Source organism: Cornus florida, unplaced genomic scaffold, assembly GCF_030987335.1.
Source record: "Cornus florida cultivar Cherokee Brave unplaced genomic scaffold, ASM3098733v1 CherokeeBrave_3.0.0_Hap2_Chr02, whole genome shotgun sequence".
Taxonomy (NCBI): domain Eukaryota; kingdom Viridiplantae; phylum Streptophyta; class Magnoliopsida; order Cornales; family Cornaceae; genus Cornus; species Cornus florida.
Genome location: NW_026775572.1, coordinates 44906940 through 44967887, shown reverse-complemented (window position 1 = coordinate 44967887; position 60948 = coordinate 44906940). Strand labels below are relative to the sequence as shown.

Genomic DNA, 60948 nt, shown 5'->3' with positions numbered 1-60948 from the left:
ACCTAATTAATTCTAAAAAAATATATAAAAAAAATACCAGAATATTTCAGAAAAATACCAGAACATATAGAAACCCTAATTAAACCTCTTGGGTCACAAATTCACCTATACCTTGATTTTTAAAAAATATACAACACATACGTACACCATTAAAATCCAATAAATCCACAAATCAAATATAACAATTTATGTTTTTTTATTATTATTATTATTCTAATCTAACTATGATTTAATCAGTAAATTTAATTTAAAATTATGATACTCAAGGTGATAAACTTATGGGTCCTAAGAGGAGAGTTAGAAAATAACTTGCCTGAAGGTTTCGAAACGAAATCGATGCTTCAATCTTTGATTGTCTTTTCAAATTTCAGCATCCTCTTTCTCAGATCCGGCCTACTCCTTGTCAGCTTTCCCTTCTTCTTCTCTCTCTATCTCTCTTATTTTTTTCTAACGTGTAAAATTTTTAACAATAAAACCTTATATCTATATTTATACACATTAATTACCCTAATACTATTCCCACTAGGATTACCAAATAAAAATAATACTAATTATCTTTTAAATAATATAATATATATAAACATATATTATATCACATATATATATATATATATATATATATATATCTTCCATAATTAACTATTGGTTAATTAAATCATATATCCTATATATGCCATTCTATAACATTAATTAATTAATTATATTTATATATAATTAAATATCTTGTTATAATTATACCAAAATGATTAAATAATCACAAAACCATGGGCTTAATTAATTAACCCAATAAAGTTTCATTCAAGCCCAAGACCATATCCTTTGGTCCAATTTCCCTTAAACCCAGTACAATTAATTTAAATAAATAAAATAATTAAAAAAAAAAACACTTAAGAATGTACAACTAAGTTACATTATACCAATAACATCAACATGCCAACAATTCAATCAATAATTAAACACACAAACAATCAATCATCATACATAATCACGAAATATAACTTAATTAAAATAAGATAATTAATCTAGCACTCAATAAAATAAAATAAATCATTAAAAAAAAATAATTAATCCTAATTAATAAATCCTTTAAAAATATCAGGGTATTACACTTTTGCCCTCATATCTGCTTCAAGAAACTTCCACCAGGGCAATCGTCATCCATTATCTGCGAGTGTCGATCGGCAACGGAGACTCAACGGCTGACCAACAACACCACATGTAAGTTCGTCTTCTCTTCTCAGATTCTCTCTCTTCTCAGATTATCTTTCTTCTTAGATTCTCTCTCTCCTCGTATATGAAGATCTTGCCCTAGAATCTGCAATTTTTCTTCCTAAATAATTTTATGAGTGAAATATCTGTATGTGTATATATACCAATTTCTCTCAGTACCCTCAAATCAAAGACCTCTTCGGCCCCGATCCCTTTGCTTTCCTCAATGTGTTATTCACTGTATGTGCATATATAGTAATGTTCCTCTATGTGGTTTTCTAGATCGTGAAATTTCAATATTTACATGATTCTGTTTCATTACTTTGTCTCTTTGTTGGATATAATGGGTTAATTGTTATGTTGGATTATAATGGATGCATTATGTAATTTATTTGTGGGAATTTATACCCTTTCACTAATTTTATGGAATAAGCTCTTTTTTTCTTTGTGTAATTTCTATGAGAAGTTCTGGTTTTGGATTTCTTACCATCAACTTTGAATTGGGTGCTTTTATTTTGGTTTAACATTCTTCGCATAGTGTAAAGTTGGGTTTTTTGATTGGTAGTTGGTTCCTAAATGCGGTTATTGGATTTTAATGTTCCGTATAGTGTAAGAGTGGACTTCCCATAGAAACTGAATGTATTCATTGTGATTCAAGTAGCACTCTGTAAAGGAATCAATCATCTTGAGAGGGACAATTGTAGACAACATCAGCCATTTCACAGAATTGTTGAAGAAAAACTGATGGTTGCATAACTTACATTTAAGTGTACCGTGATTGAGTTTTTATTTTTTATTTTTTATATCAATATCAAATAATAATATATGAACTTAATTATCATTATTTTAATTATGAGCATCATCATAAGATTATTGTTGTTTAGTTACTGTAATATAAAGATTTTGTTCCTTATATTATTTTACAGTATTATATGTTCAATGCTAGGTTGTTTGCTCATTTATTTTATTCTAATCTAATAGATTGTAGAAGTGTGTTAATTGTTGTAGCGATGGATCAAAGTATTCAATTAAGTTGTGTTAGCAACTTTGGTATATAGTAATTGTTCACATAGTATTAATTGTTGTAGCGATAAATCAAAGTACTCAATTATTGGATGGGGATAATGTGGCCGAGGATCAAAGTTCTCAATTTCTATGCAGTGAAAAAAATTAAGAGATCTTAATAACTTTGATGGAACAAGAAAGAAAGAATGGAAATCGGAAAGGCACCACATTTTCTATTGAAAGATGGAAAAATTTAGAAGAAGGGATGTTAAGGTTGACTAAAGAAAAGTATACAAACGTACAATTGAGGAATAAATTCAATGGGTTGAGAGACAGATATAAAGCATACACAAAATTTTTATCCATCACTGATTCATCATGGGACCTTGTAATTGGTCAGGTCACACTTACAGATGCCCAATGGGAGGAGATAGAAAAGGTTAGTTGAAATATATTATTTATAATATTATAAATTGTTTCATATAAATTAACAATAATATATAATTGCAGCAAGTCAGGTATGCCAAGCGGTTTCGGAAAAAAGGGTGCAAACATTATAATCTGCTTAGTAACTTATTTGGTGATACATATGCCACTGGTAATCGTGCTCACTCTTCAAATAGAAGCCCATGTATTAGTGGTGATGAGGGAGATAAAAATTCTAATGAAATCAATGAAGTGGTGGATACTTCTCGTCATAGGAGTCGGTCTCCTGACTTTGCTCGTACAAGATCAACTAAAGAGAGCTTTCAAAAGACAAATTCCTCTTCTATGAGTGGAGTTGGCAAATATTTTAAGAAAAAGGCAGAGGCACTAGACAAGGGTGGAGGCTCAAGTGGTATGTCTTAAGTTGATCAAGACTCCGCTAAAGTTACTGAATGCTTGCAAATCTTAGAAGACATGAGACCAATTACAAGGTTGGGAAGGCTCCGCGAATGACTTAAGAGTATTATTGGAAACTATTTTTGATCCTACAATGAATTTTTCGTTGCCACCCGAAGGTATTAAATTAAGATATCATATTAAATTAGAAAAAAATTAATTATTTTTTGTTTGTGCAGGTAAGTATTATCTTGTGGATTCTGGGTACACCAATATGAGGTACTTCTTAACATTTTATCGTGGCGAAAGATATCATTTACAAGAATATAGGGGGAGACGAATAAGGGGTCCTCATGAACTATTCAACTATATGTTTTGGTATATTAAAAATGCGTTGGCCGATCCTTAAGTTGATGCCTCCTTACAAACTGATTGTACAAGCACTCATCGTTATTGCTTGTTGCACATTACATAATTTTATTCGTGACGAAACCCATTTAGATTGTCTTTTTTTATGAATATGGGGATGAGAATGTCAATCTTCAAGAAGAAGTGGAGCTAGGTGGTACTTCTCAGAGAGTAAATGTTACACAGGAGCTAATTCAAGAGATGAGTGAAACCCGTGATGCAGTTGCAAATGCGTTGTGGAACAACTATCATGATAGATGAATCACTTCTATTTGCTCATTATAATATTGTCACTTTTATTAGGATTATTTTTCTATTTGGATATTGTGATATTGTCACTTTTATTATGATTAATTTTCTATTTGGATATTGCAATATTGTCACTTTTATTTGGATTAATTTTGTATCTAAATGCCATTGGATTCATGTTATAATCTGCATGTTTTGATATTATGTGTATGCTGGGCCGAAAAATTAGAGTTGTGTTTCACTTGTTACTATACGTGCTCCTTGTTATTTGGTAAGCTTGAATCCTTGGACCTCTCTCATAATAATCTTTCTGGTGTCCGTCATCCATCCCCAAGTCATTGGGCAAACTTTTGGATCTTAAATATCTGAATGTTTCTTTAATCAATAGACCCCACTGGAGGACCTTTTGCAAACTTCACCGTTGATTGAGACTTTGATGCAAAATAATGCACTGTGTGGAGCACCTCAATTGCATGTCAAAATCATAGAAAAAGCAGAGAAGATTCATATTGTCCTAAACTTCATTATACCATCCATGGTGGTAGTTGGAATAAGTGTCCTAAATTTGTGGCTACGTTTTCAAAACAAAATAGGCAAATTCCAGTTCAAGTTGATACACTAATTAGAACACAATACACACAAGAATTTCATATCAAGAGATTCTTAATGCAACAAACCATTTTACTTTTGCTTTTAAATTTCAAAAGTAGCTCGCAGTTTACTAAACACAATTTTACTTTATGTTTCATCTCAAAGAAATCAAAATCATGATTTTACTTTTCGAGAAAGCGAAAGTAAGAAAGTAAAAACATTTGTAAACGGGCCCTAAGAGAGTACTCACCGCCTTAGCATTATTCATGTTGAACCTCTTTAGAACCCGTTCAATGTACTTAGCCTGAGACAACTACAAAGTACCTTTTTGTTTGTCTATGTTAATCCTCATCCCAAGAATCTGTTTTGCTGCACCAAGATCCTTCATCTCGAATTCATTAGACAACTACTTCTTTAATTTACTGATTTCTTCAAAATTAGGACTTGCTACAAACATGTCATCAACATAAAGTAGAAGGATAATAAAACTTGAATTGAACCTCGTAGCAGCAATGGTAAGCATTGCACTTGTTGTAGTCATGTCGCTTCATAAAATCATCAAACTTCTTGTACCACTGCATCGGGGCTTACTTCAAACCGTACAAACTTTTCTTTAACTTGCACACTAGTTTCTCTTTCTCTTTGATTGAGAAACCCTTGGGTTGTTGCATATAAATCTCCTCCTCTAGGTCACCATGGAGGAAAGTAGTTTTGACATCTAACTGCTCAAGGTACAACCCCTCTGTTGCAACTACGCTAAGAACTGAGCGAATGATACTCAGTTTCACAATCGGGGAAAAAATGTCTGTGTAGTCAATGCCTTGCTTTTGTTGAAAGCCTTTGAACACCAATCTCGCCTTGTATCTCTTGGAACCATCGTGTTTCTCTTTACACCCATTTATTGTGAAGAGCTTTCTTTTCCATGGACAACTTGGATAGTTCCCATGTTTTGTTAAAGACAAGGGACTTCATCTCATCTTCCATTGCAAGCTCCTACTTACTAGTATTTTCAACTTGACATACTTCATCATAGCATTTAGACTCACCATCATCTGTGAGCAACATATAATCTAAATATTTCCGATTCGATACATGAGGTTGCATGGACCTTTTGGGTGCAGGCTTAGTAGTTGGAATTCGCGGTGAATTATGCTCTGTGAGCTCTGGCCAAGAACCCCCATCTGTCTGTTCCACGACAATGCTCTCTAGATCATCATCCAACTCAACAAACTCAAGCTTACTCCGTACAGGACTAGTTGTTTGTGCTGTATCTCTATCTTGTACACTACTTTCTCGTCGAAAACCAAATCTTTACTTCTAATGATTTTCTTGTTCTGATTATCTCAGAATCGATAACCAAACTCATCTCCGCCATACCCAACGAAGTTGCATTTTAGTGACTTGGTGTCGAGCTTTCCCCTAACATGGTCACTCATATGCACATATGCAATACAACTAAAAACTTTCAACCGTGAAAGATTTACCTCTTTGCCACTCCATACCTCTTCTGGTATTCACTGCTCCAAAGGCACCGATGGTCCACGATTAATTAGGTAGGATGCTGTATTGACTGCTTCTACCCAAAAATGTTTGGGTAGACCCGAATGTATGCGAATGCTTCTAACTCTCTCTGTTAATGTTGGGTTCATGCGTTCTGCCACCCCATTCTGCCATGGGGTTCCTTGCACAGTCCTCTCTAATCTGAACCCATTATCAAAATAGAACTTCTTGAACCTAGTGTCTTCATACTCACCACTATTGTCTGACCTCAACCTCTTGATCTTCAAACCTGTTTCATTCTCCACCATAACCTTTCACTTCTTGAACACATCAAATACCTCAGATTTGTGCTTTAAAAAAAAATTAAAAATTAAAAATAAAAAAAAAAAAAAAACACACACACACACACACACACACACACCTTCCTCGTGTGATCATCAATAAAAGTCACGAAATAAGATTTTTTGGCAATGGATAAGACAGTGGCTAGCCCTAGACATCTGTGTGAACTAGCTCAAGTTTCTCCTTTCTGAGATCTCTGCCACTCCTCTTCTGTTTGCCCATCACTCAACTCTCACAGAAGTCAATATCAATTGCTCGTATGCCTATTAGTTTCCCCTTTGAGTGCATAATCTTGAGCCCCCGTTCACTCATGTGACCTAGTCTTTGGTGCCAAAGGTTGTGATCTTCTCTGTTTTCTGCAACTATAGACCCACAAACACTAGTAGTTGTGTAGAGAGTGCCAGATTTCTTACCACGTGCAATGGTCATAGCGCCTCTAGAAACTTTCCACGAGTCTCCATTGAAGGTTGTAACAAAACCTTCCTCTGACAATTGTCCTACCGAAATCAAATTATTCCTCAAGTTAGGGATGTATCTCACATCCTTCAACTTCTAAGATGACCCATTTAACTTGATTTGCACTTCACCCTTGCCAACGACGCTGCAAGGCTGATCATCACCAAAATACACCTTGCCAAGGTTACCCGGTTCATAGCTATTAAATACCTCTTTGCTTGAGGTGCCTTGAAATGATGCGCCGAACTCTAAAACCCATGACTCCGTCTTGCTCTCCAAAGAGCATATCAATGCATCATCTGATTCTTCTAAGACAACGTTTATTTCAGTTTTTCTTTCAGTTCCCTTATTTGGAAGTCTGCAATCAACACGGTAATGTCCCTTCTTTCCACAATTCCAACATTCAACATCACTGAGATCTGTGGGATTCCTAAAATTTTGAGACTGTGTTATTCCGTTCCTTGACTTGGATCTACCTCTATTTCTATTACTGTTGCCCTTCTTCTTGTTTGAACCCTTGCCTCTACTTTCAACATTTAATGCCGAACCACTGGTGGAAGCCCCTATTATTTGCCTTCTGATTTCTTTAGTCAGAATCATACTCACAACTTCATCAAACTTCAACTTGGTCTTCCTTGCACAGCTACTGATCGCTGTAACTGTGCCACTCCAACTCTCGGGTAATTGCCCTAGAATTAACAGTGATCGGACCTCGTCTTTGAAGTTGATATCAACAGACTTTAATTGCCTAACTATCTCGTTAAATGCATTTAGATGTTCGTTGAACTTACTACCTTCAACCATCTTTATGTTGAACAACTTCTTAATCAAGTGCACCTTGTTCACTGTAAAAGGCTGTTCATATATACTAGAAAGGGCTGCTATGAGAGACATCGTTGTCTTCTCGTTCTTGATGTTGAAGATGACTGATTTTGACAGCGTCAATCTGACGATGCCAAGAGCCTTCCTATCAAATAATTCCTATTCTGCATTTTTTTTTTTCCTTTGGCTTTTCTCCTAAAGGTTGATACAGATTTTTCTTAAACAAGAGTTCTTCAATTTGCATCTTCCAGAAACCGAAGTTTGTGCCATTGAACTTCTCGATCATGGATGTGAATGTCTTATCTTTTGATGCCATTATTCCTACTCGAACGGACAAATCTGATCAAAAGACTTTCGGAATTTCGTCAAACACCTTCTGTGCCCTAGGTTCTCAACCAAAGGCTCTGATACCAGTTATTGGAGTTGCTCTGCACAATCAACCGGATTTGATACCAGTTGTTGTGGCGAAAACGCAAATAACAACGCTCTTCGAGGAATAATCACAAGCAATTACAAAGAAAAAAAATCACACACAAGAACACAAGATATACATGGTTCACCCAAATCTTAGAGCTACGTCCATGAAGCACATCGAACAAATTCACTATAAAGAAAATGAAGAATTACAATGGAGAATTTTCTCTCAATCTCTCTCAATTGCTCTTTCTTGTATTGGCACAAATTAATCAATCACAACACGTATGATGATTCTATCTTTCTCCTTCTCTTTATATTTACCACACCATAAGATCTGGTTAGAGTTGATATATATAGCCCCAAGTAATTTGTCCTACAAGAAATTATCTTTTGTAGAATCCAAAACTAATAAGGAAATTAAAACAGATCAGGAAACTAAATTTTTCTTTAAATTCAGTAGTCTTAAAGTTTCCATATAATTAAATTTTTCTAAAAATCTTTCACCTAATCAGACTCCACAAAACCACAACAAAAACTTTATTAATTGTCATGTTATAAAAGATATATATATATATTATGCTTAAGTCAAATCAATACAAAAAACTGATACACTCCATTTTCAGCCTCAAATCTAAGGTCTTTCGGCATCCTTTACACACTACGAAGCACCATCACGAACACGCGTGTTTGAAACTTGGACACATGTCCAACACCTTGAATACGTGTCTTAACTTTGAAGTAGATAAGGTTAAGGAAGTGTTGAGAAAAATCCCGTGGATGGTGGAATCAGTAGTAGATGGTGTGCATTGGCTGCCATTTTTATTATAAAATCCCGTGGATGGTGGAATCAGTAGTAGATGGTGTGCATTGGCTGCCATTTTTATTACTCTCTTTATCAGTGACATTTATAATTTTGTGTATTTTCTCACAAAGCTAGTTTCTCCATTTATAAATTTGTCTCGGACTCTTGTTCGATTTGTGGGATACTATAAACTGTGACATCATTTCATTGAATAAAAAAAAAGGGTAAAAAGAACTGATGTTATGAAAGATTACCTAACTTTAGTTTCCCTCATCCTCAATCTTAAAGTTTCCTGCTTTTTCTAAGGAACCTATGGTTGCTTTTTTAGGTTTCAGTTAAGAAGCCAATTGTATTCCGGTGACGCTATGATTCGAGGGAGTCTCATGCACACACACATACACACGCACACACACACACACACGCATGATATCTTCTTGGTGAATAATTCTCATTATTGGTGAGGCCTTCGGGATAAATTTAGTGGATTACATCATAAAATACATATCAAGTCAAAATCCAGTATGAAAAGTAGAATCCACCATTGAAGTGGATGGTGACACAAAAAAAGATAGTAGTGCAATTTAATTTTAATTTCTTTTTCTACGTTTAAAAATACTGTCAAAAATTTGTGAGAATTTAGAAGGTGTAGCTAATCCAAGTGTTTATATATGTTTCTCCAAAATGGTGTTTGCCAATATATATATATAGATTGCAATGTAACAATCAAATCCTTCTTCCTCTTACTTACAGAGAAAGTTAAGTACTTTAGAATGTATTGAAATAAAAATAAATATAAATAAAAAAAAAACCACCAATCCCTCGTATCAATTTAACTTGTTGAAAAATCAGAATTTGTGGAAATCATTCTAAGAAACCAAATTATGATGCATATCTATAGACAAGTCCACATGGACCACATGAGATCGAGAACTAACAAAATAAGTCGAATTATTATTATTATTATTATTATTATTATTTTTTATTTTAACTTCTGGTTTTTCCTAATTTGTGTGGGCATGATCTTGACACGAATTTACGTTACAACGCTTGAGCCCTGTCTCACCACCACTACATATATAATCATGATTAAGCACTTTGAACCATGTCATCCTTTTTGTCTGCCAAAATTCAAAAGTTGTTGCTCTCTCTCTCTATATTGAAAGTTCTAAGTAGAAGAGTTTGACAGATTGAAAGTGATAGTTTTTTACTCCATCTTTTCTTTCGAAAATGCTCACTGCACTTTGTTATCATCAGCACCATGACATCCTTTTCGTTGCTCAATCCCGCGTAAACTTGGCTTTTGGGTAGAATTCTGATCAACTTGTGAACTGATCCAATGCCAAAAGAGTTGAAAAAAAATGACAGTTTTGTTAGGTTGTAGGGTTGCATCAAATTAAAGAAGCCTATAAGATAAAGTTTGGTGAGATCTCTAGCAAGCTTAAATTGATTAAAAGTGACAAAAAGCTTATATCACATGTATACAATTCATCAACTCAATAACTTGAAGGAAAGTTATGGCTTCATTTTATTAGAATCAATTTGTGATAACGCGAATAATATCAATAAATAGGAATGAAAATGGTATATCATATAAACTTCATTCTAGAGCTACCCTACTCGATAATCACAATTTTTGGTGCAAGGACAACAATTTAAGAAGTTGACTGTGAAGGTTTTCTAAAATGAGTACAATTTTCAGAGAATTTGATCAAATTCTCCGACATGGAAATGTCTCGACAGTCCACGTTAGGCCACGCTTTATCAATCCAAACGACAAATAAAGTTAGTCGCCAAACCGATATCTTGTGCACCATTAAAAGTAGCACATTCATACCTGCACATTCAATTGAAGAAGGATCATGGTTTGTTCAATCTGTAAATTGTTTTTGTCAGACTTGCAAGAAAGGAAAGAATTCACAAAATAGAACAAAAAGATAAGCTAGACATGCTAGCGAAAAATTTGAGTCACCAAAATAGGCTAGATGGTGACTGGTGAGGCATGCATCATGATCACCGTGCCAAGAAAGGCAACACAACTTGATAGTCTGATGGAATTACACTACATTAGTTTGTATACGTGTGTGTAATATGTGTGTGTGTTTCTTTAAAAAAAAAAAGGATGCATGTATATTGTATTTGTGACTCTAAAATTTTCTTCTAGTGTCATTAGATTCTCATTCCATAACAACTTCAGATTGAAGAAGTGACAGCCATAGCTTTCCTTGGCTGACTCTTCAACTCCCAATTCCTATCCTCAAATCAGTTGAAATGCCTTCTCAATTTTGGTTGGGCTTCAAAAAGGTTTGGAACATACCTCAGTTCAACACAGAAATCGAACTTGTTTTAAGAGTTAATCGGTTATAATTTGAACTTTATACAACTAAGAAGCACATATACAGTTACGAGATACGACAAATCTTAAAGAATAGGATATAGACACATGAAGGATACAAAATAATAATATTAATAAAAATATATTATTATAAACAATTAACTTAATTCTCGACTTCTCTTTTATTGTCTTTTTATATTTCTATTTTTTATATTTCTTCTCGTTTTATTCTTCTTCTTTCTCTCTAATTGATTTGGCTTACATTTTTATATGAGCTTGAATAAACTTGTGGTGTTGTTTTTTTTTTTTTTGGCGAAAAATTTATATACTATGTTATTGTTGGGATTTTAAGCTTTATTTTTATTTTTACATTTTTATCCCAATGAATTTTAAATTTTGATATGAGCCCATGGTTTTTGTAAAATATAAAACAAAATTAAATACTCCACTATTTGACCATATTGTGTCCTGAATGTGTTGTGTGCTTGCATATCCAGCTTTGTCCTTGTCCCACGTTCTTACTTGCTGTATCCATCTCACAAAAACAATCATTTTAAAATATGAATACTTTTAACCGTAACCGACATGTGTCTGGCCATATTCTCGACATATCCAATCCTGGCAGAGTATCTATACTAGTTATACATCTTAGATTTTTTTTTCTCTTTTGACTTTTCAATTCAAAAATCTTCATTGGAATCACGCAATACACATTTTCTACTATAAAACAAAATTTAAATAGTGTAATTGAGTCCAAAATTCCTTACACAACCAACAAAATGCATTTACCAACAGAGAGCTGGCACCTTCACTTTCAATGCCAAGTTGCCAAATTATGAGGTTTGGTGCCCTAATTCTGTGGTAGCTTGCTTGTTACTTTATGTCTATTTAAAGGGGGGAAATAAAATGTGAAAACAAAGGCAAAAGGATGGGGCATTTATATAATAGTGTGAAAATGAGGGGTTTCTTTATAAAATCGTCAAATAATAAAAAAATTCAAAAGGACTTACTGGACAATAGGAAAAGATACGGTGGTCCAACCTTATCTTGCTAGAAAAGCACTTACACGTGTCGCTCAGCAAAGATAGATACGGAGCAAAGGACAGCCACTAGAAGTAAGATTCTTTTTACGCGCCACTCTTAGTATAGCGGAGATGCCCTGTTCATATGGGGACACGTGGCGTCAATCATGAGCTGGATTTTCAACGGCTGAGATGTCGTCATATGACCTTTTCACTTCACTTTTTGTTGGGTGGGCCCCTTTCTTGGATGAGGAGTTGAGGTGGCAAAATGTCCCCACTATTAAGTGTCCTTGCTGGCTGTGTAGTGTTCATGTGGGCCAACTTCCACGTGACACTAATTTCATTCCAAAAATAATTGTGTTGCTAGTGAGAATATTAAATCAATGCCCCCATTAGAGTTATAATTAAAGAAAAATTAGTTCTAAAATTGAATTAATTAATTAATTTATTTTAATTGATTAGGTGCTTCGAATCACAACATTAGTGTCCAAGCACACTTATTTGAGATTAATTTGATTGATTGTTATTTTTCTTTCAATTTAATTTTAAAAATTATAAAAAATAAGTTTTACACTATTGAAAGTTTTATTTGATGAAAATTAAATTTAATATTATTACACATCTTCGTGAACTGATCGATTTAATTAATTAATAATAACATTCGGTTAAATTTATTACATCACGCTCACAAAATATACAGCCATTAGGAAGAGAGAGTTTCATATTGAATCACGTCCACACAAATTTTGTTTACATTTTTCTAAACACAAAATAGGTTTTGAAAATGACTATGTTTGAATTCCATCAATCGCACTCGTGATTTATTCCCAAAATATATACAAACAAAGATGAAAAAGTTCCAAGTACTCTATTCAGTCAGTCTGCTTGACTTTTTCACTCCATAAAGATCTGTGAGAATTTGGCATAAATTGTCTTTTCTATGAGTAGTAATCGTTTTTGAGTTAATAGAATCTTATGATCTGTTTGGATAAGAAGTAAGCAAGAGGGGTGGGGGAAAGTAGAAAATTTTAATTGGGCCGCCGTGATGATTTGGTATTATCAATTTATTAAAACATTGATATATAATAATATGATTTATTAAAATAAAATATTTTTATTTATATAATATGATATAATTAATTGAAAATAGAGATAATGATTATTAAAGGTGCCAGGAAGTCTTTCTTAAAAGAAGGAAAAGAGACAAGAAAAAAATAGAAAAAATATAATGGATTAGTCATTATTACTTATTCATTAATTTTTCTTACGTACATTGTGTCTTCTTTCCCTTAAATTTAATTTTTCTCCTTCCTATCAAACAAAAAATTAGTCTTAATTACTAAAAAAGTGAATGATATTTGACCAACAAAGTAGTCTGGCTAAATAAATAAATTATATACCCTATTCAATATTTTTAAGTAAATTACATTTTGGTATGATATTCGTGTCACAAACTCTCTGCTTGTTATAGATAATAATAAGAAAAATGACACGAATTTAGAGAATGCAACAAGTATTGTGTGAGTTTATTATAAGGGATATTTGTCCTATATGAAAGGGATATAAATGGGTGGTATGTAGAACAAGTTATTAGGTAAATGAACAAGCGTCAATCAGTTACACTTAGTGTCAGAGTCAAACTGAATTTTTGATCTGGTTTCACGCCAAACGCCGGGCTCAGAGGCTTTAGAATGTGCCATCCGGATAAACAGGGTAATCCGACCCTAACGAGGGCGTTGCAAGTTCGAATATGGGAGAATGTAACAAGAGGAAGCTTTTGAATTCGCGAATTCTAATGAGAAATTGATTTGATATATATGAGCTGAATTGTTAGTCCCACTTAATAGCTTAGTGTTACAGGTCTAGAGATTTGGCGCAGCGGCATGGCCCGTGTGGCACCAAGGCGTTACTTCAACTCGTGCAAGCGCCTTGGTCAGCCACCACGACCTGCCCTCCTAATGATACATGCTGACTGGTTTTGACTTGCTTTGGTCTCATCAGGGGAACGGCTCCAGCTCCCGACCAGTTTGTGCAGGGATGACCAACTCCCTTCCTCATAGTCAAGTCCACGACCAGCGACAAGCTTCTCGCACTCAACCGAGTCGACCTGCCTGAACTTTGAAGAGGTACCATCTTGTGCTCCTGCACGCCCCTTTCCTGGAACCATTCCCAGTCAAACTCTGTTATTTGCTAACCAGCATACGTGTCTTTCATCTTCCAAGCGTCTTAGGAATCACTTCGTGACACTCTCCGCCACCCAAATCCTGCGACGCCCTTGTCGCAGTGCAGCACTTCACTACTGCGTCCACTCCCTTCCGAAGTCTGCCTCCAAGCGGTATGCTCACCTTCCCACCATCGCTTCCTTGTATAGTTCCCTGCACTACACTTGCCTAATGATAGGCCTCGGACCAAAGGGACGTTCACTCCTTAAGGACGTGACTCTTATCCATCATGCCACCTCCGCGACATCCCGAGCAAGCAAAGGCCTCCTGTCGACTTGATGTTCGCCCTTCACCATGGTTTGCATCACCCAAGGACGAAACACGAACTTTGGTGTGCGCGGCCCTCCAGTGCGCAACTTCAACAGACGCCTCTTCCTAGGGAGATGGAGGCTCTCCTCCCAACTGCATTGATTCCTCCTCATCGACGTAACTTCAGTGCACCGTCTTCATTCTCTTACCCCTCCCGGACCGACAAGGGGGCACCCCACAGTGCTTTACCCCAAGTCCTGCTCTGATACCATTTGTCATGGGCCTAGAGATTTGGCGCAGCGGCACGGCCTGTGTGGCACCAAGGCGTTGCTTCAGCTCGCGCAAGCGCCTTGGTCAGCCACCACGACCTGTCCTCCCAAGGATATATGCTGACTGGTTTCGACCTGCCTTGGTCTTATCAGGGGAACGGTTCCAGCTCTCGACCAGTTTATGCAGGAATGGCCAACTCCCTTTTTCATAGTTAAGTCCACGACCAGCGACAAACTCCTCGCCCTCAACCGAGTCGACCAGCTTGAACTCTGAAGAGGTACCATCCTGTGCTCCTGCATGCCCCTTCCTTGGAATCATTCCCAGTCAAATTCTGCTCTTTGCTAACTAGCATGCGTATCTTTCATCCTCCAAGCGTCTTAAGAATCACTTCGTGACATTAGGCTTTTCAATTGTATCGCAAAACACCCACACGTGGCTGTTCCATGGATGTCTGAGACCAATAAACTTCACACACATATAGTATTATTGCTCTGACAATAAACTCTTCCTAATTTGACATGTTTTTTATTTTTTATTTTATTATTTTTTTTTTACCATTTTTCAATATTTAAAACACGAACAAGTGTCTGGAGAAGAGAGTAGTGTAATGGGTAGTAAATGCTGACATGTACCAAAAAAGAGAGAGAAAGAAACAAGCACTTGGAAAGTAAAAACGTGGGAATCAAACAACAAACCAACCCTCTCCCAAAAGAAAGATGTCAAGGCCACACAACAACTTGTGGCTCACAATTCACTACCTTTGCTGACGAGGCATTTTCCCACCTCTATTCTTACTCCTTATACCCACCAAAATACCATCATCCAGACGACGACCAACCCAACAGCTCACCCTTCTTCCCAAGTCCCAACCTTGGAGTCTAGAGAGAGAAAACACTCATACAGAAAAGAAAAAAAAAAAAAAAAACACAGACACACACATGACTGAAGTAAAAGACCCTGTGATCAAGCTGTTTGGGAAGACGATTCAATTGCCAACCAACGAGGAAGCTTGTATTGATGCTAACCAACAGCAACACTACTACTCTGTTGATCACAATTCTCTTTCTTCAACCACTTCTTCTTCCTCTTCTTCTTCTCAAGAAAAAAGTTGCGACGTACTCGAACCAGCACAAGGAGACAACATCAAGGTATTAATGTGTGTGTGTGTGTTTTTGTATACATATAATTGGCATCAATTCTATGCTTTTCTAAGAACTACCCATTTTTTATAAATCCAAAACTAATAATGGGTCGATTTTACTTCTTGTGTTTTTTTCAAATTTTGCTTTCATTTCCCGAAAACTTTTGGCTTCAAGTTTTGAGTTTGTGGCATCAATTGTCTGCAATTTTGAGAGCAACCCTGTTTTGGTATTATAAGAACGGCCCATTTTTCATAAATGATAAATCAAAAACTATAATGGGTAAATTTTACTTCTTGTGTTCTTTTCGAATTTTGTTTTCATTTCGTGAAAACTTTGGCTTCAAGTTAGAGGTTGTGACATCAATTATCTGCCATTTAAGAGCAACTTTTTTTTTTTTTTTGGTTTCATTACTTAATTATACTCATTATGGGATGGTAATTTTGTTGGACATTAAAAAAAAAAAAAAAATGGAATAATAGTTTGAGGGTTTTGGTTTTATCATGCTCAAGTATTTTTACCTGGATCTTAAACTTGAATTAATTAAACTATCATGCTCTTGTAGTTTTGACCATGTTTTTCAAAATTTCCTGATTTTTCTATATAAGGAGGTGAGTTATGATCAACAAAAAATCTTTTTGTGTTTCTAAAAACATTCCTTATATGTTACTCAGATGTTTTCAGGACTGCGTTTTAAATTGATTTCTAACTTTTTATTCAAACAATTTGAAACCAGTTATGCAAGATTTCATTTTGACCCTTTTACCAAGTAACCCATCAGCTCTCCTCTGTTTTTATGGTGTTTTTTTTACCTACTTCTCTCAAACCTGAAGAATTTTTTGAAAGATCTCTTGAAAACTTTGGATTGACTGCTTGAAAATCCACCAATTATACATTAGCTTCATAATCTACAATCTTTGCATCTTTGTTCCTAAGTTCTTTAGATTACTTTTCCGATTTTCGGTTTTTGTGTGTGGAGAGTGGGTATACTGAATACATGTATGAACTATCTTTCTCCCAGAGGTATCAGTAGCTATGTATGTTCTTCAAATAGGTTAGAACAGCCTTCCTGTTATTCAATCATCCGTTTTGTGCTTCAATTCGGCCTAAAATGACGGTATGTGGACAAAATTAGAACAGATTCTCAGTAATCACTACTTTCTCCTCTATAATTTTCTTTGCTTTTACTAATATTAAGCCAATTTCTGTCAGAATGCTTATCAATAGGTTGTTGATCTTCTCATACCATAACTAATTTATAGCTTTATTAAAATTGTTTTGTGTTATATTGGAAGAAATGAGCTCATCGAAAGTCTTTAGAATCCCTCAATATATTAAGAAATTGAAAAGGAAGAGAAGCACTTGTTTCACTATTTAATTGGAAAAAAAAAAAAAAAGAAAAATGTATGAGATCTTAGTTTAACTAGAATTTCTTAATTTAATCTCTGTTTTGTATTTTGATTTAGCTAGAGTATTTTTTTTTTTCTTCGAAAGGTAGATAGTCTAATTTCTCAATGGTAATTTGGTTAAAAATTTCAGAGATCTTCGGAAAGTGAACTCACCAACACTAGACCGGAAGATGGCTCCTCCCAGCCGGCTGCAGAAGAGTCCACGGAGCCAACAACGGCGTGCGAGAACCCTAAAACACCATCTAATGACAAAGAAACTTCGTCCACAAAAGATTCCAAGAATGAAGCGCATAGTGAAACTAGTATGTCACAAGAAAAGACTCTGAAGAAGCCTGACAAGATACTTCCGTGTCCGCGATGTAATAGCATGGACACCAAGTTCTGCTACTACAACAACTACAACGTTAACCAGCCCCGTCATTTCTGCAAGAACTGTCAGAGATACTGGACAGCCGGAGGGACTATGAGGAACGTGCCTGTGGGTTCTGGTCGCCGCAAGAACAAGAGCTTGTCTGCTACACATTATCATCACATAATAGTGTCAGAAGCTCTACAAGCAGCTCGAGCTCATGCTGAAAATGGGGCTCATCACCCTCTTTCGAAACCCAATGGCACAGTCCTTGCCTTTGGCTCGGATGTTCCCATTTGTGATTCCATGGCTTCAGCTCTAAGCCTTACTGAAAAATCACAGAATTGTGTCCAAAATGGTTATCATCATAGACCTGAAGAGAGAATTTCCGTCTCTTCTGGAGGGAGAAGAAATGGGGATGATCGCTCAATTGAATCATCAATTACAGCTTCAAATTCAGTGGAAAAGGGAGGCAATGTCAGACTACAAGAATCAGTTATGAAGAATCTACAGAGTTTTCCTCCTCAAGTACCATGCTTACAAGGACCTCCATGGCCTTCTCCATGGGATTCAGCACAATGGAGGCCTGCAGTGACCGCGCCTGCTTTTGCCCCACCGGCATTTCCCATATCGTTTTACCCTGCACCACCTTATTGGGGATGTACTCTACAAGGCTCGTGGAATATGCCATGGCTTTCCCGGCCACCTTCTTCTTCTGACCACTCTGCCATCAGCTCGAGTCCTATTTCTCCAACCTTGGGGAAACATTCAAGGGATGGAAACCTGCTTAACACATCAAACTCTGATAAAGAAGAACTCCTAAGAGAAACCAATTCCGAGAGTTGTCTTTGGGTTCCAAAGACACTGAGGATCGATGATCCTAGCGAAGCTGCAAGGAGCTCCATATGGTCAACACTCGGGATTAAGAATGACAAGACTGATTCAATTCACGGCGGAGGTCTCTTCAAGGGCTTCCAATCAAAAGGCGACAACAAAAGTCACAGAGCTGAGACGCCGCTGGTGTTGCAAGCCAACCCTGCAGCCTTGTCCCGGTCACTTAACTTCCATGAGAGCACATAGTTTACAAAAGAGAGATGAAATCTGGTTATCGACTTTTTATGGTGGCAGCTGAAAGATAAACTAGAGTTCACAATCTTGCTATAGCTGACTCTCAAGAGCTGCAAGCACCATTTAGGCCATGAGACCATGTTGTGACAACCCTAATGCAGAACAATCAAGCTTAGAGGAAGACCAGAGAAGAGCTGGTATGTGAGCCTTCATTGTAGATAGAACATGTCTCTAGTTTGCTTAGTTTAGCTGCTCTGTTTCTATGTTTTCTGTAATAGTGAGAATAGTTTCTTTTGCAAGGAGTTTAGATGGTTTGCTAATAAGTGTTTTATACCTATATACAAGGTAGGCAGAGCTAAAAAAAAATCAGAGATTCTTGTAAACATTATACAAACTCTTTTGAATAAATTTGAAAATCTAAATAAGGAATTTCTTTTCAATTCTTTCTTGGGCCTTAAAGTAAAACAGAAAACTATACAAAAAACTCTATTTGGTTCAGTTTTTTGAAAATTGTTTTATGAAAATTTAGTTATAAAAAGATTTGTTTTCTTTTATTGTTCTCTGAAAACTATTTTTTGTTCTCTGAATTCTTGAGAACTGTTTTCAGAGTTGCAAATCAAGCAAGTCCCGATTTTCAAAATTCCCATTCTACAGGCTCATGACTTTTAAAAGTGGGCAAAAGATTGTTTATATGTCTCTTGCTTTGCTGATGAGCCACGCCAAAAAAACATAGCAATCATATCTAATAAATATGACGGATAAATTTCATACTTAGTGCGGATAAATTTATTGTTCAACCCTATATATTAGAAGAAGATGCCAAGAATACAGTTACATTAGTTATATCACTTTGATAATGCCACTGCATTAAAAGTCTTTCCTTAGAGCTCTCTTTATGAAATTTTATATATGGAAGGGCCAGCATGGAAATATTATTGTAACTGGAGGGCATTGCAAATAATAAAAATATCTTGTATGGCACTCCACTTGTAAAGATAAACTTGATGTGTGACAAAGGACCAATTAGAGCCTCTCTCTTTCAAGCCAAAAGGATCTTAAAGTCTAAACAACTAATGCCAAAAAGTAGAAAAAGATGAGGATAAAGTTTTCTTTTTCTTCTCCTTTTGCCTTCTTTTATGTTTCTTTCACATTTTCTCTTTGTTTAGAATCAATGGGAAAAAACATAGGTGTATAGCCTGCATTAACTGACCATGTGGTTGAAGTGATATTGTATGTTAATTTTTCCTTGGATATATCAAAATCATATTGACAAATGTCTCTGATTGAACAGCCAGGGTGAGACATTCATATCTCTCATTCTTGTTATCAGCAATGGATGGTGGCCACAATTTCTGCATAGTATTGAGTTGTTATGGACCCTACTGCATGTGATGCTATGGAGACCTTTAATATTGTTTTCTTTCCTATTTCTTTTTGTTTTTCTTTTCCTTTCCTTTCATAGCAGCCAAACATGATTTCTTTTTGCTCAATTACCACATCATAATCTGAGAAATATCAATTTACTAAAAATGTGAAAAGAATATATTTGAGGTAGATGACAAAATCCAAGCCATCCAATTTGACAATCAAGAAAATAAATTACATATTGATTGCAACTTGAATGGTTAGAGCCAACCAGGCCTTCAAAAATGAAGTTCATGAATCTTGTGGTCCCTGACGAAAATTCAACTCTTCTGGTGCATGTTACCATCAAGTCTTAATTGTACCAAATTTGGCTGTATTAAGAAAAAAATACATGAAATTTAAGTTGCCATAAAAAGCAAAATGTGAAAAACTTTATGACAAAAGGTAATGCCCACCAAACCTTTTAGAAAGTATTATACATGGTGCATGGCAATCAGAATAATAATACAAAATTGCACCTTTTTTTTTTTCTTTTCTTTCGATGCATAATTAATTAGGTGCGAGGCATTTATTAATTCAGTTGGAAAATAGTGTTCTAATGATCTAGAGGGGTGAATATGTCAACTTGTTTAATTTTTTTAATTGATTAAATTACCCATAATAACTAAATATTTACAATCACAATGTAAAATAATAAGTAAAGTTTAAGAGATGAAATTGCGTGGAAACCCTTTTGGGAAAAAACTACGGACACCTTATTGTCTCTAGCATAACCAATTTATTATCTCGAAGCAAATTTACAAATTTTGATTCAGGCTCACACCCTCTCCACTCTATTGTTGAATGTCTCTTGCTTAGCGACTCCTTATCCAACTGTTATAGAATTCACCTTACTCCTCAATACTTGTAGATAGGTTACTGAAAGAACACGAACACGAATACTCCTAGATGATATGTTCCCTTTGTAGTAATTAATTCACCTTCCTTTCAACAATATGAACTGAGAGAATTATGCTGCTCTGATTGAATAGGAAAATTTGATGTAGACTTTTAATACCTTTCAATCATACGAAAATAAATCACTTTGTGTTTAAGTGTGTGCCCTTAAAAAAAATAAAAAACATATTTTTCTTAATCATTCCAAAAGGCTTCGACAATAATGCAAAATATAATTCTTTATAGCCAACAGAGTTCTCAAAATATTTAGAAAAAAGTTTTAAAAACGCACTAGGAGTGAAGAATATCTCAAGGAGTTTGATCCAAAAAGGAAACTTAAAAGTCGTCAAAAAATGAAATCCTGCAAAGAAAATGTAGCCGGTCCAAAAAGTCCAACCCAAATTATAATACAACGGGGATTTTGAGTGCAAGACTAAGTGCGACCCATCCGATTTTCGTAAATTGATTGCACTTCTGATTTTAAAACCCATACTAGCTAAGTGGGACCTATCGGACTTGTCATATTTCAATATTATAATTCATCCAACTTAAATATATAAAGTGTCATTACTGCCAATTCAGCTCTCATGATCAAAACAAAAGATAAACCAAATATTATAATTGGATTGACATATTTTGGTCTTGGATTGACATATTTCGAGACCAAAATTTGTCAACACAAAAACCTAGAGCTCACACAAAAGTTCAAGGGTATGTTTTGTTCAATTTTCTATTTTTCAGTTCTAAAAATTCACAGAAACTTGTTTAGTTGTCCATTTTTTTTTTTTTTTTTTTTTCTCTTTCTCTAAAAGCTCAGTCAAGAAATTGTATATATTTATATAAGTATTTCTTATTATTCTCTAAAAATAATTTTTAATTTTTTTAAAATTAAACTTTATGAATTCTTGAGATTAAGGTCCCCCCAAAAAAATTACAAATGGTCTCATTAATGGGCCGATTCTTTCTGAATGTTTTGACTATGCTTGTTGGGCCTAAGCCCACTTTCAGTTCAAGCTGAACCCACTGTAAAATCTGTCTTGTTGAGCCTAGGCCTTATTGATTTGGACCGTCAATTTCAACCTAATATGGAGTAACTTTATTTATTTTTTATTATTATTATTTTCAATTTTTGAATGCTGAAATGAGAGGGAAATCGCCATTATGGATGACTGACATAAGGACCAACATATTTTGTGCTTTATGAAATGTGCAAGTGAAGTGCTCGGAAAAGTGATTGAAGAAATTAAGCTTTTTCCAAGGTGAAAGAATGGGAATGTACCTTTTACTTTCCCACCTATAAAGAAAATTAAAGACGAGAAAGGTATATGAGACTTTTTTTACTTCATTTTTTCTCTGCCAGTAGGAGAAGACTTAACTAATTAATTTGATTGCACTTTCACTGCAATAGGGTTCCAGAATAAAGGCAACACAAAAACATAAAGAAACACGATATCTTTTGAGTGTTGAAGTTCTGTTAAAGATGATATTTTGGGTGTGTGAGAGACTGCGCATTTAGGTGAACTTTCGAAATATATATATATAATGGTTAAATAAATATGTTTATTTTAACAAATCTAATGTTGTGTAAAGCACACTTTCCACTCTTTGTTTGAAAAGTTATGCAACTTTATTCAGGAAAAAAAAGAAAAAAAAGAAAAGGTTATGCAACTTTAAAGATGCATACCAAACAAAATACACAGAGAAAATGATATTTTTCCCTATTTCAAATCGGCTAAAGTTCATGGAAACACAATCACTAGGAATATATCCATACATTTTTTTTTTCCACTTGCATGTTTTGTGACCATTTATATGGTTCTCCTTAATAATCTTTTTAATAATGAATTGACAGTGCTTTCTCTTCCACCAAGCAATATATTTGCCTAAGGTCCTACAAGGGAATGAGACTCCATTCTTATTTCACTTGTAATGAAATCTATTGTAGGTTTAAAAAGTCTTTCCAAGCTTTTGATTTGGGTCCATAAAAATATACAGGATTTAAATTATATATATACTTTATTCAGTGTGATAAATTACATTAAATTACGTAATATGTAGCCTAGTAGAAATTAAAATATATTCTACCACCATTATTTAGTTTTTTTTTTTTTTTTGTCTCACTTGTTATGATCTAATCTTCTTGATTTATACTTCTATCCTAATTTATATATGTGTGTGTGTGCTCGCACCAGTGTGCAGGCTTCCTCATGCTTATATTAGGTCTTGTCAAGTATAAATCTGATTCTGACATATGATTTTGATAGATTTTATTATGTTGATTCAATAATATATACATATATGTTAATTGAACTAAGACAGTTGTACCATTCGGTCAGAGTGGCAGACCCATTGTTTTCCATCAGATCTTATTAAATAATGATGATAAACATCTAGTGAGAATAATAATGGCCCATATTGTAAAAACCTAAATGCAAGTCATGCAAATAACAAAACTATTACCTTCTGATGGTAAAGGTAACCCGCGGGCCTACTCAAAGAATTAGCAAATGGTATTCACTTTAAACGTAATACAAAACAAAATTGAAATAATTTGTTACCACGATTTGAATTCATTCTAGATAATTTCATGATTCTTCTATTTGCACTTTTTAGGTTGTATTGGGTTTGATTTGTTTTGTTATTTGTTTTGAACTAGTTTTGCTGGGTTCATTGCTGATAACTAGCCTGTTGGGTACTCTCAAAAAAATAGATGAAGTTATGTGCTTACATTAAGTGAGGTTAGAGGTTGTTGGAGTTGTTAACAAGTAAGAATTTGGCCGCAGTGGGTGGCCATATTGGAATGGTTTGAGTGTGTTTAGCGTTCAAACCTCGGAAGTATTATTAACGTGGGAAAATGTTGTGAAACTTGGGGTGTGTTTTTCATACTTTCTGCGGATATTGTTTCGAATTTTACTTTCATTGGGATATGTCTTGTAACTCTACCATGTAGTTTCAAAAAAATAATAAAATCATGAATACCATTTCTTTCTCGCTCACTCACCCAATAAAACAATTAAATAACAGTGTCTGTCATTTCATTCTCAATTTTATTCACACATTCTCAAAAACAATCAAATCACAATGTTTAAATTTGATTTAGTGATTTTTTTTCTACCCTCCTAATTAAAATGTATTTGTTACTTTTGTTGTTCTTCCCATTAAGATAACTTATTCTATTTTGTTATAGAGACCAGCAGCCGCCTTCTGGACAGGGATATTGTTTCTGATAATTGGATTATATGTGATAGCTCTTGGAAGTCACAATAACAACAGCACAAATATATATTAGCTTTGAATATATTCTTAAGGATGGTTTTGTTCGTGAAAGATATGAGAAGGAAATATAACAAAATGAGGAACTAACTTTTACACTGGGTGAAAGATAAATAACAAATTAGCTCCACTCCTATTTATAGACTAAATGGTAAGAAATGGATTCTATCTATTGGAATTTTGGAATGGGAATATATAGAACCATCCAAAACAAAAAATATATATATCTAATATATTTAGAGGTCACTATACAACTTTAAAGTGTTTTAGACAATGGTATGCCATTCTATTCAACTCTACAAAGAATTATAGAATGCTTTATCAAGACTATTATCCATATTATTCGTCTGCATGACATAACCTGGATATATTTTTAAGAAGAAATTCGTGTTAAAATGGATTAGCCATATTCCAATACACTCTTATGTCTTAAGAGTCTCGCAAAGTGTCCTGTAAGAAACAACTTATCTTGTAAAGAAAAATATTTTATATATAGTCAATCAATAAATTATTATTATTATTATTATTTTTTATTTCTTTGAATCCTACCCCAGACAAAAAAAAAAAAAAAAAAACAGAGGCTCTCTTTCATAATTTACCTATTGCAATATTGGTTTGGGAGTCATACTGCTATCAGTCCAAGATTGACAACATTGTTTAGAACATCTCTAATGCAAAATGCTATATTTTCATACCAAATTTATATTTTGAGAAGAGTTATAGTATTAAAATGCTATATTTTTGCAATTTTACTCCACTAGTGCATTTTATCTAAAATACTATTTTTTGACACAATAACCATTTTATGTTTTGAAAGCCCATTGGAGTGCCTTGTTTTCATTTTAGTAACTTTTGACAATCTCAAAATATAAGAAATCTTTTGAGAGAGCCCATTGGAGTATCTATTTTCATCCACTTATTATGTTTTGAGTTTGAGGGGCCATTTGAGACCTACTATATTTAATAATACATTTGGGAATCTCAAAATATGAGAGATCTTTTGAGAAGTCATTGTAGTGCCTTATTTTTATCCACATATTATATTTTGAGTTGGAGAACCCATTTAAAAGGCATTGGAGATGCTCTTCCCTTGAAATTAGTAGTGAAAAAAAATAATAAAAAATAAAAATAAAAATAAAATAAATTTGTTGTGATTTGATTGAACAGCTTAATTATAATAACACTTGGTTCAAACATGGCCTCTGTAGATTTATTGATGTTATACTTGCTCATAAGAATATTGTTGATCAAACGTACATCTTGGTGAACCCTTTTCTGCCTACATTTAACTGGTTAATATATGCAATGAGAAAAAAATAAAATAAAAGAAAAGAAAAGAAAAAGCAAAAGAAAAAGAAAAAATTGCAACCTGTGGTGACCCATGCAAGTCCCTGGACCCAATAATTTACCTTCATGTATCGATTTTCTGTATAATTTGTGTGAAAAGTTTATTCATTCATAGTTTTCCGGTCCAAGTCTTACTTATTATTATTATTAATATTATTATTTTCCCTGACAAAGACAAACAAAGCACAATGACCCAAAGAAAAACCCATAAACAGCTAGTGCCCAACATCCGCCAAAGCCAAATGCACAGCTGAAGGAGGTAGAGAGGACAACAGCTGATCCGATCCAAGCTCAGGTCTCGAAAGAGTTGCCAAAGTATGAGCCACTCTGTTACTTTGACAATGCACACGAGTCAAAGTGGCATACGAAAACCTTCGAAGATCCACATTAATATAAAAAAAAATAGGAGCAATTTTCGACGGACAAGTCTCCACACCCAACACCCCATCCACAACAACTTTGACATCCGATTCAAACCATAAGTAAGAAAAGCCCAACTCCAAAGGACAAAGAATAGAACATTGACACACCAAAGATTCTGCCTGCAAAGAAGAAAAGTTGAGAAGGTACAAAAAATAACCGCCTTAAGCACATCATCACTATAATCACGGAAAACTACTCCTCCTCCCCCCATCAAAGACTGCTGACACAACGTAGCATCAAAATTACATTTAACAATTCCAAATGGAGGAGGACTCCAAGAATCCACCAGAGTGTTACCCTACACTGGAGTTAAGGATGAACAAAGGGTCCAAGTCTTATTTAGACTACGGAATTTGGAAGATAAAAAAGTTCATGTTATCACACTTGGTGTTTTTTGTTTTTAAATCAAGGTGTCTGGTACCCCGTACGGATTAGGTAAATTTCGAATTATGTTCGCGAATATGTTTTAGAAGGAAATATTTGCACTTAAGAAGAATCGATTTTGAGACATGATCCTTCATCAGGCACAAAGACTCAAGTTTTTTCCAACTAAAACAATTCCTTTAGGACCCGTTTGATAACCGCTTTTACTTTGACCCGAGGCAAAAGCAATGTTTCTACTTTAAAATGTGTTCAACACTATTTCGAAACTTGTTTGGTAATATAAATTTGTTATAAGATTTTTGAAAGCAAAAGCAAAAAAATATGTTTGGTAAAAAGTGTTATAAGAAAAATTAAATGATTAGTTAAAAATGTAATTTAGAATTTTTTTTTTCTTGAACAATGCTTGTATTACATTGCAGAAGCAACCAAAAACGTTATTTTTATGCTTCTGATTTTGGTTTTTTTTTCAAAAGTGTTTTGGTATTATTCAAATGGTAACAAAAATTATCAAGCATGTTTAGTATTTTTGTTTGGCTATAGTACACTTAAATAAATAAATAAAAAACCATTGGTAAACAACCCCTAGTTAGTTGGAGACACGAAGCAAATTGTATTTTCCTTCACAATTTATATATAGTATGGTTCCATAAATATGGACAGACATTGTCAAGTCATGGTAATTTAAAATGATCGAATAGTCCAGAAGTCAAAGTTCATGAATGCAAGTTTCACATGGACACGTGTTAAAACCTCCCACATCCAAACCCTTATAAAAATAGCAATTCAAATTTCGATTAAAATATTTTTCAGATAAAAGATAAAAATATATGTATTTTATTTATTTACTTATTATTTTTATAAATATTTAGAACAGTTAGTTAGGGATTTCCAAATTGAGCACCCCTCAACACATTCAACACACATAAGAAAACTAGAGAGGTTCCTGAAACTTTATTAAATCTCTCATTAAATCTCTTACTCGTTCAACAATCCCAAGTTTTTGAAAGACGTAAAAAAAAAAAAAAAAAAAAAAAAAACAAAACAAAAAACAAAAAAAATCCAAAAAAACCTTTAGCATTCAAGCTGATTAAATCAGAGAAAGTTTTTCATGTAAAAATTGTACCAGTTTGTAAAAATTATTAAAATTGAATATATTTGTTACACTTTTCCTCCTTTAATATTTGGATGTTCACAAATTTGGACATTGCTTCTAAGGGTTGATTAGAGCACGTTTAGGAAAGATACGCGTATCCGAAGCATTTTGCAATTTCATTAAAGGTTCAGAATATTTTACCACCACCTTCAAAGTCATTTGGTAGACGACCCCTTCCATACTCCTTTAATGGGGATTTCCACACACCTCAACCATTTCCAGGAAAACTGAAAGAAAATTTAATCATCCAGATACCTTCAAACAGAATCCAATTCCTCCTCATATATAAATTAACAATGTCCATTGCATTCCTTGCATAACCAACACTAAAATCTCTCTCTCTCTCTCTCTCTCCAAATGGAATTCCTACCTTTCTTCAGAAACTCTCTACTGGGACATCAGAGTTCACAATTTTCTCTCAGATGTCCACTACTTTCTCCAAACTCCCTTTGCTTTCATCTCCACAAAATGGAAAACTTGGACCAACACGAAAAGCCGAAACACTGATCAGCCACTGAAGTGCCAGCAGTGCATTCCCATTGATCGTGAGATTAATCCCATTGTTGGTGATCAAGAACTTTGCTTTGGAGAGCTAAAGATGGTGATGGACAGGTTGGGCATATCATATGATCCAATTGGTGCTGATAATGACAAGTTTGGTGTAGAAGAGTTTTCAACAATGTTTGATGAAGTGCCTTGTTTTGAAGAGTTGGAGGAAGCCTTCGGTATGTTTGATGTGAACCAAGATGGGTTCATAGATGCAACTGAGCTGCAGAGAGTTGTCATTAGGTTAGGGCTAATGGAGAGATCACAGGTGGAGGAGTGCACTAGGATGATTAGTGCATTTGATGAAAATGGGGATGGGCTCATTGACTTCAATGAGTTTGTCAAATTAATGGGGTAGTGTTGCTAAAAAGTTCTTGGTGAAATAATAACGACGACCTTTCATCTTTTTAACCTTTTTTTATTTTATTTTTTTGGTTATATATGTATATAGTTCACCCAAATAAATAATAACATTTTTTTTCTTCTTTTTAATATTTTTTTTTTCTTAGGTGATGTTTGAGAAAATTGAAAATTAAGTTCTGAAAATGTTAAGATAATTGAATTTTAAGTACTAAAGTTTTTAAGTGATAATTAAAAATAAAATAGTAGCTTAAAGTGTCATTTATTAATGTCACTTAATTTTTTAAGAAGTACCTTTGTTCTATTTTTATGGTCCTTTTAAACTATCGACATATGCAATTTAGGGCTACTCTCATATTGGAAGCGATTGCGTAAAAAGATTTGTGGATCTAGCATGCATTTTTTAAAATGTCAGATTCACACAATGATATAAATGTGTCGGATTATTCCCCGATAATCAATATCATTGTCAATGGCCGATTGCCCAGGTTAATTTTCTGGTGATTGGCATGCATATCGAATAGGGTATTACCTGGTTGATGGTATATACTCTAAGTGGGCAACTTTAATGCATATCGAATGGGGTATTACCTGGTTGATGGTATATAACCTAAGTGGGTAACTTTGATGCAGAGCATCCTGCACCCTACCACTGCGAAAGAAAGATTATTTGCTCAAAAACAAGAGGTCTGCAAAATGATGTGGAACGAGCTTTTAGGGTTTTACAGATCAAGTGGACAATTACGCAACGACCAGTCAAATTTTGGTAGAAAGAAGATTTGTGCATCATAATGAAAACGTGCATTATCTTTCATAACATGATTGTCGAAAATAAGCAGCACACCAATTTAGAAAGATGGACTCCATCACTGGAGGATACAATCCCGATTTCAACTTTTAATCAAGAACCCTCGATTTCAGCGACACAAATCTACATACGCTCGCCAATTCCAGATTCACAACCAAGAGACAAATGCACTATTTAGGAAAGATTTGATTGAACATTTGTGGAACCGCTTTGGTGATGAAGACGCTTAAATTTTGTTTTTTAGGGTTTATTTATTTATTTATTATGCTTTGAAGATGTTATGAACTTTAATGCAATAAAATATTTATTATGAAATTATAAATTTTCGGACTAGAAATGAGTAGGGGTATTTATTAGGGATGGCAATGTGGCGGGTTTGGCTAAACTAGTCCCCGCCCCGTTTGTTTAGTGACAAATCCATCCCCGCCCCGTGCCCCAGAATAGGTTGAATTCTCAAAGTTCATCCTTAGCCCATTAGAAGATGACAATACCCGTGCCCGCCCCACCCCGTTAACATCTTTTTCTTTTTCTTTTCTTTTTTGACTACTGGAATCAACCCATTGGCATTGCGGTTACCCATGTCCTCCGTAGTCCTGAAAATTTTGAAAAAAAAAAACAATTTACCTTTGGCATATTCATCAAATTGGCAAGAGTAAAAAATTTCAACAAAACTCCAAGAAAAATCAGTATCAAAATATTATATGTAGAATCAACAATTGAAAAAAACAAGAACAAAATCGACTCAAAGAGCACCAACACAGTCGTCACTAGTGTCTCTCCCTCTCTCATGAATTGTGAAATAGTAAATTGAGACAGACAACAATTGATAGACCAAAAAGGAATGGATTTTCTTCTTCCCAATCTCTCCTACTCTACTCCTTAATCAGAAGACAAACCCACCACCATTCACGACCATAACCCTCTTTTGTTGGAGTTGCTCTCCACAATCAACCGGATTTGATACTAGTTGTTATGGCGGAAACGTAAAATAAATAACGTTGTTCAAGAAATAAACAAGCAATCACGAGGAATAGAGAAAATCACACATAAGAATACAAGATATACACGGTTCACCTAAATCTTAGGATTACGTCCATGGAGCACACCGAACAAATTCACTATGAAGAAGATGAAAAATTATAATAGAGAATTTTCTCTCAATTAATCTTTCTTGTATTGGCACAAATTAATCAATCACACAACTATGATGATCCTCTCTCTTTTTTTCTCTCTATTTTTTCCACACCCTAAGATCTGATTGGAGTTAATATATATAGCCCCAAATAATTTGTCCTATAAGAAATTACCTTTTGTAGAATCCAAAACTAATAAAGAAGTTAAAATAAATCAGGAAACTAAATTTCCCTAAACCAATAAGGAAGTTAAAACAGATTAGGAAACTGAATTTTCCCTAAAATTCAGCCGTCTTGAAATTTTCATATAATTAAATCTTCCTAAAAATCTTTTACCTAATCAAACTCCACAAAACCACAATAATCTTCCACTTGGAGGCTGGAGCACTTGTAAACTCATTCCATCTTCTTTTCATGCATGTCCTATGCATATCGGTGCGTTTCTCTTTGTTTTTAAGCTAGTAGACCGACTGAAGCGGCGCACAACTTTAGTTTCTCTACGGTCACTATCTTGGTCAACATGTCAGCCGGATTCTTGGTGCCAAGTATTTTCTCAAGTGTCAACACCCCATCTTCTAACAAAGATCTGATGAAGTGATACCGAAGTCCTATATGCTTGGTACTTGAATGAAATGCTGAATTCTTTGCCAGATGTATTGCACTCTGACTATCATTGTGCAAAACATTCTTCACCTGTTCGAATCACAATTTTGTCAACAAACCTTATAACCAAATCATCTTTTTACTGGCCTTTGTCATTGCCATATAAAATGCATCTATAGTAGATAACGTTACAACCCTCTGTATTTATGAAACCTAACTAACTGCAGTTGTACCCACCGTGAACACATACCCGGTAGTACTTTTCTATGATCCATTGTGATACTCCTCGGATCCGAGATACCAGTTGATCAGGCCCAGGCCCAAACCCGAGGGAATATCAAACAATTAAAGTATTTTAAAGCGAACACAGATGACAAAATGAAATAATAAAGATGGAATAAAACTGAAAGAAACATTAATTATAAAACCATCCCTGCATAACTGAATAATAAAACTCCAGTCCTCCAAAACTTCAAGGTTACAACTTGGGAATCCACTGGTGGACCCGTAACCAAAAGTTCAACTGAAACTGAAACTGAAAATAGATAATGTTAGAAACATCGAGAGAAATCCTACGTAATCAGATGAATGTGAGACTGTCCTCAACAAGCACGATCAAGCTCTAAGGCTGGAACTGTCCTGTACCTGAAAAGAATAATAAAGGAGTGGGTCAGACCTACGAGCAAGTTCTAATCTAACTGCAATCCATACAGTGACCCGATACGCAGATACACCGTAGACACCTCACAATATCTATCTAGTCCATACGTATAAATATATCCACACTATGGGACATTCACTAGTTTATAATAGGGGTCTCAACCTAAATAGAAGGCAACATGCGAATACGCACCCAAAGGTGGGCATGAGTACCTAAACTTAACAGGGTACACCTCAACCTATTATAACCAGTTACGCATCCACCGCATATACGCACCCTAACCAACGAGTCTGAGACTCAAGCTCAGCTCATGGTACCATAAACATATATATATAATCCATCCAAATCCAGGGTATGTAGTTCAAATATTTAATAAACTGACATACAACAAACCAACTAGTTAGTCACTCAACTTATTCAGTTGATGTGACTTAACCTCCGTCCGTTAATCCAGGAAGCCACTCAACTTAGTTGCAGTTGACATGTCTTAACCAAAATTAGGATTCAATATTTATAAATCCATTCCTTGAATCCGTTAGGTTAGGTTTAGGTGTTTAGAGCTAAACCGTCACCAGTATGTCACCGTCCCATACCGGTGCATACAATCCTCCATATCCAGGTAAATTACAATGTATACATAATGAACAAGTAATTTACAGTTCAAAACCACCATCCAAATAATTGCTGAAAAGTATTTAAGATTTCAGCAATTTAAATCCCAGAATTAAACCATGTAATTGTAGGAAACGGTTTAATAGTTTATACAACTAGCATCCAAAGCATGCATAGACCCAATCCAATACATCAATGACTCTATCATGCATTTAGAACAAATTCTATAATCCTATTATAGTCCAACAAATTGCTAAATTAACCTAAACAATTTATTTTGTCCCATCCGATAACAGTGTACTAAGTCATACGCTTTTATACTGTTTTATCCTTTATCTTAGAGACTTAAACCATGCAACAACTAGTTTAATCACACTTAGAATCAAGTAATTAGATCCTCTGTAACGTCCCCACAATCCATTAGAAACATCCAAAGGCTCAAACAGTGTCCAGAATACCAAACAATGCCTTAGAAAACTAAAAAAAATAAAACTAATCGTATATTGAAGAGGGAGCCTGCTCCAGATTTTGGGAGCAGGCTCTTTCAACCTAGAGCCGGCTCTAAGAGTCCTTAGAGCTGGCTCTACTTGTTGTAGGAGCCGGCTCCCACATCCATGGAGCCGACTCTCACCTCCTTTGAGAGCCTCTGTCCCCGTTGCTTCGTTTCAGTCCGTCTGCTCCCTCTCTAATCAATTCCTACCACTCTGTTGGTTACTAAAATAGATCTTAAGCATCTTATTAACACCCAGGAGCATCCCAAAGGTTTGATAACAACCATTAGAATCAATTACAGAGATTAAATTTGCTACCGAACTAACACGCGTTAGGAACAAATCTGAAACTATTTTGCAATAACAGTTCTAGTCCAACCCCTCTGTTCCTCTTCACTACTGATCTTAAGAGTCCTATAACACCCCATAATCATCCCCATGATTTATTTGCAGAGGTTAAAAACAATTACAGAAACTAAAATTGCTAACAATAAAACATGCTTAAAACAGAAAATTGAAACAAGACTTGCAAGCATTAAACAGAATTGATTTTAACACGCAAAGATCATCAATATATTGTATGGTAAGCATTTAAGTTCTGATTTAATAATTAATTAAACCCTAAAGATTATCTAGGTGCACAGAACACAAGCCAGATGGAAGGAGGAAGAGAAGAACTTGCCTGTAGTTTTAAACTCAAAACTTGTCGCCGTCGTCCTAACTTTCGGCAACCACTGCAACACTGTCTAGCCTCCTATTACTTCTGTTCTTCCCTTTTCCTAAGCCAAATCTTAAAGCCTCGGTTGGAAACCTCACAAACTTGCTCTACTCTCTCAAAGCCTCACTCTGTAACTCTCTATCTCTATGTTACGTGAGTAGGGGTTTTCCAACCCTTAATACAGATTACAACTATGTATATATAGGCGTAAAAATCTTAAACCCTAAGCCTTGTTTAATTAAGCCAGAGTCCTAATGTAAAACTCTAGTCAGTCGGCCCATATAGCAATCTAGGTTATAAGATACTCGGCTACATACGCGTAACCTCTTAGGGAACCCTATTGTTTAAAATTAGACCAGTTATTAATTTATTTTAATACAGTAACTGATACTAATTTAATCTATAATTTAATCTAATTAAAACATTTAAATAAACCAATTTACACATTAGAATGACCAAACTAATCCAATTACAGAAAACAAGAAACAATTAACGAAAATAAAATTCATAATTAAACAATTAAAACACTTAAACAATAAATGTCAATTAAACAATTAAAACACTTAAACAATAAATGCCAATTAAATACATGTCACATAGGTAAACAATTAAATAAAATTAATAAATAAAAATAATTAAACCAAATAATCACGCAAAAATACAATAAAAATAATAAATAAATGCCGAGACTATCCTTTTAAAATTAGGGGTATTAAATCCATCTCACCAGCAAAGTCTGAATCTACATAACCATGTAGCTTTACTTCACCCTTTCTGAAACATAGGCATCTGTTTGTGGTACCCCGTAGATATCTCAATATCCACTTCACTACTTCCCAGTGTAGTTTGCCCGGATCCTTCATGAACCTGCTTACTGCTCCCACCGCATATGCAATGCAGAGTCTTGTCCACAACATGGCATACATCAAACTTCCAATGGCTAAGTCATATGGAATTTTAGCCATGAAGTTTTTCTCATCCTCTGTCTTCGGACACTGATCTTGAGATAATCGGAAGTGATTAGCTAAGGGAATACTCACTGCCTTAGCATTATTCATGTTGAACCTTTTCAGAACCCATTCAACGTACTTAACCTGAGACAACTGCAAAGTATCTTTCTGATTATCTCTGCTAATCCTCATCCCAAGAATCTGTTTCGCTGCATCAAGATCCTTCATCTTGAATTGACTAGACAACTGCTTCTTCAATTTGCTGATTTCTTCAAAATCAAAACCTGGCACTAACATGTTATCAACATAAAATAGAAGGATAATAAAACTTGACTTGAACCTCTTGAAGTAGCAGCAATGGTCAGCATTGCACTTATTGTAGCCATATCGCTTCATAGAACCATCAAACTTCTTCTACCACAGCCTTAGGGCTTGCTTCAAACCATACAAGCTTTTCTTCAACTTGCACACTAGTTTCTCTTTCCCTTTGACTGAGAAATCCTCTGGTTGTTACATGTAAATCTCCTCCTCTAGATCACTATAAAGGAAAAAAGTTTTGACATCTAACTGCTCAAGGTGCAACCCCTCTACTACAATAATGCTAAGAACTAAGCGAATGGTATTCAATTTCACAACCAGGGAAAAAATGTCTATGTAGTCAATGCCTTGCTTTTGCTGAAAGCCTTTGACTACTAATTTGCTTTGTATCTCTTGGAACCATCATATTCCTTTTTTACCATGTACACCCATTTATTGTGAAGAGCTTTCTTCCCTATGGGCAACTTGGCTAGTTCCCATATTTTGTTAGAGATAAGGGACTTCATCTCATCTACCATTGCAAGCTCCCAGAGTCGATAACCAAACTCATAAGTTGACTGTGTTGCATCTCTATCTTTGTACATCAACTTTTCGTTGAAAACCACATCTCTACTTTTTATGATTTTCTTGTTCTGTTTATCCCAGAGTCGATAACCAAACTCATCTCCGCTATATCCAACTAAGACGCATTTTAGTGACTTGGGGTCGAGCTTTCCCCTAGTATGGTCACTAATATGCGCATATATAATATAACCAAAAACTTTCAACCTTGAAATATTTACCTCTTTGCCATTCCATACCTCTTCTGGTATTTGATGCTCCAAAGGCACCGATGGTTTGTTAATTAGGTAGGATGTTGTATTGAATGCTTCTGCCCAAAATTGTTTGGGTAGACCCGAATGTATACGCATGCTTCTGGCTCTCTTTGTCAATGTTCAGTTCATCAATTCTGCCACCCCATTCTGCTGTGGGGTTTCTTGCACAGTCCTCTCTAATCTGATCCTATTATCAAAACAAAACTTCTTGAATCCAGTGTCTTCATACTCACCACCATTGTTTGATCCCAACATCTTGATCTTCAAACTTATCTCGTTCTCCACCATGACCTTCCACTTCTTGAACACATCAAATACCTCAGATTTGTGCTTCAAAAAATAAACCCATACCTTCCTCGTGTAATCATCAATGAAAGTCACAAAGTAGTATTTTCTGCCAGTGGATGAGACAGTGGCTAGCCCCCAGACATCCGTGTGAACTAGCTCAAGTTTCTCTTTTCTGAGATCTCTGTCACTCTTCTTGAAACTGACCCTCTTCTACTTGCCCATCACGCAACTCTCACAGAAGTCAATATTAATTGCTCGTATGCCTGGTAGTTTCCTCTTTGAGTGCATAATCTTGAGCCCCCTTTCACTTATGTGACCTAGTCTCTGGTGCTAAAGGTTGCGATCTTCTCTATTTTCTGCAACAGCTATAGACCCACAAGCACTAGTAATTGTCATAGCACCTCTGGAAACTTTCCATGAGTTTCTATTGAAGGTTGTAACAAAACTTTCCTCTGACAATTATCTTACCGAAATCAAATTTTTCCTCAAGTCAGGGATGTGTCTCACATCCTTCAACTTCCAAGCTGACCCATTCAACTTGATTTGCACTTCACTCTTGCCAAAGACGCTGCAAGACTGATCATCATCAAAATACACATTGCCAAGGTTACAAGGTTTATAGCTATTAAATAGCTCTTTGCTTGAGGTGATGAAACGATTCACTGGAATCTAAAACCCATAACTCCGCCTTGCTCTCCAAAGAGTATATCAATGCATCATTTAATTCTTCTGAGATAATGTTTGCTTTAGTTTTTCTTTCGGTTCCCTTCTGTGGAATTCTGCAATCAACACGATAATGTCTCTTTTTTCCATAATTACAACACTCATCGTCATTGAGATTTGTGGAATTCCTGAAATTTTGAGACTATGTCCTTTCATTCCTTGACTTGGATCTACCTCTGTTTTTATTACCGTTACCCTTCTTCTTGTTTGAACCCTTACCTCTGCTTTCAACATTCAATGCCGAACCACTGGGGGAATTCCCTATTGTTTTCCTTCTGATTTCTTCAGTCAGAATTATGCTTACAACTTCATCAAACTTCAACTTAGTCATCCCTACAGAGTTACTGATCGCGGTAACTATGCCACTCCAACTCTCGGATAACTGCCCTAGAATTAGTAGTGCTCAGACCTCATTTTTGAGGTCGATATCAACAGACTCTAATTGCCCAACTATCTTGTTAAATGCACTTAGATGTTCGTTGAACTTACCCCATTCAACCATCTTCATATTGAACAACTTCTTTATTAAGTGCACCTTGTTCGCTACAGAAGGCTATTCATACATACTAGAAAGGGCTGTCATGAGAGACTTCGTCATTTTCTCGTTCTTGATGTTAAAGGCGACTGATTTTGACAACGTTAATCTGACGGTGCCAAGAGCCTTCCTATCAAGTAATTCCCATTTTGCATTCTTTGTTTCCTCTGGCTTATTTCCCAAAGGTTGATATATATTTTTTTGAAACAAGAGGTCTTCAATTTGCACCTTCCAAAAACTGAAGTTTGTGCCATCAAACTTCTCGATCATAAATATGGATGTCTTATCTTCTGATGCCATTACTCCCACTCAAATGGACATATCTGATCGAAAGACTTTCAGAATTTCGTCAAACCCCTTCTGTGCCCTAGGTTCTCAACCAAAGGCTCTGATACCAGTTGTTTTGCACAATCAATCAAATTTGATACCAGTTGTTATGGTAGAAACGCAAAATAAACAACGATGTTCAAGGAATAAACACGCAATCATGAAGAATTGAGAAAATCACACGCAAGATATACATGTTTCACCCAAATCTTAAGGCTACATCCATGGAACACACCGAACAAATTCACTATAAAGAAGATGAAGAATTACAAAGGAGAATTTTCTCTCAATCTCTCTCAATTACTCTCTCTTGTATTGGCATAAGTTAATCAATCACACAACACGTATGATGATCCTCTTTTTTTTCTTCTCTCTATTTTTACACACCCTAAAATCTGATTAGAGTTGATATATATAGCCCTAAATAATTTGTCGTATAAGAAATTACCTTTTGTAGAATCCAAAACCAATAAGGAAGTTAAAACAGATCAGGAAACTGAATTTTCCCTAAACGAATAAGGAAGTTAAAACAGATTAGGAAACTGAATTTTTCCTAAAATTCAGCAGTCTTGAAGTTTTTATGAGTTGTACGCAGCAGAATATTTAGAAAGTTTTGACAATTTTAAAACAGATCTTGTAATTTTTTAACTTTCTTTATTTTAGCAATTAATAAATTAAAATCATGCAATATAAAATAAAGCAAAGTAAAGTTAAAGATGACACCAGGATTTTAGTGAGGAAATTCTAATTGATAAAATACGTCAACTGTTTGCGCGGAAAAAACCTCATGGACTGTGCAGTCCAAAGTAAACCGATCCACTTAGCTTGAAACAAAGTACACTAAACTTTGACTCTGACTCACACCCTATCGTTCTACCAAATACCAATTGCTGACAATCCTTTGGCTTTGCGACGCCCCGTCTAACAGCAACTTGACCTCAGGCTTATGCTTGATCTTTGTAGAAGAGTAGCAGGTAGATCAGACAACACTCCTCGAATGCTCCAACCTTTTAAAAATGTGATCGTTTTTACTTCTCTTCTTCAATCGTCTAAATTCGATGTAAAAGTAGATCTGCATTTGTCTGATCGATGTAGATACAACTGTATGATCACGATCAGGATTCGAACACCACAACTCTAAACTCACTATATGTTTATGTGTATTTGTTCTAGAAAGACAAATAGAAAATTCTCTAAGAATTTCTGAAACAAAAATCTTTCTAAGGCTTTTTAAGAATAATAAACTGATAATACAAAAGCCGTGAATAAACCTATGTGTATGACAAGGTTTATGTAGAGTTTAGAAAGTCCTAGTCGCTTTGAAAATATGAAAAAATTCGTGCATAGGACTTGGTACAATTCTAAAACAAGTAGGAAATAATTCTGAAAAAGGTAACTGAAAGTAGATTGCTGTCAGGACACCTTGAACGGGTTCAGAGGGGCTGAACCGGTTCAAGTTTGGAAGTTGGTTATTTCGAAGCCAACTTGAAGCCTTGAACCGGTTCAGAGGGGCTAAACTGGTTCAAGTTGACCAGAACTTGAATATTGGTTCATTCAGCCTAAAAACATTTTACGAAAGGTTCTGAAAAATATGAAAAGTGTAGAATGTGTCTTACCCTATTTAGAATCCTTCCTAATGTGTTGTTTTTTCATTTTTCTTCAAATGATCTCAATTGTAGTAACTTTGAACAACCTTTCCAATTTTGTAGTTGCCGTCGATCTTGATAACTTACATTACAAGTAAATGGAATTACAACTCGACTTGGACTTGTTTTGTGTACGATAATTGCCAAATATAAAATAATATCTCATAGTTTTCATATAATTAAATCTTCCTAAAAATCTTTCACCTAATCAGACTCCATAAAACCACAACATCCTTCTTTTCACCTTTCTCCATTAACAAAACCCACATCTTCTCTCTAGCTCGTGTTGCGCATGAAAAGCTTGAAGAGAATCAAGAGATCTTACTAAAGATTCAAATGATATCATTGATCTCGACTGCCTAAGTGGACCGAGGGTTTGGTTTATGGTTTTTGGCACTGGTACTGTACTTTAGGGTTATAACTTATATAGAGTAACTTATAACATATGAAACTGTGTCTCTGGTATTAAATTAAATAAATCGCAATTGGGTACTTCTTTTTTATTTTCTTACAAGATATGACAAGAATTATGGTGTGACACAATAAAAACCTTCCTTGTTAGGCATGGACTAAATTGCTCCTACTTCTATTTATAAGCCAACGACTTCACACCAAAAGGGTTTGGTTTTTGTTCCTTGGATTGGGACTTGGGTTATCCATGATTAGGTTGCAGTGGCGGTTAGGGTGTCAATGGTTTGACTTTTGCAGTAGGCGGTGATGGGTGGTGGTGATGGAGGTTTTGGGTGGAGGTGGTGCTATTTACACTTGACGGTTGGCGACGACAGCTCTCTGCTACTAATTTTTTTGTCTCTGTATATATATATATATTTTTTGAAGGGTTGCAGTGTCTCTGTGTTTTGTTGGTTGGGATTTGTTTGATGAAAATTAGTTTAGATGATGGTAATGGAGGTTTTGGGTGTTGGTGGGCAGGGGCGTGCTAATGGTGAATTGGGTTCAATTCTGACGAGTTACGTAAATAAGAGAGAAGGATTGAGGAAATTTTGTACATACAAAATAAAAATTTTGATTATTGAAATTGCCTTTTAATTTCTTGCTTTGAAAATATTGAAATCATGAAAAATTAGTGAACATGATTACTTGATATTTTAGCTTTAAAAATGAAAATTATGATTTTATTTTTAGAGCCTTCAAAAGTAAAATTAAGAAAGTAAAAATATTAGTGAATAGCGATAAACTAATCATATCTTACTTTTATTATCCTCGACAATTATGATTTTTTTCCATTCTACAGTTGATTGTTCAATTCACAAAAGCGTGCATATGTGCGAAATTGCTTGTTAAATTTTTTGATATGACACCCAATCGGCAGTGTATGTTGGTTCTGGATAGTGCCATTTTTTTCCCTGCAAAACCTGACAGCAATTATGGTGTGACAAAATAAATTTTTTTTTTTACTTGGCGTGGACCAAATTCCTCCCATTTCTATTTATAAACCAATGACTTCACACCAAAGGGATACTATCCATACACATGTCCACAATTGAGAGAATTCTACAACAAAATTCTAAAATGCCACAGAAGAATTTTTAAAATATTTACAAACTTACTATACAATTCTTGAATGCTACACAAGTTCATTTAACTCTTAACAAGTTCAATATTTCTAGGATGAAGAGTCGCTATTAGACTATAATTTTCAATAATTAATGGAGTACAGTTAAATTATTCGATTCTCGTCTAATTTCAATAGAAAGGAATGCTGTGGATTGATTGAACAACTTAATTCTGATCAAAATTACTTAAAACATGACTTCTCTCACCATCACCAATTGTCTCTGTAAATTTACACATGCTATGATATTGATGTTACAGTACTGGCTCGTAATAATATTGTTGACCCAAATTTAGATCTTGGTGAATTTTCTGGCTAAAATGTGCAAGAAAAATGAAAAAAGTTGCAACTTGAGATGACCAATGAAAGTCCCTGGACCTGAAACACTGTGGTGACGTGATTTGCACATTGAACCAATACTTAGACAACAGAATTTGGAGGATCGAAGTTAGTCAAAGCCCAAACGGGTATGACAAAAGGCCAAAAGCCCAATCGGAGGAGCCCAGAACCATAACACAAGTATCGGGCCCGCCCACATGTGAGAAATCCGGCCGTTAACAAACCGAATCCAATTCGGATAGTAAGACATGCTTCCTCATGAACAAATATGAAATAAATTTGAGGAAGAAGCCATGCGAGTTCTAGTTCAATTCAACATTTTTAATTCATTATAAATAGAGGCATAGATCTCCCAATAAAGAGATAGACAACAATTTCTTCTGGACATGTTTTTATTGTCGAGCGTCTAACAGGTTGAATCTTATACAATCTGACAATTTAAATTTAAAATTATTTTCTTATAAAATAAACAATTATCTCTTTCTTATTTATTTAGTTGAAAATTTAGAACAATTAGTGACTAAATTTCAAGTTAAGCACCCCAAAATTTGGCCTCAACACATTCAAAATAAACAGACGCAGAGAAATGGGTGAGATGTGAGACTTGAAGCTTTATTAAATATCTAACTCTTTTAGTATTTTTAATTTTTAAAGGCAACAAAACAAAAAGAAAGTGGCACACATTTTGTTTTTCTTTAAAATCTTCAATTCATTATTGGGACAAGTGCAAAAAACACCCTTTAATTGAAAAATTGTGCAAAAATTACCTCTAATATTTTTACATTATGCAAAAATACCCCTTAATTAGAAATCTGACATAATTAGTGTTGTAATACTCGTTTTTCCCTTTAAGTCTTCCAAAAATGCCCAATGGAGTATATATGCTACTAATCTCATAGTATATGGGTGTTATGTGCACATTATCTTCTTTTTTTTAAACAAAAAAAAAAAAAAAAAATTATCTATATATACCTCTAAACTTTTTTTAAAAAAAATTTGAGAATTTGCAAATTAAGGATTTGAATTTTTTAAGATTTTAGTTTACTGTTTTTTATTAATTTTATTTACTTATTTATTTTTCCGTACCAACTTTATTAAACAAAAAAAAAAAAAAAAATCACAATATCAGTGTACACTAGTTTTCGGAGTTTGGAATAGATTTGTTTTTTTAGTTCACACTTTATTTTCGTTTTTTATTTTCTATTTTTATCTTTATTTTTCTTTTTCTTTTTCTTTTTATTTTTATTTTCTATTTTTATCTTTTCTTGTCCATTGCCGGCGTCCTCCAATAGTATACTTTTTGGTCATTTTACAAAATTATTTATTTTTGTGTATTTTATAAAATAATTCATTAAGGTTAATTTAGTCAACTTAGGGTTTAAATTGGTCAAAGGGACCTATTTGCACCAAATTAAAACTTTATGAGTGTTTTTTGTACGTGGAGGGTATGATATGCACTATAAAAATATTTTATGAGTATTTTCTGCACTTGACCCCATTATTAGAGATCAAGCTTCATTAGTCCTTGATCGAAAATCAATTAAAGTCTTCTGCATTCTCAAAAAATTGAAAAAAACTCACTACATAATCCGTTCAAGTCGTAACCCTTACACTCGAACATTTCAAGCATATTAAATCATAGAGAGTTTTTTTGTTGAAAAATTGAACACAAAGAACTGTACAATTTTTTTTTGAAATTATTAAAATTGTATGAGTATTTGTTACACTTTTCCTCCTCTAATATTTGGACACGAAATTTAGGTTTACAAATTTGGACATTGCTTCTAAGGCTTCATTATAGCCCATTAGGAAAGGTACATATGTATTGAAGCATTGCAATTTCATTGAAGGTTCGAAATATCTTTCCACCATCTTCAAAGTCATTTGATAGACGACCCAAGTCAAGGTTCTTTTTATGGAGATTTCCACACACACTCAGAGTCACTCTTCCTTGTTACATCTCACTCATTTCCTAGAAAACACAACAAAAATCTCCTCAAGAAAATTTTATTCTGCAAATGCCTTCGAATCCAAGTTCTCATATGTAAGCTAACAATGTCCATTGCATTCCTTCCATCACCAAGAATAAAATTTCTCTCTCTCTCTCTCTCTCCAAATGGAATTCCAACTTTTCTTCAGAATTCTCTACTGGGATCTCAGATGTCCAATACTTTCTCCAAACTCTGCTAGCTTTCATTGCCACCAAATGGAAAACTTGTCCCAACACGAAAAGCCGAAACACTGATCAGCCATTGCAGTGCATTCCCATTGACCGTTGAGATTAATCCCATTGTTGATGATCAAGAACTTTGCTTTGAAGAGCTAAAGATGGTGATGGACAGGTTGGGTATATCGTATGATCCAGTTGGTGCTGATAATGACAAGCTTGATGAAGAGCCTTGTTTTGACGAGTTAAAGGAAGCTTTTGGTGTGTTTGATGTGAACCAAGATCGGTTCATAGATGCAACTGAGTTGCAGAGAGTACTCTGTAGTTTAGGGCTAATGGAGAGATCACAGGTGGAGTGCACTAGGATGATTAGTGCATTTGATGAAAATGGGGATGGACTCGTTGACTTTAATGAGTTTGTCAAATTAGTGGAGAAGTGTTTGCTCAGCCTTCCCATTCAACACTTTATGTAAAGTGCACATCATTAACAATTGGTTCTTTATTTTGGTGACTCTAAATTCTTATTGTGTACTTAATTTTTTATTCTATATTTTATTATATTATTATTTTTTAAAAAATAAAATAAATTTTATTATTATTATTTTCAACGAGTTTTATTTTCAACAACTATAATACTAATATCGCACGTTTTATTTTTTGGACAACCGATATTTCTTTTTTTTCTTCAACCTTTGTATTGAAAGAACAGATAAAAAAAATGATATGATTCAACTCTAGACCCATTCACCTAGCCAAGCCAGAAAAAAATAGATTAGATATAAATAAGTTTAAAAAAAAAAAAAAATGGGGAAGGCTTTTTAAATATGACCGGATTCCAATATGTATGATGGAATCAAATGGATTCCTGCTTCAAGCATTGGGTTTACTGTCTCAATTAAGAGGGGTCATGGAAAGAACGGGATCAAAATCGCAACGGTTATAATTGTTTGCTCCGATTATATATTTAGATACAAGATTTAAAAAATATATATTTTTAAAAACAATAATATTACATATATATTTTACAATTGGATTGACATATTTTGAGATCGAAATTTGCTTAACACAAAAACCTATATCTCACACAAAAGTTCAAGGGCATGTTTTGTTCACTTTTTTATTTTTCAGTTCTAAAAATCCATGAAAACTTGTTTATTCACCCATTTTATGATTTTTTTCTCTCTAAAAAGTCAGTTAAGAAAATGTATATATTCATATAACTATCTTTATTATTCTCTAGAAATAATTTTTAATTTTTTAGACTCTTGATAATAGTTTTTAGAAAAGTGAACAAAACATACTTTATGAGTTCTTGAGATTTAAGGTTCCACTTCATTGTTCTTAGGTAGAAATCCACAACAAAGAAAAACATAAAAATACTCCATCTTGCCCTAATTGCCCTAATAGCATGCGTATGTGGTACTTGGATGCCACAGGAGTTGTCGTCGGATTAACGGCTTCTCCCTCTTTGTTACGTTTTGTTTTTTAAAGTTACAAATGGTCTCACTAATGGGCCGTTTTTTCTGAATGTTTTGATGATGTCTTGTAGGGCCTAAGCCCACTTTCAGCTCAATCTGAACCCACTGTAAATTCTATGTCTTGTTGGGGCTAGGCCTTATTGATTTCAACTTTGTTTATTTATTATTAGGATGAACTACATTAAATCCCTCTTTTTTATTCGTGTTTTTATTTTTCTGCCAAAAAACTCCCCTCAACTATTCAAGGAAGATGATTTAACTAACGAAATTAGTTGAAAGAAAACTGAAATATAAATTGACTTAAATACCCATTAAAGCCTATTTGAAAATCTACTTTGCTTCTTGTTTTTTTATTTATTAAATAACCTAAACGACATCATTCACACAAATTAACACTTCTATTATTTTTTTTGTTTTAACATTTTACTAGACTGACAAGTTCACATTAGTCACATGGAAGGAATTTTTTATTTTTTTATAAAAAAAATTATATTGAAATATATTATAAAAAATAAAAAAATAAAAAATAAAAAAATAAAAAAAAAAAAAAGAGGAGGAAGAAGAAGAAGAAGAAGAAGAAAACATGTAGGCATAAATATTAATATAAAAAAGGAAAAAAAAATAGGCATTATTTCTCGCAGTGTCCCTTTAATAAATCTATATAAAATGAAAATCAATAAAAACCAAATAAATGAATGTACAATATAATTCTCAAATATATATATATATAGCAGATAAATTTCAAAAAAAAACCCTAGATTTATATTGGTCTGAAGGCTGGATGGAAATGAAAATATAGTATAAATAATATTTAATGGTACATATTATATATACCATTATATTATGATACAAATTATATATAATGTTATAATGATTGAAGAATACGTGTCGTTGCAATAGTGGAAAATATGCGACTAAGAGTGACAATGGAGTAGATATATATGTGAGGGTATATTAAAATAGGTACAAGGACATTTTTGTCTAAAAAATATATGAGAAACTAAATATCCAAACAGTTCCCTTGAAGGTAACTTTTGTTAGTTAAATCAACCCCCTCGAATAGTTGAGGGGGGTTTATTGACAAAAAAATAGAAAAATGGGGTTTAGTGAAAAACGCAGATAGAAAAAAAGGGGTTTAATGTAGTTCACCCTTATTATTATTATTATTATTAATTTTTGAACGATGAAATGAGAGGGAAAACTCCATTATGGATGATTGACATAAGGACCAACATATTTTGTGCTTTATGTAATGTGCAAGTGAAGTGCTAGGAAAAGTGATCGAAGAAATTAACCTTTTTCCAAGGTGAAAGAATGGGAATGTACCTTTTACTTTCCCACCTAAAAAGAAAATTAAAGACAAGAGAAAGGTATATGAGACTTTTTTTTCTTCAGTTTTCCTCTGCCAGTAGGAGAAGAATTAACTAATTAATTTAATTGATTGCAGTTTCACTGCAATAGGGTTCCAGAATAAAGGCAACACGAAAACATAAATAAAACTTTCGAAATATATATATATATATATATATAATGGTTAAATAAATATGTTTATTTTAACAAATCCAATGTTGTGTAAAGCACTCTTTCCACTGACTCTTGGTTTGAAAAGTTATGCAACTTTATTCAGGAAAAAAAGAAAAAGAAAAGAAAAGAAAAGGTTATGCAACTTTAAAGATGCATACCAAACAAAATACATAGAGAAAATGATATTTTTCCTTATTTCAAATCTGCTAAAGTTCGTGGAAACACGATCACTAAGAATATATCCATACATTTTTTTTTCCACTTGCATGTTTTGTGACCATTTATATGGTTCTCCTTAATAATCTTTTTAATAATGAATTGACAGTGCTTGCTCTTCCACTACGCAATATATTTGCCTAAGGTCGTACATGGGAAAGGAGACTCCATTCTTATTTCACTTGTAATGAATCTATTGTAGGTTTAAAAACTCTTTCCAAGCTTTTGATTTGGGTCCATAAAAATATACTGGATTTAAAGTATATATATACTTTATTCAGTGTTATAAATTACATTAAAATAGGTGATGTATATGTAGCCAGCCTAGTAGAAATTAAACTTTAAAGTATATTCTACCACCATTATTTAGTTTTTTATTTTATTTTAATTTTTGGTACTTTTTCTCAATTATTTTACTTCTTCTCACTTGTTATGATCTAATCTTCTTGATTTATACTTCTATCTTAATATATGTATATGTGTGTGCGTGCTCGCGCGTGCACACACTTCCTTATGTTTATATTAGGTCTTATCACATGTGAACCTGATTCTAATGTATGATTTTGATAAGTTTTATTATGTTGATTAAACTATGGTATAGTATTTCATCTTCTATGAAAGTGAGAGTTAAAATTTGAAAGTCAGAAAATTCGAGTCTTCCCATACTAACAATAATATATACGTATATGCTAATTGAACTAAGATAGTTGTACCATTCAGACTAGGGCAGACCCATTTGTTTGCCATCAGATCTTATTAAATAATGATGATAAGCATCTAGATCTAGTGAGAATAATAGTGGCCCATATTGTAAAAACCTAAATGCAAGTCATGCAAATAACAGAACTATTACCTTCTGATGGTAAAAAAGTAACCCTACTCAAAGAATTAGCACAAAATGGCATCACTTTAAGTGTAATACAAAACAAACAAAATTGAAATAATTTATTTCCACAAATGGGACATATATATATATATATTATCTTGGCAAGAAAATCAGTTATACGGCATCTATAAACACAGCCATAAACAACGTGTTAGTGAAAATATATGTTTCATGTGACATTTAAGATATAACAAACCTTATACTAATATGTCATGAGATAATTAATAATATGCTAAGAAATCATTAATTAAATATGCAACTCTATATTTAATTAAAGATGCAAAATAAAGTAATGAAATAATAATTATAAATAAAGAATCTGGACCGAGGCTAGTATTGGATACTATGTCCTTAAGACAGATTCGCCCCGCTATGGTGCTAACGGACTCAGTGGCGTCTATCTCCCAGGATACAACGGTCTACATCCACCAGTAGCAGCACTACAAACTCGTGGATACGGCGAACATTCTCCGTGTAATACTCTCTCTGACTCAAAAATGCATCTATGCTATATAAATGCTGAATTGGGTGCAATTCGAATCAAATGGTTCGGATCAATCTTAATATGGTTCGATGAAATTGGATTAGGGTCTAAGTGGTTCGGACCACTTAACCTATGGTTTGAACACACTTGGGTTAGGTTCAAGTCTAAAGAGGGAGATAGAAAAAAATGAAAAATGAACAACTTGCAAATGATCCAAAGGGGGATATTTATAAAAACAAAAATGCCTTTTTGGATTGGGTGTATCTCTTCATTATTGGACACAACCGTTGCAATAAGTTGCAATGGTTCACATGGTGTCTGTTCACCACTAGACACATCTATTCTAATAGGTTACAATGGTTCACATGGTATCTGTTCACCAATAGACACATCCATTCCAATAGGTTGCAATATGCCTTTTCGAGTGGGTGCAACCATGGGTTATGATGGTTCGGAAAAAGGTGTAACCTTTTGAAAAAACTAAAAAGTGGTTTTTTAATTAAAAAGGTGTAACCCTTTAGAAAAACTAAAATATGGTTTTTTAATTTAAAAGGTGTAACTTTTTAGAAAAACTAAAAAGTAATTTTTTTAATTCAAAAAACCAACCACACAAAAAACCCACCCATTTGTGAAACCCATTTAAATAAGCCCAGCCTAAAATTAGGCCCAATCCAAAATTCCAAAAAAGAATAATCTGGATTTTACAATTAGGCCCAAGCCCAAGCTCAAGCCCAAATCCTAAACTCAGCTTATTTAAATTTCAATTTGTTTCAACATTTTTTTTTTCATGTGGGACAAACATTTCCCACATTTTGCATACCCATTTAAGCTTATCAAAATACCACACTTTGGAACTAATTTCTCATTCACCCGGAAACGGATTTGAGAAAGTAAATATACCACGTTCATCTCCTTACGGAGAGAAATGCGCTCGTCTAGAGATCCGCAAAAAATTATTAGCGAAATTTATTCCAAATCTCATCGAAAGTTTATGTTTTTAATGCCCCCGTTTCCAACAATCCCCCACATGAATAAAAATTTGCGTAAAATGTAAAAGATGATCATGCAGACACTAGAGAGAGTATAATCGGAAGTTACTGCATCAGGATAGGTAGCTTTTGGCTTTGAACCTTCCCTAGTGTATTGCTATCGGATTTACTGGCTAACCAGTGAACGCGATGTCTTGAACTGTTCAGCCGTTTGTGTAAATCAAGACAATAACAAACACACAGTACCTTTCCTCACAAAGTTGGTTCTCATTGTTGTGTTCATTTTGGCCCTGAACAACTCCTGGTATTCAATGAGTGCTCCAGAAAACTTTGCCTTTATAGTACTCATAGAAGCGGCCCCACTTCACACTCATATAAGTGACTTCTTATTAAGAGTATCCTACCATACCCCACTTGAATTTTCAAGGTATAAGAGTCATTAAAAGCGTAACTTATCATAATCCTCGCTGTAGGTAGCACTGTCTCATCATAGAAATGGGCAGAAGATTTATATCTTCCCAGTGCTTCTGGTGAGTCACTCAGAATTTCTGTTGTCCCTTTGAACCCAGATCTTGGGATCTCCAGTCAGCTAGGTTGGGTTTCCATTAAGGTGACTCGTTAACTTTCGACTTTAAACCCCATTCCCCTCGATGAACTATACAATTGCTCTCTAATACAACCTTCAATTTTATATGTGGCCACAAGGTTGTGTTTTGAAATATTACACTCTGCAGAGATTTCTCCAGTTGAGAACAACTGTATACTTTGTGCCCTAAGATTGCTTATTGTTAGCAATATCCTTTTTCTTTATTGACACAAGTGTAGACTTATTTCGAAATGTCCTCTATGTGAAGTCTATTAACTTTTTTATTTCATTTATTCAAAGTTTATAACTTTGAGTTATATTAAGGACATACAACTACACCTTTAAAATAAAAGAACTATCCACTCTTGGATTTGAAGTCTTTAATATCCTATATCCAGATTGTTATACCTCCAATTTAGTTAGATACCTTGATATATGTAATATTGGACTTAGGGTGTATCTCAACTACCCAATTCATTGTTTTTCAGTGATCCGATCCTGGAAAATGTACAATTAAACACAATTATTAAGATGCCTTTCAATCTCAACTAATGATATACTTTGACTAGTATTTATATTTGAGATTTTCATCTACAAAAGTTAGCTAGGCTTTTGTTATCATAACTAGTATTATCTCAATTTCACTCTATTGAGGATATATTATGTTATCAGATGTTAAATTTTTCATATCAAATATATTAATTAGTATATCATTAATATTTTTTAAGGCATACAATGACTTATGCATCACATTTATGTCATTGTCTCGGTTCTTGCTCTAATCCACTCAAGGACTTAGAAGCTTGCACACTTGACTTTTCAACTAGAACAAATAACTTAGTTCTTTAACTGAAAAAGAACTCTTCTAGTTATTCCATAATATTTTCCTCGTAGGAAATAATATGCACTATTATTATAATAATGATTTTTGGTTTTATCCAAAATCTTTTAGGATTAAGAACCCCCACATTTATAAGTATTTCTTATCTGATGAGGTAACTCGTATCAAATATCATTTATGGACAATATCCCTTCACAACTTTAAGATAATCGTGAAATTTTATATATGATATATTTCTTATGGTTTTCTAACTCTTGAAATACCATATATTAAATATTTCACTTTATCCACCTTTCCAAGGTTCTATATTCGCTTCTCAACAAGCATGTATAACAATTTTTAGTGCATATGTATTCATTTTATCTATAATATGTCACAAACGTTACTGTGAATTAATGTTAAAGATATTAATTAATTACAATGGGCTTTAATTAATATTTGCTTCTATATCTCTTGTATTTATGAATTAAGTTATTCATGTTTAAATTCATGTCAAGTCAGTCATCTTAACATGTCATAACATTTCATATATCACACATCACATAACTCAACCATTTAAGCAAATAACTCCCTTCTTGTTTAAGCCTTGGATACATCACTACATAATGAGCACTCACTTCTCAACTATCATTACTAATTAAAAGTGAGTTCTTAACTATCATTACTAGCTTTGATTAAGCACACTCTTCTCATATCTCACTACTAGGTTATGATGAGCACACACTTCTCTGCTATTACCACTAGCTTGAAGTTAAGTTTGCTCAGTTATCAATTCTAGTAGCTCTTAACTTTAGTACAAACTTATCTAAGTAGTTTACCTTGGTAGTGGAGTAATTTGTTTTGAAGAATATTCTTCAAAAACTACTACTTTACAAGTAATATTATTCACTCCTACATGAGCAGATATGATGTATAACTCAAATAGCTTATAACTAAAATGACTACTCATCACCCTCGTGTTTTTTTACTACAAAGTATAGAGCTATAACCAATTAACAAATTTTCCTCTTAGGTTCTGTACACTTCATTAATCATTTTAACTTGTAGCTAAGCTAACTAGTTTGCAACTCAGTAACATTTTAGCTTTTAACTAAATTGTACATCAGAGCTGATTAGCTTGATTTAGCATGTCTCGGTGTACTTGCTTAATGTATTCATAACATTTTTCATTGAACTCTTTAGAGTTATCGGAAATCTCTCTCTTATTCAGCCCATTCATAGCTATACGTGTCTTAGACACTAATATAGATCTTTTTCCCTTGACTATTAGGAGAATTGATATAGATAAATTAGTTAATTTTTGTTTGTTGTATTAAATACACAAACCAGTCATGACCTCATATACAAAGTTAATAATATCACACATTAAATAAACTGTATTGTAAAATTGTATTACTATGCACACTAAGTAATACAACTACATAATTCAATATTATAGTAAATATTTATAAAAACAATATTGAACTCGCGTAAACAAAAATAACAATATAATTTAATATTAAATTGCATGATTAATTATATCACATAATTAATTTAGCAAATAATAATATTAAAGAGAATATTTTGCTTCCTTAAAGTTTTGTGGCTCATTCTCCAATAAACATGCTAGAAAATTAAGACTAAAAGATTTAGACACCTCCACACTTTTAAGAATTTATAAGAAGGTTTTCGACCTTTCCATAATTCATATGGTGTTATATTCGTTTTCTTTGAAGGTGTTTTATTGAGAACATAGTTTGCGGAAAGCAAAACTTATCCCCCACAAATTATGATTTAAATCAGAACTTATCAACATTGCATTCATCATTTTTTCGTGAATTATACCAAGTTCTAAACAATTATAAGAGCATAGTGTTTTGTATTCACCATCTCTATTTGGTATAAATTTAAGATAATATAATATACTACATAATATCATATTACAAAAATAACTCAACCAATATTGAATTAAATCAATTATCTATTTATATTTATATAACATGCTTCAGTTTCACATAATATTGAACACATCAATATTTAGCATATTATCATATAATAATGTATATAACAATATTTTATTATATTTCAATTATTAGTATAATCTATACTTGTTTATATCTTAAATAGAAACATATAATAAAATCTATACAAGGAAGGAATTTGTCTTAAGATTGTTAGTGAAAATATATGTTTCATGTGACATTTAAGATATAACAAACCTTATACTAATACGTCATGAGATAATTAATAATATGCTAAGAAATCATTAATTAAATATGCAACTCTATATTTAATTAAAGATGCAAAATAAAGTAATGAAATAATAATTATAAATAAAGAACTTGGACCGAGACTAGTATTGGATACTATATTCTTAAGACAGATTCGCCCCGCTATGGTGCTAACGGACTCAGTGGCGTCTATCTCCTAGGATAGAACGGTCTACATCCACCAGTAGCAGCACTACAAACTCGTAGATACGGCGAATCTTCTCCGTGTAATACTCTCTCTGACTCAAAAATGCATATATGCTATATAAATGCTAATTTGGGTGGAATTCGAATCAAATGGTTAGGACCAATCTTAATATGGTTCGATGAAATTGGATTAGGGTCTAAGTGGTTTGGACCGCTTAACCTATGGTTTGAACCCACTTGGGTTGGGTTCAAGTCTAGAGAGGGAGATAGAAGAAAATGAAAAATGAACAACTTGCAAATGATCCAAAGGGGGATATTTATAGAAACAGAAATGCCTTTTCGGATTGGGTGTATCTCTTCATTATTGGACACAACCATTGCAATAAGTTACAATGGTTCACATGGTGTCTGTTCACCACTAGACACATCTATTCCAATAGGTTGCAATGGTTCACATGGTGTCTGTTCACCAATGGACACATCCATTCCAATAGGTTGTAATATGCCTTTTCGAGTGGGTGCAACCATGGGTTATGATGGTTCGGAAAAAGGTGTAACCTTTTGAAAAAACTAAAAAGTGGTTTTTTAATTTAAAAGGTGTAACCCTTTAGAAAAACTAAAATATGGTTTTTTAATTTAAAAGGTGTAACCTTTTAGAAAAACTAAAAAGTAATTTTTTTAATTAAAAAAACCAACCACCCAAAAAACCCACCCATTTGTGAAACCCATTTAAACAAGCCCAGCCTAAAATTAGGCCCAATCCAAAATTCCAAAAAAGAATAATCTAGATTTTACAATTAGGCCCAAGCCCAAGCCCAAATCCTAAACTCAGCTTATTTAAATTTCAATTTGTTTCAACATTTTTTTTCATGTGGGACAAACATTTCTCACATTTTGCATACCCATTTAAGCTTATCAAAATACCACACTTTGGAGCTAATTTCTCATTCACCCGGAAACGGATTTGAGAAAGTAAATATACCACGTTCATCTTCTTACGGAGAGAAATGCGCTTGTCTAGAGATCCGTAAAAAATTATTAGCGGAATTTATTTCAAATCTCATCCAAAGTTTATGCTTTTAATGTCCCCGTTTCCAACACAACGTACAAAGGCAAACAAATCAAAAAGCAATAAAAGAAGAAAATGAAGAACATGCCTCCGATTTGTTGAGAAACAAGTCAAAACACACCAGCGGACCACCCAGTGAGAAAAGCAGCAACAGGAGTGACCCAAAGCAGAGCAGCAACGGAAGTGACCCAAAGCTCAGGCTATCATCAAGGCAACAGCTCTAAGGCTGTATCCACAAGGCGCCGCCGACTGGGGAAAAACCACCCAAACCCAGCACAAAAAGGCGGGGACACCAAAACGTGACATAGATCAAAGATCTAGCCGGAGACAAAACAACAGATCCACTCCGTCGAGCCAGAAACAAGTCAAATAGAAATAGATCTAGCAAAACAACAGCAAAACGGCGTGAAATCCACCCACCAAGCGAACTTATTATACCACGCCGAGTTTATTAAGCGGTGAAAGGCGAGGTTCGGCACCTCCCCACTCCCTCGAGCAAATAGAAGGGAGGAACGAAGGGTGGCGGCTGAGTGTTAGAGAGAAACGAGAGAAAAAGGAGAGATATAAATTATAAATGGGACATATATTCAAACATATTGAACATTGAAAAACTGTACCAAGAAATGAAATGGCTAGAAATAATGAACATATCTATTCGAGATCTAAATTCCATCTCAACGACAGGTTTACCATGATTTGAATTCATTCTAGATAATTTCATGATTCTTCTATTTGCACTTTTTAGGTTGGATTGGGTTTGTTTTGTTTTGTTGTCTGTTGTTTTGAACTACTTTTGCCGTGTTCATTGCTGATAACTAACCTCTTGGGCACTGTTTCTTTTTATGTTGGATTGGGTTTGTTTTGTTTTGTTGTGTGTTGTTTTGAACTACTTTTGCTGTGTGTTCATTGCTGATAACTAACCTCTTGGGCACTGTTTTAAAAAAATAGATGAAGTTATGTGCTTACATTGAGTGAGGTTAGAGGTGAGAGGTTGTTGGAGTTGTTAACAAGTAAGAATTTGGCCGCAATGGGTGGCTATATTGGAATGGTTTCAAAAGTACTATTAACGTGGGAAAATGTTGTGGAACTTGGGAGTGTGTTCTTCATGCGTTTCTGCAAATATTGTTTCGAATTTTACTTGCACCGGGATATGTCTTATAGCTCTACCATATAGCTTGAAGAAAATAATTAAATCATGGATATCGTTTCTTTCTCACTCACCCACTCAATAAAACAATTAAATAGCAGTGTCTATCATTTTATTCTCAATTTTATTCTAAAATTCTCAAAAACAATTAAATCACAATGTTTAAGGTTGATTTTTTGATTTTTTTCTTCACTCTTAATTAAAATGTCTTTGTTACTCTTGTTGTTCTCTTCCAATTAAGATAGCTTATTCTATTTTGTTATAGAGACTAGCAGCCGCCTTCTAGTTAGGGATATTGTTTCTGAAAATAGGATTATATGTGATGGGTCTTGCAAATCACAATAACAACAGCAGCGATATATATTAGCTTTGAATGTATTCTTAAGGATGGTTTTGTTTGTGAAAGACATGAGAAGGAAATATAACAAAATGAGGAACTAACTTTTACACTGGGTGAAAGATAAATAACAAATTAGCTCCACTCCTATTTATAGACTAAATGGTAAGAAATGGATTCCATCTATTGGAATTTTGGAATAGGAATATCTAGAACCCTCCAATATATATATATATATATATATATATATATATATATATATAAATGTTACTATACAATTTTAAAGTGTTTTAGATAATGTTATACCATTCTATACAACTCTACAAAGAATTCTGAAATGCTTTGTCGATCAGGACTATTGTCAATATTATTCGCCTACGTGGCATAATCTTGAATCTGTTTTTAGAAGAATCTCGTGTTAAAATGGATTAACCATATTCCAATATACTTTTATGTCTTAAAGTCTTGCAAGTGTTCTTTTATATCAAGAATATAAGAAACAAATCAATGATTCAGGACATGACAGCAAGACAAAGCTAAGCTCATTCATTACAACCTCCACATGGTCTTTCCCAAATGCCATAACTGATATACTACCCCAATTGCAGTGCTACTTTTCCCTTCCAATCCCCAACCATTACAGAAAGGACAAGTTCATTTGGTGTCCTTCTCCCTCAGGCAATTTCTCAATAGCCTCACACTGAAACACCACTTTCACCAAATACCTTCCCTACCTTGGACCAAATTGATCTGGTCCAAACCTTCGACCCCATTGCATACTTTCACTCTTGTAGACCTTTGGGCCGGTTGTGGTTTGTTTAGCCTTTGGCTAACTCTCTACTGGGCTTTGTACTACACTTGTTAATACTATATAAATTGACTTGAATTTTCAAAAAAATAAAATAAAATAAAATAAAATAAAAGGGTTATCAGTCCAAGATTGAGTGATTGACAACATTGTTTAGGCTTGGAATTAGTAGTGAAAAAAAAAAAAAAAAAGAAAGTTGGTGCTGCACGATTAAATACCACATTGTCCAAATGGAAGTTTTGGACAAAATGGTTTTTATAGTACGTAGGTAAATAATGCAGGCAAGTTTGTTTTTTCTAAGGAAAAGCGACACTATTTGAATACAATTCTCAATAAATAATGAAATAAGATACGTGTATCCGAAGCATTTGCAATTTCATTGAAGGTTCAGAATTTTTTACCACCACCCTCAAAGTCATTTGGTAGACGACCCCTTTCATACTCCTTTAATGGGGATTTTCCACACACACAGACACACAGTGACAGAGACACTCTTCGTTGTTACACCTCAACCATTTCCAGGAAAACACACAGAAAATTTTGTTATCCAGAAACCTTCAAACAGAATCCAATTTCTCCTCATATATAAATTAACAATGTCCATTGCATTCCTTGTATCACCAACACTAAAATCTCTCTCTCTCTCCAAATGGAATTCCTACCTTTCTTCAGAATCCTCTACTGGGACATCAGAGTTCACAATTTTCTCTCAGATGTCCACTACTTTCTCCAAACTCCCTTAGCTTTCATCCCCACCAAATGGAAAACTTGGACCAACACGAAAAGCCGAAACACTGATCAACCACTGAAGTGCCAGCAGTGCTTTCCCATTGATGATCATGAGATTAACCCCATTGATGATGGTCAAGAACTTTGCTTTGGAGAGCTGAAGATGGTGATGGACAGGTTGGGCATATCATATGATCCAATTGGAGCTGATGATGACAAGTTTGGTGTAGAAGAGTTTTCAACAATGTTTGATGATGAAGAGCCTTGTTTTGAAGAGTTGGAGGAAGCTTTTGGTGTGTTTGATGTGAACCAAGATGGGTTCATAGATGCAACTGAGTTGCAGAGAGTTGTCATTAGTTTAGGGCTAGTGGAGAGATCACAGGTGGAGGAGTGCACAAGGATGATTAGTGCATTTGATGAAAATGGGGATGGACTCATTGACTTTAATGAGTTTGTCAAATTAATTGAGAAGTGTTGCTAAAACGTTCTTGGTGTAATAATAACAACGACCTCTGTTTTTTTGGTTAGATAGGTATCTAGTTCACCCTATACTCGATGGAGAGGAGAAATAAATAATAATGTTTTTTTTTTTCTTAATCTTTCTCTTAGGTGGTGGTTGAGAAAACTAAAAATTAAGTTCTGAAAATGTTACGAGAATTGAATTTTGAGTAATAAAGTTTTTAAGTGATAATTAAAAATAAAATAATTAAGCTTAAAGCTATCATTTATCAATGTCAATTAATTTTTTTAAGAGGCAACTTTGTTATATTTTTTTGGTCCATTTAAACTAACGACATATGCAACTTAGGGCTACTCTCATATTAGAAGCGGTTGCGTAAAAAGATTTGTGGATTTGGCATGCATTTTTTGAAATGTCGGGTTCACATAATAATATAAATGTGATGGATTATTCCCCGATATTCAATAGTATCATCAATGGTCGATCACCCCAGTTAATTTTTTAATGATTGGCATTCATATCGAATGGGGTATTACCTGGTTGATGGTATATACTCTAAGTGGACAACTTTGATGCAGAGCATCCTGCACCCAACCACTGCGAAAGAAAGATTATTTGCTCAAAAATAAGAAGCCTGCAAGAAGGATGTGGAACGAGCTTTGAGGTTTTACAAATTAAGAAGGCAATCACGCAATGACCAGTCAAGTTTTGGAATAAAGAAGATTTGTGCATCATTATGAAAACATGCATTATCCTTCACAACATGATTGCCGAAGATGAGCGGCACACCAATTTAGAAAGATGGACTCCTCCGGACGATACAATCTCGATTCTAACTTTTAGTTAAGAACCCTCGATTTTAGAAGCACAAATCTACGCTCGCTGATTCCAGATTCGCAACCAAGAGACAAATGCATAGTTTAGAAAAGATTTGATTGAACATTTGTGAAACTGCTTTGGTGATGAAAACATTTAAATTCTGTTTTTTAGGTCTTTATTTATTTATATTATGCTTTGAAGATGTTATGAACTTTTATGTAATAAAATATTTATTATGAAATTATAAAATTTTCGATTAGAAATGAGTGGGGTATTTATAGAGTTGAAAAGTTTTTTATTATTATTTATTATTTATTTTTACCTTTTCTTTTAAAAAATATATACATCGGCATATTTAAAAGAGGGGGAAAAGTTTTGAAAAAAAAAAGAGTTTATTTTTATTATTTTGTTGGCTAATATAGTCTTTAGGCACTATTTGGGTCACCCAAACAGTGCCTAAGGACTATATTATTTATTTAACGATTTTTTTAAAAAAAAAAAAAAAAATTTGAGACCAAAAAAATGTGAAAAACTAGTTTTTGGGGTTTAGGGACCAGCCAAACATCCAAACAGTGCCTAAGGACTATATTATTTATTTAACGACTTAAAAAAAAGAGAGAGGGAGAGAGACCAAAAAAATGTGAAAAACTAGTTTTCGGGGTTTAGGGACCAACCAAACAGGCCTTTAAGTTCTCTTTAGTTTTGAAAAAATATCTGTGGGCTGCAGTTTAAATTTTTTTTTTTTTTTCCAGCCTCAAACAACGTCGTGGGAGCAGGCCTACGAGCGCCTGTGGGCCCGTTCGCATTAAGCGAGCCCGCTGTGGCCTACAAAGGCCAATTGCTCGCCAATTTGGGCTTTGAAGAGTCCGCTGGAGAAGCTATAAGTGATCTGTTTTTTAGAAGAACATATTATGCTTTTCTTGAATGGCTCATGAGCACACACCACCAAGAGTGAAACAGCTCAAGAAGAGAGGAGAGGGTTTAAGGCATATCACATATGCTACATATGAAACTCTGTATCTTGTATTGAATTAAATAAATCGCAATTGGGTAGTTCTTTTTTATTTTCTTGCAAGACCTGACAAGAATTATGGTGTGACACAATAAAAACCTTCCTTGTTAGGCGTGGACCAAATTGCTCCTACTTCTATTTATAAGCCAATGACTTCACACCAAAGGAGTTTGGTTTTTGTTCCTTGGATTGGGACTTGGGTTCTCTGTGATTAGGTTGCAGTGGCGGCTAGGGTGTCGATGCTTTGAGTTTTGCAGTAAGCAGTGATGGGTGGTGGCATGGTGATGGAAGTTTTGGGTGGAGGTGGTGGTGTTTGCACTTGGCAGCTCTCTGCTACTATTTTTTTCTCTGTATTTTTATTTTTAAGGGTTGCAATGTATCTGTGTTTTGTTGGTTCGAATTTGTTTGGTGAAAATTGGTTTAGGTGATGGTAATGGAGGTTTTGGGTGGTGGTGGGTATATTGAATTGGGTTCAATTCTGAAGTTACATAAATGAGAGAGAATGATTGAAGAAATTTTGTAAAATCAAAATAAAAATAAAAATTATAATTATTGAAATTGTTTTTTAATTTCTTGCTTTGAAAATATTGAAAGAGATTATACTTGATATTTCAGCTTCAGAAATAAAAATTATGATTTTGCATAAAGTAAAATTAAGAAAGTGAAAAATTAGTGAACTGCCCTAATATAACAATTTCTTACTTTTGTTATTCTAGTATGAAATTGCTTGTTTTATTTTTTTCCCTTCTATAATTGCTTGTTCAATTCAGAGAGAGGTGACATGTGCATATATGCGAAATTGGTTGTTCAATTTTTGGATATGACAAGAGTCACAACCGGCGGAGTGTATATTGGTTGTGGATAGGGCCATCTTTTTCTTACAATACATGACAAAAATTACGGTGTGACACAATAAAAATCTTCCTTGTTTGGCATGGACCAAATTGCTCCCACTTCTATTTATAAGCCAATGACTTCACACCAAAGGAATACTATTTAGGAGTGGCAAAAGTTGACACGATCCGTCAACATGACTCGAACACGACACGAGTTAAATAGGTTTGGATTGACATTAAATGAGTTCGGATCATAAACGAGTTGACATAATTAACTTGTTTAGTTAATCGTGTCGCATTTGGGTTGAAAAGTTCAACCTGTGTAATCCGTTTATACACGTTTAACTATATATGTCGTAAATAAATTTCTGTTTAAGTTTTAAAATTACTATATAAACTTGTATCTTATAATTTAATCTTTTGTAAATTATAACTATTTAGTAATTTGGTTGATTAAAAATTATATATATTTTTTAATATTTATTATTTTATTAACTATTATTAATAATTTATATATATATATATATATATATTGTAAATAGGTCATTAAACGGGTTACACGTGTAACCCGTTTAATAAATATGTCGTGTTAGTGTTGAAAATTCTTGATACGATTATCAAACGGGTCGTGTTCGGGTTGAGGTGTTTAGTATAATACCCTTAAATTAACACGACACGATTACGATCCGCGAACACAAATTGCTACCCCTGATACTATCCATACACATATCCACAATTGAGAGAATTCTACCATAAAATTCTAAAAAAAAAAGAGGGAAGAATATCTAAAATAATTACAAAGTTACTATACAATTCTAGAATGCTACACAAGTTCATTTAACTCTATATAATTATAGACAATTTTAGAATGCCTTGTCATGCAGACTATCTATATCGTTGTATGATAACTCTATATAACTATAAAAAATTCTAGAATGTCTTGTCATGCAGATTATACATATGGTTGTATGTTGTGCACGTCTAGCATGAGACGCATAAACATAAAAAATAAAAAATCATATTATTGAGAAAAATATTTTATAATTAATCTATAAATTTTTTAATTTTAAAAGTAAGTAAAATAATGAAGTGTTTTTTTTTTTTTCCCTACTAAATAACTCAAATATTCACTTTTATCTTTAGAAGATTTGAAT

General features: G+C 33.9%; 5 protein-coding genes across 5 annotated transcripts; all 5 read left to right on the top strand.

The window, feature by feature from the left end:
- Positions 1-2401: 2401 nt before the first annotated feature.
- LOC132296157 (uncharacterized) lies at positions 2402-5681 on the top strand. Its single transcript, XM_059794385.1, has 3 exons — positions 2402-2653; positions 2725-3052; positions 5632-5681. Exons 1-3 carry the CDS (start codon positions 2402-2404, stop codon positions 5679-5681), a joined length of 630 nt encoding a protein of 209 aa, XP_059650368.1.
- Positions 5682-15528: 9847 nt separating this feature from the next.
- Positions 15529-18985, top strand: LOC132294844 (cyclic dof factor 1-like). The gene is made up of 2 exons (XM_059792846.1): positions 15529-15866; positions 17397-18985. Exons 1-2 carry the CDS (start codon positions 15657-15659, stop codon positions 18693-18695), a joined length of 1509 nt encoding a protein of 502 aa, XP_059648829.1. The 5' UTR covers positions 15529-15656; the 3' UTR covers positions 18696-18985.
- LOC132296156 (probable calcium-binding protein CML46) lies at positions 18814-28468 on the top strand. The gene is made up of 2 exons (XM_059794384.1): positions 18814-18880; positions 27987-28468. Exons 1-2 carry the CDS (start codon positions 18814-18816, stop codon positions 28466-28468), a joined length of 549 nt encoding a protein of 182 aa, XP_059650367.1.
- Positions 28469-39995: 11527 nt separating this feature from the next.
- On the top strand, positions 39996-43650 carry LOC132296154 (probable calcium-binding protein CML46). Its single transcript, XM_059794383.1, has 2 exons — positions 39996-40070; positions 43201-43650. The coding sequence occupies exons 1-2, from the start codon at positions 39996-39998 to the stop codon at positions 43648-43650; spliced, it is 525 nt and encodes a 174-aa protein (XP_059650366.1).
- Positions 43651-56587: 12937 nt separating this feature from the next.
- LOC132296153 (probable calcium-binding protein CML45) lies at positions 56588-57148 on the top strand. The gene has a single exon (XM_059794382.1). The coding sequence runs from the start codon at positions 56588-56590 to the stop codon at positions 57146-57148; it is 561 nt and encodes a 186-aa protein (XP_059650365.1).
- Positions 57149-60948: the final 3800 nt, after the last annotated feature.

What these genes read in the sequence shown, in the direction of transcription:
- LOC132296154 (XM_059794383.1), top strand. Translation starts at nt 39,996, where the DNA reads ATGGTAATGGAGGTTTTGGGTGTTGGTGGGCAGGGGCGTGCTAATGGT. An exon ending in GTTCAATTCTGACGAGTTAC is followed by an intron (nt 40,071 to 43,200) that starts GTAAATAAGAGA and finishes AAACTCTGCTAG; the next exon opens with CTTTCATTGCCACCAAATGG.
- LOC132294844 (XM_059792846.1), top strand. Translation starts at nt 15,657, where the DNA reads ATGACTGAAGTAAAAGACCCTGTGATCAAGCTGTTTGGGAAGACGATT. An exon ending in CACAAGGAGACAACATCAAG is followed by an intron (nt 15,867 to 17,396) that starts GTATTAATGTGT and finishes TAAAAATTTCAG; the next exon opens with AGATCTTCGGAAAGTGAACT.
- LOC132296157 (XM_059794385.1), top strand. Translation starts at nt 2,402, where the DNA reads ATGGAACAAGAAAGAAAGAATGGAAATCGGAAAGGCACCACATTTTCT. An exon ending in AATGGGAGGAGATAGAAAAG is followed by an intron (nt 2,654 to 2,724) that starts GTTAGTTGAAAT and finishes ATATAATTGCAG; the next exon opens with CAAGTCAGGTATGCCAAGCG. An exon ending in CAAGGGTGGAGGCTCAAGTG is followed by an intron (nt 3,053 to 5,631) that starts GTATGTCTTAAG and finishes TGATTATCTCAG; the next exon opens with AATCGATAACCAAACTCATC.
- LOC132296153 (XM_059794382.1), top strand. Translation starts at nt 56,588, where the DNA reads ATGGAATTCCTACCTTTCTTCAGAATCCTCTACTGGGACATCAGAGTT.
- LOC132296156 (XM_059794384.1), top strand. Translation starts at nt 18,814, where the DNA reads ATGAGACCATGTTGTGACAACCCTAATGCAGAACAATCAAGCTTAGAG. An exon ending in GGAAGACCAGAGAAGAGCTG is followed by an intron (nt 18,881 to 27,986) that starts GTATGTGAGCCT and finishes ATTTTCTCTCAG; the next exon opens with ATGTCCACTACTTTCTCCAA.